Consider the following 72,089-nt stretch of genomic DNA (forward strand, 5'->3'; position numbering starts at 1 on the left):
TGTTCTGTCACTTGTCTGTTAGTTAGCTTGACTATTGCTATTATCTATATCTCCCTTGTAGGGATCAGGTAGAAGTTCGTTTGTTCTACTCTCATTGACCATGTGTTCACTGAAATGATAAGGATTTATTGAAGGAACCAAAGTTGGATTAATATATGTATTTTGGTTTGCAATATCCTGAGTGGTCTCCCTTTCATCGCTAAACTCATTTGTAAAAGTATATCTATTTCGGCCATGTTATCCTGAGTGATCTCCCTTGCATTGTTAAATTCATTTGTAAAAGTCACTAACCGTATTTTTTTCTTTTTTACAGATTTCTTATCATTGAAATATACAAAATAGGCTGGACTATATTTGTCGTATCCTACAAAAATTCCTTTTTCTGCCGAGGATCTAATTTTGTTTTATTTTGCACATAGGTGTAACATATTTTTAGCATTTGGTTTTCTACCCTTTAGTGCCTCATAAGGTGTCAGTTTTATTCGATGATTATAGCACCTATTTTGAATATAAGTAGCAGTAGTAGCACACAGAAAAGCATGGCCACAGCTCATGAGTTACATGAGACTCTAGTAGCATGCATCTCGACATTTCAAATAACGTTCTCCATCCTCGTTCTGCAATTCCATTTTGGGCGGTGAGTAGAGGGCTGAGGTCTCATGTCGGATTTTATGTTGAACAAGAAGTGATTTGAATTCTCTTGATGTGAATTCAGGACCGTTATCACTTCTTAATCTCTTAACCTTTCCATAAGGAGCACTATCGGCCAAGAATCGTTTTATAGCCTCGACTGTGTTGCTTTTGTTCTTGAGGAAATATGCCATCACATAGCCTGAATAGTCGTCAGTAAATGTTATAGCATACTTGTAACCATTCACACTAATAGGTTCTATTTTCCCAGCCAAGTCACAATGCACTAGTTCTAATGGAAACTTGCCCCTTTCGGCTGGTTTTCTTGATTGCAAATTTTGCATTTTTCCAAGAGTACAAGTTTTACATGGCGGTATATTGTTTTTCTCAATAATGGTCATTCCCTCAACAATAGTTAGCATTTTCAAAATATCGGAAATATTACAATGGCTGAAAATTTTGTCCCATGTGTTCAAGTCGTGCTTCGTGTTTTTAATGCTATTTGTTATGCATTTATTTAAATAATAAAGTTTTCCCCTTTTCTTTATTTTAAATTTAACGCTGTCTTTGGTGGTTAGCATAGCATGATTTTGTGCAAATTCCACACTGCAGCCTTTCCCTACGGTGGCTTGTACCGACAATATGTTTTGTGTAAATGTTGGTACGAATAAAACATTTTTAAAATATTATGTCTCTTTTTATAAATATCGCGTAACGTTATTTTTGCCGTTCCTTTCTTTAACGCTATATTATTGATTTTTTTTTTTATCCATTGGCAAGCTCAATATAATGTTCGTCTGGGTTAAAGTCACGTTCAAACGTAACAATTTTTTTTTCATCATTAATAATATGGGCAGTAGCCCCACAATCGACTAATAGTTCAAAGTTATCCGAAATAAAATGAGGGTTTATTCCTACCTTGTAGTATGAATGGCTGTTTCCTTCCGTTTGTCTTTTTCTGTAGAATTTTGTCACCTGTTTTTGTTACAGTTTTTTTGCAAAGTGGCCATATTTGTTGCACCAAAAACACGTCGGAGGTTCTTTTTTATTTGATGTCTCCATGATGGCGTCTTCCATTTTGGGTTTCATGTTTTCCTCATATGATCGTAGTGATGCCTTGAATTCCATTAAAGTTTGTGGTGTATCTCTTTGGGTAACTATGGCTTTTAATGTGTTGAAGGTAGACGGCAACCCCTTGAGTAACATAGCTGTCGCCAATGCGTCTGAAATTGTCTCTCCACCACTTGGATAAGTTCCGCGAATATATCCTCGTTTCATCATCTTCCTTTTTTAACTCAGCTTTTAATTTTAGCCTGTGAAGGTGTCCCATGAATTTAATTTCGAACATCTCATAATTATTTTCATCGCCATCAAACATTAGTTGGCTGGGGCCATAACCTGTTAAATTAGACATGTTAAATGTATGTGGCGGTCAGTAAAAGAAGGAAGGTCCACATGCGGAGATAGGTTATCAACGTCTTTATTTTAAGGAGGTTAACACCGGAAAGGAAGAAACATGACTCCTTAAGGGGAAAGTTCTCAAACCAAAGGAGCATAACTCAGTATGCTAAGTTTACTCTCTTAACAACTTATCTGTTAACGTTAGTCAACTGAAAATGGCTGAAAACCGAACACAGAAATTAAAATTTAATTTCAAAAAACGCTTCAAATGTTTGCTGAGGTTGACGCCAGTAAACATAGAAATATCCCAATGATTGTAGACAAAGTATTGTAAAATATCGATGAGGTCCACTAGAAACTTCAATATATGTGTAGTATTTGTGGGGAGAACATCCAGCTCAACATTACAATGCTTTAACAATGTATCAAATAGTGATAAGATTATTTCCTTTCCAAAATGTGTGCAATATATGTGTTTAGTGTTTTATTATTTAAAGATCACATATTTTAATGGTTGTAGGAAAAATGGTTGATAAAGTGTGTTGTATATGTTTACAAAAATTCTCTAACTCCCAAATCAAACAATCAGTCATAAACTCCCAAATCAACACTATCAGTCATAAACAAATTTTAATTAAGTTGCAGACATCAATATTAAAAGAGGTTACTTCATTAGCTTGACTTTTATATAATTTTATGTTCACTTTTTCAAAGTTGATCCAGAATCCATCAAAAATAAAGAAGCCAAAAGATACAAAATATTATAAATCACTGAACATTTATGCCTAACAAATTTGTCTGTACAGATCAAACAATAACTAAAAAGAAAAAAACATCACGGATTTCATGAGATTTTCTATCCAAAATGTTATCATATGGGTAACTAATATTTACTAATTGTAAAGCAAAGAAACACTACATATAATATTGTATATCTACAAAATGTTTTGCTACACTTTCGTTTTGCAGAAATTCTGTCTAATTTTTAATATTTTTAAAATTCGTTTGTGAGTAAGCCCTGATCTTGACAATGGGTCTATTTGAGTGGAACATCTTTGTCTATATATTCCTGGTTAAGCTTTTCCAGTACTTTCCAACTCCCTTATATTGTTTCTATCATTGTTTTTTTGTGTAGTTGGGCTATGTATTTCTCTCATTTCCTTCTTGGAATCTCTGTTGCTGGTTCATCATATACCTCTGCAGTATTTTCCAGTATGACGCCCCCCCCTATTTTTAGCAAGCTTTCTGATTGATATTTGTATGGGTAGACTTTCATAGTTATCCTGCGCCATTTCCATATTTGTTGTGCTTATTACTGCCTCATACTTACTACTTACTATAGTAACTCGTTGTGCATGATATGTTTCAGTGAGGCATAGACTTTCTCATTTCTGTGGTAGACACACGCTTAAAAATAATATGGTTTTGTGAATAGTTAGTTATTTTCAAAACACTTCATTTACGAGAACCAAATACATTAAAATTGGGCAAGAATATAGTTTTCAGCCTTTTTATTTTACATCAGTTACATGAAATTAAGTATTTCCCTTACTGAAGCATATATTTGACTTCATTACGAATAAAATATATACTAGTTGTTTTTTGTTATAGACATTGCTTTTATGAATTGTGTGACCAGACGTGTGTCACCCCTGACAGATCGCCGACTCCCAACATTGTGTATCATGGATTTTTCATTCGACTATTCCTCTTATGACCGGAGTATCATTTTCTCGCTGGCAACTGTCGATGGAAACACACATGGTTTCACAAAAATAGAATATAATAAATCGTGGAACAAAGAAAGGAAAAACACAAACGCCAATGTTCACATATAAATTGACTGTTGGACTTGTGAGTGTGTGTCTTCTCCCCATTCTATCGATGTTACATTCATCTCTATTTCTGTTTCAGTCAACTGTAACACTGTCCAACTCCCATCCGCTGCGACGGGCATCTAGTTGTCAACTGACTGTCTCCTCTATGTTGGTATCTGAGGTCCCCCCACCCCGGCTATCGGAAGCTGGCCTTCCGTTTTATCTGTAGGCTTCTATTGTCCTGTTAACTCTAAAAAACTCGATCTAAAAATACCTAAAGATTCATTGTTTGTTACTTCCTATCTATTGTTCCTTTGTCTATTGCTCCCCCCTCTCTGCAGTTAGTGACTCAATCCACATCAGGTCCACTTTATAGTATCACACACCTCCCATGCCCAATTTGTCATTTATTACATAAATTACAAAAACACACAATCATATCAACATAAATTACATAAAATTCATACACATAACATGAATAATGAAACACTAGAGATATGTCCTTCACTTAAAAACAGAAACAACAAAGCAGAAATTTGGCGTATCATTTCCAACCAGGACCACAAGTGTGCACCCAACTCTCTCGGTATTCCAGGGGTATTTGAATACCCTTAAAAAAACTCTGCAAAGCAATTCCTTTTTTTTTTACTGGCTCCAGTCAACTAGTACAGCTTCTCATACCAGAGAGGGAAAATCAACTTTGCCCCATCCATCGAGGTAGAAAAAATGAACAGGAGGAATTTTAATCACCTCCAAAATATTTCGCCTCACTCTCCCAAAAATAGACAGGAGGAATTTTAACCACTGCCACAATATTTCGACCCCCCCCCTCCAAACAAAATCATGAAGAATTTTAATCACCTCAACTATAACAGGCATACTGCTACTCCCCCCCCCAAAAAAAAAATCAGGAGGATTTTTGTCACCCCCCACCGGGAAAACCTTGTGCACACACTCCTGAACCTGCCTGGTCTCTCGCCATCTTTTTTTTTTTCAATAAGAAGGACAATCTTATACATTTTACTTAAATAGCACTTGCAACATTACTAAAAACAAGCAATATTTTAACAAAACAAAATTGCTTCTCTACTGTTTCTGTTTTTGACAAACACTAAAACAACAATATAATTCAACAACCTGAAAAGAATATAGCATTTAACAATTATAAGTCTGTTCTCTTTCTACCTCTCCTCCTTTCTTGTAATAATGGATTAAAATGTCCCTGTGCAATTTTACATGCAAGAAACATGTAATCTTCATCGTTAGAAATACATAAAAATTCATGTAAGCAGTTCTTTTTTTTAACACATGACGAAAATGTTTTTCTTTAAAATCAAGATCAGTCTCTTTTCTTTCTCCTTTTCTTTTTAACAATTAAAATATAAAGTTCGTATGCATGTGTACAGAAAAATTTGTTTAAACAGTCTCCGTTTTTTTTCTATAAACGATAATTTTAATAAAAAGAAATTTTCACTGTGACTGTCTATTTTTTTAAATTTTCTTTTCTTTTTGTTTTTAAAGTGAAGGGCCTTCTATCTTCCCCTCTGCACAGATCATCAGCTTGCGTCTCCTACCCCCCCCCCCGGTAAATCATGAACAGTGATAAAAAAATAACATTAAAATTCTAAAATTCTTGACTGACCTCACTCCAATCACTCATCGCGTCAACCTTGATCCTCACCAGTAATTCATTCTCCAAACATTAAGCTTTCATTTATCCACATTCTCGACGTATGTTAAATACATCCACTCTCTAAATACAATTTCTCAATGATTCCTCATCTGCAATCGGATCATAGAACCGACATATCCCATGTGCCAGTATGTCATATCCCTAACTATCCGAATTCCTGGATGCTTTTTTTTTCTGCATCCCACAAAAACTCATGTTCCGTTTTCCCCCAACAACCTGGCCAAGTCAAATCACCATGACTTAAATTTTTTTCAAATTATCGCCCCAACCCCCATTACCTAGCACGCGACGTAAGACAAATCCCCGTCTCCACAACAGATGAAGTTCTCAGGAAATTCCTTAAATCGATAAACGTTTCTCATAAAATGTGTTATGCTGCTAGAAGTCCTTCTAAACCGTGAGTGAAAAGACAGGAGAATGCCACATTGCCACAAATAAGGAAGATCTCTATATGGACAAAAATTGAAATTATTAGCAATTCCTGTCTTAAGCTTACATTTTCACAAAGTAACAAAATGATGCACCGCCATGCTCTCTGATCCCACTTTAACATTGAGTGAACACAATCCATGGATCAGGAGTTGATGCATGTGGCCATATCTCATGTTCCTAGTCAACACGTGGAGAGAAAACAACTTCATAATATGTGAATTGCTCCCCTCACTTTTATACTCTTTCAAAACAATCACCTCCGAGGCTCTCCTCCTTCATGGGAGATCTCCGCACCAGCGTGTTGCACACCTTCCCTGCTCTCACCCCACTTGGAGCAACCTTCCAACAGAGAGAAAGAAATCTAAAGAAAAAAAATCAATCCTCACAAAAAAAAAGATGATCAACGAAATCTTAATATATAAAGAAAACAAATTTCTATTCAAACACTCACTCTCCACTTTTCTTTTTACGATTACCCCCTCCCATCGAACTAAGGTTTTCCACCTATTTTGCCACTTTTCATTGTAGTCGCCAACTTCCTGACACCCCTCTCTTTTTTCCTCTATCTCAGCAGACCGCTCCAACCCCGTCACTTCCTTTTTTTTTAATTGTCCCGTCGCTTCTACCCGATTTCCTGTCTTCTTTAAACGCACCGCCACTACGATGCCTCCCCTCTCTCTCTCTCTCTCCCAATGAATTACACATGGAAAATCCTGTATTTGCATGTTTCTATGAGGCAAGAAAATATATGTCTACACATCCTAATAAAACTAAATAAAAAAAGCTAGAAAAATATTTCATCAAAATGAAAAAATAAATTGGCCTAAAATTGCTGATTTTTTTCTGTGCAGAGCCACAAAACAAGAGAAAACCACTCACCGTGTATCTTTTTTTTTCATCTCGCCTTTCCTCCTTTTTTCTCCTTCTTCCTCCTCTGTTGCTTTGCATGCTATTGTTTTTCTTCACTTTTTGTGTCCCGTTTTTTGTTGTTCTTTTTTAAATTCACCCTTTTAAATTTTTCTGCGTCTCTCTCTCTCTCTGAAGTTTGTAACGAGAGCGCTCCCATGTTTTTTTTCACTTTCTTTTTTGTGAACGTAATTTTTTTCTGTTGTTTGTTTAGTTATTTTTTGGATTCGGCCATTTCAATTTTTTTTCTGCATGTCCCTTTTCGTCGTGAAATCGCCCGAAGGGTGAATCTCAGATCTAATGGCACCATTTGTGACCAGACGTGTGTCACCCCTGACAGATCGCTGACTCCCAACGTTGTGTATCATGGATTTTTTTGCTCGACTATTCCTCTTATGGTCGGAGCGTCATTTTCTCACTGGCAACTGTTGATGGAAACACACATGGTTTCACAAAAGTAGAATATAATAAATCGTGGAACAAAGAAAGGAAAAACACAAACGCCAATGTTCACATATAATTGACTGTTGGACTTGTGACTGTGTGTGCGTCTTCTCCCCATTCTATCGATGTTATGTTCATCTCTATTTCTGTTTCACAGTCAATTCTAAAACTGTCCAACTCCCATCTGTTATGGCGGGCATCTAGTTGTCAACTGACTGTCTCCTCTACATTGATATCTGAGGTCGCACTCCACCCCGGCTACCGGAAGCTGCCCTTCCCTGTTTTATCAGTAGGTTTCTATTGTCCTGTTAACTCTAAAAAGCTCGATTTAAAACTATCTAGAGATTCATTGTTTGTTACTTCCTATCTACTGTTTCATATTCCTTTGTCTATTGCCCCCCTCTCAGCACTTAGTGACTCAATCCACCTCAGGTCCACTTTATAGTATCACAATTGTATCTGTTTTTTGCAACTGTTTATTCTTCCAGGAATTGTGTCCATGTATTTCTTTAGATTAGTTCAATTTGTCTTAAAACAAGCCATACAATATTCATATCTTTCATAGACTATATCGTTTTTAAACAATTCTCTTCTTCCTTATATTATATTCTTCCCTTTCACTGTATAATAACTATTTAAAATATTTTCATCAATCACGAGTCCTTTGTAGTGTGGTCACTGTGACACTGTCTAGTTTGAAATTCTCATATAAATACATGCGAATTCTAAGAAAAAAACTATAAACATACTTTGCAAGTATATATCTTTTACTAATTTTTTTAACTAATTGTGTGTTCTTTTCATATGGAGCACTAAACTTGGTTTAAAAGAATAAGAATATTCACAATCAAAAGAATATGAATTTTCCCTGTTTTATTATTTTACTTACATTATTTTTAAGGGATTAAGAGGTTCTGCCCTAGAGCTAACACATGATTTCATTATGATTTGAATTTATATCCAAGGGCTCTTTTAAGAATAGATTTTGTTCCGTTTATGGTTGCTATCTGTATTTTGTGCCAGCTTGGTCTGACAGGAATTGTTTCCAAGTATTTCTGAAGATATTTTTTCATTAGGCCAGTTGCTTTTATGACAACCGGTATTATGTTGACTTTTTTTAAGAGGCCATGTCGTTTTTAGATCATTTTTAGGTCCTGATATTTTCTTATCTTTTCGCATTCATCTGTCTGAAGGCCAAAGTCATTTGAGATGGTGACATTGATAATGTGCGCACTTCCTTCAGGCTCGTTTCATATTACAATGTCTGACTTGATAGTCTTGTTTTTTATATATGTATGTCTTTATTATAAAACACTGTCATTTATCTGTTTGATGTTATCGGTGGTGGTTCATGTTCCTAAATGTTTGACAAGCTGTCAAACCACATCTCTCCACAGATCTTCTAATGGGGATATTTAATACTTTGTTGTGGCAGACAGTGTAAAGGCCATCTGCCAATAAGGTTTGGTATCCAGATATTAGGTATTTTAGGGCTCTCAATCGCTGACTGGAAAAACCTGCACTGGCCATTTGTTCATAGGTCAGCCATTTTTTAAATCCATTTGTGATTAAGCCCTAATCTTGACCTGCTATGATGAGTCTTTCCACATTAACTAGTAGTCTTCCACTCTTGAGCCATTGAATCGATGTATCCTTGTTGATATACTCCTGATTAAGTTTGTCTAAATACTTCCCTGCTCTCTTATGCTGGTTCCACCATTGTTTTCCCATGTGAGTTCTCATATGTCTCATTAAATTTGATTTTTCTGAAAAAGAAGATCCACACAGGTCACAAGAATGTGGTTTTTCCCCAGTGTGAGTTCTGATATGTTTTACTAAGTCTGATTTTTGATTACAAGAATATCCACACACTTGACAAGTATATGGCTTTTCCCCAGTGTGAGTTCTCATATGTATCATTAGCTTTGATTTGTTAGAAGAAGAATATCCACACACTTCACAAGAATATGGCTTTTCCTCAGTATGAGTTCTTATATGTTTCGCTAAGGATGATTTAAGAGAACAAGAATATTCACACAGTTCACAAGTATGTGGCTTTTTCCTGGTGTGAGTTCTCATATGTTTCACTAATGTTGATTTTGCAGAACAAGAATATCCACACACTTCACAAGTATGTGGCTTTTCCCTAGTGTGAGTTCTCATATGACTTACTAAGCCTGATATTCGAGAACAAGAATATCCACATAGTTCACAAGAATGTGGCTTTTCCCCAGTATGAGTTCTAATATGTTTTACTAAGTCTGATTTTTGAAAACAAGAATATCCACACACTTGACAAGTATGTGACTTCTCATAGTAAGTTGTCATAGGTTTCACTAACTTTGATTTTTCTGAATAAGAATATTCAGATACTTCACAAGAATGTTGCTTGACTACAGTGTGGTATCTCATATGTCTCACTAAATTTGATTTTTCTGAACAAGAATACCCGCATACTTCACAAGTATGTGGCTTTTCCCCAGTGTGAGTTCTCATATGTCTCACTAAATTTGATTTTTCAGAACAAGAATATCCACACACTACACAAGAATGTGGCCTTTCCCCACTGTGAGTTCTCATGTGTCTCACTAAAGATGATGTTTCAGAAAAGGAATATCCACACACTTTACAAGAATGTGGCTTCTCCCCAGTGTGAGTTCTCATATGTCTCGCAAACTTTGATTTTTTAGAAAAAGCATATCCACACACTTCACAAGATTGCTTTTCAGCTGTGTGAGTTCTCATTTTTCTCAGTAATGTTTATCTATTTAAACAAGAATAACCTTAGATTTCACAAAATTTGACTTTTTCCAAGTGGCAATCATATGTTTAACTAAATCTGATGCCTGGGGAAAAGAATATCAACAAATTTTACAAGAATGTTGCTTTTTTCATGTGTGAGTATTTGTTTTACTCATTCGTATTTCGCAAAACAATTATATCAACACACTTCACATGAATGTGACTTATGTATCAATTACTGTGATTTATCAGATCTCAGACCAAGAATGTTCTACACACATTACAGGAATATTGGTTTTATCTTTTTTATTTCAATTTTCCTATGAACGTGTTCAAGTTGAAGATGGAGCAACCTACTAGATGTCAACCATTACCCACAGTCTTATAAATCCCCACTGAAAGATTGTTGCAAATAGTTACTTCAAAGAAGTTAGCTCTTATAAGGTGTGACTTTTCTACAAAATTTTCCTTGGCGTTATAGTTTCTGGTATTGGTAGGAAATATTGTCTTTTTAAAGTCACATACTTTTTTGTAATTTTTAATTCAATCTTTTATTATCTTTTGATTTAACATTAAACATCTATTTCACAACAATTTATATTACCTTTAAGATGTGTTATGTTTTCATCACTATTTCACAAAATTCATCAAATAATGGTATCCAGTACAATAAATCTTCCCACAGATGTCATTATTCTTTTCCAAATAATGTAATAACTGTTTAAATTAAATGACACTCCATTAAAATTGAATAATAGGGTCCAATCAGGAACATCTGTAAAAAAATGAAATTCAATATTTTATTAGTATTGTTTGTTTATTGTTGTCAATATTATCAGATTAAGCTAACAATCTTTACGTTAATTTATTATAAAAAGTAATAGAAGACATGTTAGAAAAATAACTAAATATTTTCTAACTTGACACAAAGCCAGTCAATACAGATTTTGCTTAAGATATAGTCTAGTTGAAATTATATCTAGCATATTTTATAATTTAAATGTTTGAGAAATGAAACATACTTATACAATATTACAAAAGTCTGGCTTGAGATAATTGTCTAGCTGCACTGATGAGCAGTGATACAACAAAACAGTATTGTATGTGGATGACTATAATGCTCCCTATTTTGATTTGAGCATATTGGGAAGTGATATACAAAATGCCATTAACGTATTAAGCAATGCTCTTTGGATAAACAAATTGAGCTTAGATGTTTGGACGATGTCAAAACATTGTTAATTCACTGCCCAGCAGAGCAGCAGCTGAACAACATAATGGTTAGAAGCTCTGACTGTCGTTTGGCCAGTCGAGTTTCGATCCTTGTTTGAGGTGATTCTTTGTCTAGCCGCATTGATGAGCTGTGATACAGCGAAACAGTACTGTATGTGAATGACTAATATATATATATATATATATATATATATATATATATATATATATATATATATATATGTATGTATGACTGTTAATGTAATTTATGTATCCAGTACTACAATATATGTATCTTATTGTAACAATGATAGTAAATTACAATAAGTTCACCAAAAAAGTATTTATTGCATACAAGATTTTGCATTCTTTAAGCATGTACGTATAATTGATACATAAATATGCAAAATTATCCAAAATATCGTCAAGATTTTCTAAATATGTGCTTGTTTAGTGCTCAAAAGGACAATAACTTGATTGAAAAAAACTACAATGAACGCAATTTGGTTAGCAAAACCAACAGTGAATACTATACATTTTAATTTTTATTTATTTATACTGTTTTCATTTTTGTTTTATATATTTGTTAATTTCTCAATTCTATTATTCCATCTAAGGTTTGGTTAAGGAAATATATCTGTTCATCTCTAATTCATTTGAATATAAAAATAATTTGTAAATACAAACTTTTAACTTCTATTGGTGTTAATGCTTCTCTGTAAATATCGGTATGAACAAATTAATATACACAAGTAAATAATTTAATAACAAAGAGTTCTTTAAAAAGGTGTTTTTTCTCAACGACTAAAAAATTACTTTTAACCAAAAGTATCATAAACGTCTACAAATCTCATTTAGCAGATGCACGGAGTATTTTGCCATACATAAGCGGATACAACTACCATAACTATCTTCATCTTAGAGAAGGTTAAAAAAAGAGTCTCACGTTTAATAGATCCTGTTACTACATTCAAGTTCCACTCTGTCTTATCACTGCAATGTTGCCCCACTATGCAAGTAAGTTAATAGAATGTGCTCTGATGAACTCATAGTAATTATACTCCCTCAACGTACATACTTCCTGACAAGCAGCAAATGCACACCCCTTCCTTATTGATGCCTCTATATGCCGGAAAGCCTTATACTCTAATAGTTGTCGCTTTTGGATTGCAAGACTTTGGAATTCCTTCCCTGTTTTCTGTTTCTCTGACTGTACTGAAATGGAGTAGTTTAAATGTAATATAAAGAGACATCTCGCTACTAGCCTGTTATTCATAGTCCAAAATAGTAGTCCCTTACATCCAGGTGGTAATATGCCTTGTTTTGTATGAAAACGGGTAAAAAACGTCTTGAATGTTTAATCTTTAAATATTTGTTCACACCTTGTTTATATGAATGTAAAAATATTTTGAATCTCAGGCATTTAACTTATTAGCATGTTGAATGTTTGATCTTTAAATATTAGTAAGACTTAATATTTAAATTACTATAAACAGATAATAAATATAAGACTCAACGGTATCATTATATAATACTTGTCTTGCTCACAAATAGTAGTGCCTTACGTTTACGGCATTGTGACTTATTTTGAGAGAAATAAACATAAAAATATTCGTTCACCCTCAATTTATCTGAACATAAATATTTTTTGCAACTACTAGCATTTTACTTCTCAGCATTTTGATTTAACCTAACTGTATTATTTAGATTTAAGCTAATCATTTTATGACAATACAATTAATATGCATTAATGCATATAAATTGATGCTGGCATTTTCTTTGCTGGGGCATTTTCTATTTCTTATATTCCAAACAAATTTTGTTAATAGAAATATCGATTTACCTCCAATTCAGTTTAACATTAAATTATTTGAAACCCCATGCATTTACATTATTAGTTTTAATGTTTTATCTTTAATGATTTCGTTTCTATTATGATAGAAACTGTTTTGACAACTCGGTCTTTTGTGTCTCATCAGTTTAGGCACTGTATCAAGACTATTTTCCCTTCATGTAATAATAATACACTATGTACTGTGCATTGGATTAGACAGGGTTACCTAACAATTCTGAGCTGGCACTATTTTGTGTGTGATTTATAAGACTTTGAAGTTATGAAATTATTCAATTCGAAGTGGAGCACAAGTTGTTCAGGGTAGATACCAATGCTTTTTATAGAGGTGGTGCCAGAGGTGTCATAGCGATATTGCAAGATGATTTCAGCGACATTCTCTATATTCAACACACACTGAGGACCCATATTGTCATTATCCTCTTTGCTGTTTAACAATACACTTTAGTTAGCCATTAAATGTAGGTTATGCCACTGTGAATTGTATGTGTTTTAAATATCATAAGGAAATGGTGAAATATGTTTGAATTAAATTTGTGACACCCGTTTTAAGGATATTATAATAGTTATTTTTAAAGAATGGTCAAAACATTTTAGCAAGTTTAAGACAATTGTAAAATTTATATATTTTCATGAGAGTAATAATTTCCTGTTTGGAATTTTACACATCTGTTAGACCTATGTTATTTTCTTTCATATATTCCTGCATATCTACTTCTGTCAACAATTTGTTTTATTGTCACATCAATTAACTGTTAATCTATGAAGCCCAAATTACAAACGTGTATTAATTTAAAATTTGAAAATAGGTTCTTCCTATTCTATAAAAAATACTCTAAATCCCCCCCAAAGATTTTGCGATTGTATTTAATCTTTTTATTACTGCATAAAAACAATTTTTAATATTTTCCAGATAATATTGGAAGCAACCTTCTATTAATTAAAATGTTCGCTTACAATTGATAAGAAAACGAGTTAATTTTGAAACGCTTGCATTTCTTATTTGAACACAAAAATAATGTTTTAAGTCTTATTTGTGTTATATGTAATTCTTTGATATTTTGCGAGAGAGAGAGAGAGAGAGAGAGAGAGAGAGAGAGAGAGAGAGAGAGAGAGAGGGGGGGGAAAGAATTGTTGTAAAACATAAATGAGTTTATTGCAAACTAAAGCTAATTAAAACGATTAAAATGGAATAACTCAATTTCTACACAAAGTAATCACGTGCTGTTATATTTTATTTGATATATACTTCTTAGATTAAAATGAAATTATTGACATTTTAAGAGACATGTTACTTGATAAATCAATTGCAAACTAAAACTTAAAACAATTAAAATTCATTTTGTCAAATGTAACATGATTATCATGTTATATTTTGTTAAATATATATTTCCTTAGATTAAAATAGAAACCTTAGTGTAGACTAAAATAGAAACCTTAGTGTAGATTAAAATAGGTAATTATTAATAAGGTACTTCTAATAAATTGGCACCCACAGAATTCAGTATTTACATATTAAATCCTGTATATCACCGGTAAATTCAGTTTGTCACTGAAATGGTCAAAACATTGTAGAAAGATTTGAAAGTCACCTTCTTTTCTTTTATTTTTTTGGAAAATCATCAACAATTTTTCATATGCTAAACATTTTCTAGATTCCTATGGAGACGTTCTTCAATAAAAAAGCATGTATGGTTGTTTTGGGGGCTTTTAATTTTTCGCTATTTACTTCATACAAGATTTACATTAATCCAAAATAAGGAGCATTAAGACGTAAGGAGATACTATGTGCAAGAGAGGCATACTAATAAGTGAGTAATTAAATTCAATGTAAAAATTACTTTATATGATCACCAATGTAAGCATGTTTTTTTTATGTGAAATAATTAACGTGTATGTGGCTAAATAAATATTTTTGCTAATTTTATGCTTATATTTTAGATTTCATATTTTAAAAATATAATCACTGTTTTTATTTTTTTTAATAATGTAATATAAATTGATCATATATTTCTGCACCATCACTATTCTAAACAGAATTGCCTTAATTATTCCAGTTTTCTTACATGATTTTGATATTATTTTGTATTTGTTATTCTTTTTATTTTTAGTATGTTTTCACACTTTTCTGTAATCAATTTAGGTTTGTTCATAAAAGCTATGCAAGTAAGCATTTATCTCCCAGTTTTAAGCATCTTTATCAAAGCGATTCAGTGATTCAGAGGTATTTTGCAAACAGAAAGAAATACATACGATGCAAAAGTATTATGTAGTACCAAACAGAAAAAGAGCAAAAAATATTATGTTGTGAAATCACAACATGAATTATCGGGCTATGAAAAGTAATAATAAGTAAAACTGTATAATGAATATGTTCAGCATCATTGGTGAATCGTAAAACTCAGTGCTCGCTATATTATGTTCAAGTCAAGGCTGTGTAAACTAATCTTATTTTGGAACAACAAAATTATTTTTTATTAAATCATATCGCTATATTTAAAATAAATTTCTAAAGAAAAAGTTATTTAGAAAAGGATTCGAATCATGTGGAGGGAGCTTTGTTAAAAATATTTTTGTGGATTTGGAAAATGAAAAACATTTCAATAATAAATATATTTGCAATGGAAATAAAATTTGAATTTCCAGTGAAAGAAATCACATTCAACAAAAAAGATGATAACCTAGATTTTTGGATGTGGTAAATACATAGGGAACTGATTTTCACAATTCAATGTTGAACAAGTTTTTAGTCTGAAGCTGAAATTCTTAGTCCTTATGCAACTGTACCAAAACTAATTATATACGTGCTGTTCTACAATAATTTCAGATTTTAGAAATAAAAAGTGGGGGGTACGTCCCTCTAAAAAAAATTACATAGTTATAAAAATATACCAAATAAAAATTCTTAACTAAAATTGCGCCCCTCATGAACACAAAATATGTTACTGTAATACAAAAATCGAAATAAAAACAAAATTATTTTGTTAAATTTTTATTAAAAACCAGGCATAGTTTTCCTAAGAAAAATCAAAATCTACTTTTTCTTGGCTATTACATTACAACAGCCCTTAAAAAATATCATCACTGAAATAATTAAAAAATAACAAATATCTAAGATTTTAGAATAGGGGATCACTTTCCTATATAAATTTAACATTAAATGAGGGGGCCACTTTCCTATGTAAATTTAACATCAAATGAGCACCACTTCATGGTCACTTAGTGGTCAGTTTCCAATTTTTCAGCGATTGCTGGGGGGGGGGGGAACTCATATATTTTGGTATTTTTCGAGCCCAAGTGTTGTTAAATGTACTGTAATTTTACCTAACAATTTAATAAAAAAAAGATACAAAAAATATAACGTTTGCTTTCTTAAATTTTAATATTCGAATTTACATTTGATATTTTAAAAAAAATGTCATCCTATTATTTTTTGTTTTATATAAAAAATAGGGTGGGTCATTATTTTTAAATTTCAGTTTTAAATTTGGAAAGGGGACATTTTTTACTCATACATTCTATTTTTGTTCTGTTTTAAATATAAAACACCTCCTCTCATTAATAATACTGTTATTTAGAAAGCTATTCTTAACATGAGTAGTGAGGTATTTGCAAACTAATTTGTTCTTTCACGTAATTTCTTAAATACAAGGGACATTTTTTGTGTTATAACTTATTTACTTAGAGAAAATTAGTATCCAGTCTTACATTAAAAGAAGACAAAATGGCTGATAGAAAATCCTGATAATCGCTTAAAAATTGAAAATTAAACAAAATACTGGTAAAAGTCACCCAATAAGTGTCGGGGTGACACCTTTTGCAAAGTTTAGTTATGTCCAATGAGTTTTTATGGTATCTTTTGTTTATTAAATTGTTGCGTGAAAGTTTGACCCCCATCCAAAACAACATAAAAAGTAAAAACTGATATAAGCCCTCCTCTTCCCTCTGCCACAAAAATGAGAAATTTTGAACGACTGCTAACTGATCAGGAAGTGGATGCTCATTCTACGTTAAATTTATATAGGAAAGTGATCCTCTCTTTAAATTTAAGCAGATATTTTTAAGGTTATTCATACGCAATAAAGTCAATTCTTATTTAGTGGGTAAAATATGCTGGGTTAAGTTACCATTAATTGGTGATGGCCAATAAATATTTGTTCATTTTATGTAAGCTTTATGAAAGAAATTGATCCCTATTGTAAAATCTTAAATATTTCATAAAACATAAAAAAATCAAACAGAATTCTCCAGTGATATATTATGTAAGTGTAAACAGAAAAATATATTTTTTAAATCTTAAAACAATTAAATACCGAAAAAGTAGCCTTTGTGATAATTTATTAACAATTCAATAAACTTTAAATTAAATTATTGTATTTATGGTAAAAGTTATTTTTTTCAGAAATCACACAAATTTTACAAAATTACAAAACTCTAAATTTCAAACTTGAATGATAAGTGTCAGTGAGTGAAAAACTTTCCAACATAATAGAGATGCCTTTTTGGCAAAGAGGAAATCAGTTTAATGAATATCTGAACACATGGAAACTCCCGATCGGTATCTTTAAAATTATTTCAGTGCTAAATTGTTATAATTTCTTTGTTTGAAGTGTCTCTTGGGAAGAAGAAAAAATGAACACTCTTAAATGGAAATTACAGTAACCTATATAGATTCCATTTTTTTTATTCATAATTATGGGCGGGGAATTTCTCTTCAAATATCTTAAATTTCGAATTAAAGTGACGGACTTATACTAAGAAAATATTAATAAGTCCTTACACCCCTGTGTTTTTTTTAAATAGAGAGTAGACAACACATTGTGGATGCGTTATCGTCAGTTCTCGTTACTCTCGCTTTCTCTTATTTGTCCCTCGGTCCTCATTTCCAATGAGTGATGTTTCTGTGTTTCTGACAAAGGGTGAAGAAAAAGCTGCTCTCCAAGACGACAGTACTTTGTGAAAAGTAGCCTGGGATGTCGGAAATTTTCTGTTCCTATGTCTATCCTTGTGGCCATGTCACTAGTAAGGGTGCTGGAGGTAAACGTTTCACCTGGGCTGACGTTATCCGCCTGATAGTCAGGGACCCGAACCTTGGATTAACCACTAAGGAGGCCGTCCTATCAGCAGGTGCAAAATACTGGGGCTTCTGTATTGCCATTTGGTGAATGGACTCTGGACCATGCAGTAGTTTCGAGTGGGGCCTCTCGATGCCATACTAGTGGGTAATTGTTACAGCTTTACCTTATCATGGCTACAAAAAAAAATATCTTTCTCTCTTACCTTCCTTCTCTGTTCTACTCTAACCAAATCTGTCGACCTGTTCCACAAATCCCAATCCTCAACATAAAATACCTCCAGAAAAATAACACGTGTAAACCTAGAATCCCATCCTCCAATGTAGACCCCTACTACCATATCATCTTCTTCAACATCAGGGGTCTCCGTTCCAACCTTCCAGAGTTTGTAACCCAATTACAGGAGACGAAACAAGACATATTCTTCCTAAGTGGAACTGGCATTAGGCCGACCGCTTCCCTTGACGAATTCATAATTAAAGGATACTCTAACTTAACATCTAAATCTGACCCCCAAGATCGCCTGGGACATGGAATATATGCCTACATTAAAGATGGCTTTCCATGTGGTAGGGATATCTCCAGTGAAGACCCTAATTTACCTTATATGTGCTTCCGGGTAGCACTTGCTTACACCATTGCATTTATATTCGCTCTCTATCGCCCCCACAACAGCGAAGTTACTATCCTTAATATTGACCACATCCTGTCTGCTCACTCTTCAGCTAACATCCACATTTGTGGTGACTTCAATGTCCACAATGCGGAATGGCTGACCCACTCTAACAAGACAGATGATGGGAGATTCTGTCATGATTTTGCCATTGCCTATGACCTCACCCAGATTGTCGACAAACCCACCCAAGTGCCCGATACTTCCGGTCAGTATGCTAGCCTTCTAGACCTTTTTTTCTCAACTTCCCCTGAGCTATGTTCAAGTTCCGTTCTGTCTCCTCTGGGATCTTCCGACCACGCGGTTGTATCAGTTAAGATAAAAATGAAATGCAATAAGTCTAGAGATGTACCTCTCCACCGTCCTGCATATCGATACTCTACCGCTGACTGGGATAGCTTCCATACACTTATATCCGATCTAACACTGCATTCCATGTTTAAAAAAGGTGTCCTTCATAGTATCAAACCTGACCGAATGGCTAATTGTAGGCATAGACCGATTCGTACCATCCAAAAAATTCCAACAAAAACCTAACAGCCAGCCATGGTTCTCCCCAGAATGTGCTGCTGCCATCGCGCACAGAAATCACTTTTTCCATAGCTACCAATGTTATAGATGCACTGAGACTAAAGCTGCCTTCAGGACTGCCAGCAACCACTGCAAAAGAGTAATAAAAAATGCAAAAGAGCTATATGCTCAGTCTGTTAAATCCAAAGTAGCTGAGCAGCGGCTTGGTTCCCACCAGTTTTGACAAATAGCAAACAGGATCTTGAACAGAAGTGTGTATTCTATCCCAACCATCATCAATGGACCTGAGGTCATCTCGTCAGCATCAGACAAGGCCAAACTATTTGCCAAGAACTTTGCAGCTAATTCTACCCTATGTGACGAAAGCCATCAACTCCCCGTATTTCCTCCTATAACGGACAACACGCTCTGCAACATACAAATATCTGTGCGTGATGTTGCCAAGCTAATCAAGAACCTTGATTCCAGTAAAGCAACTGGCCCTGACGGCATTCCAATCATTGTGCTGAAAAAGCTTCAACTAGAACTTTCCCCCATACTTACAAAACTCTTTAAGCATTGCCTTAAAGAGAAGTGCTTCCCAACACCCTGAAAAACCTCATCAGTATGCCCTGTATTTAAGAACTCAGGCGATAAGTCCTCTACCTTTCAGTACAGATCAATAAGTATCCTGTGTGTCATGAGTAAGCTGCTGGAATCCATATTAAATAGAGAAGTAGTCAACCACCTCAGCAGAAATAACTTTCTTAGTGACATGCAATATGGTTTCCGTTCTGCCAGATCTACAGCAGATGTGCTGTTATATCTCATAGGATTAGCGAATCTCTTGTCAAAGGCTTTCTCTCTAGGGCAATTGCTCTTGACATATCAAAGGCCTTCGATAAGGTATGGCATAAGGGCCTACTTCACAAGATTTCCAACTACGGTATAACTGGAAATGTTTTCTCGATCATAAAATCATTTCTCTCCAATAGGCTCATAAGAGTAGTAGTTGATGTGCAGAAATCAGAGGCCATCAATATTAATGCTGGAGTCTCTCAGGGGTTCATTCTGGGCCCAACTCTCTTCCTGATATACATCAATGATCTCCCAAAACACATACTTAAATCATTTGTTGACATCTATGCTGATGACACGACCATCTATGGCAACACATCAAAGACTGTAAATGACAAAGTTCTCTCAAATTCTCTCTTCTCTGATCTTGAGCGTGTGGTGCAGTGGGGGAGGAGGTGGCTGGTTACCTTTAATGCATCTAAAACCAAGCTCCTATCTTTACATCATCAATGCTCTGATCCCCATCTGGCATCAATTGATACGAGTGGCTCTCGTCTAGGGGAAGCTCCATGTTTTGATAAGCTTCTGGGCTTGACCTTTACCCCTGACCTGAAATGGAATACGTACATCAAGTCAGTTGCCAAAATCGTTGGAAAAATGGTAGGATCCTTCTACCGCTCCAGAAGATATCTCACTATTGATGCAATTCTCTATCTATATAAAAGCCAAGTACGTCCAAGGATGGAGTACTGCTGCCACATCTGGGCAGGAGCTGCTAAAAACCGCCTATCCTGCCTTGACAGAGTACAAAATAGGCTTTGTGGCCTAGTGGGTGATGCCCTTTTCTCTTCCCTGCAACCTCTCTCCCACAGGAGAGACGTTGCGAGCCTGTCTTTGTTTTATCGTTACTACCATGGCAGGTGCTCGTCTGAACTCCAATCTCTGGTCCCCCTCACCATTCTTTCACGATAAACACCCACCTAGCTTAAACCACTGTCAAAAATTTTCCCCACTCCTTATCTGTGCCAAAATCAAAATGTAGATTCCATGAACAAAGCTTCTTTCTTAGAACTACACGCCTGTGGAACTCTGTTCAAGTTGCCTGCTTCCCACCTGACTACAACCTGGATATCTTCAAGTACAATGTGAACAAATTTCTGATGAACTGCCTTCTTAAGTAAGACACTTTATCAAATCTCCAACACTAACGTACTGTACACACAATAACCCTTATCCCCGAGTGGCTTCCGGGCCTTGATAAGTGGTGACTACCTTGTAAAAAAAAAAAAAAAATTGAATAATATATTTTTAGGAGATTTTTTAAAATCAGAGATTCATACTTTTTAGCAAGACTGAAGTTTAGGTGACAAAATACTCTCAAACCCTCTATCACATAAAAGGAACCAAATCCTCTAATTACCATTACTATGCCAACAATATGTAAACAATGATATCAGTAGTTCAGAACTTCAGTTTTAAATAAGAACTTCTTTTTCAAAAATAAATAATATAAACACAAAAAATGATAAACACTTTTTTTTATTTTAAACAATATGTACAGAACTTTTGCAATTTTTAAACAATATAGATAGAACTTTTTCATAATTTTAAACACTATAAAAAAACGTTTTATAATTTTAAACCATATAAACCGTTTTGTTTGTAATTTTAAACAATATAAATAGAATTATTCACCTAATCATTGATTAAAATTTAATTATGTGATTATTGAGAACTGAATTGCGTGATGCTGGGTGGGATTGATGAAAAAAACGAACAAACTGAAAGTAGAAATAGGTAAGTCCTACTTAGTCAAGCAAAAGTATAACAGAGGAGGAGTCAAGAATGGGGTTTGGATTTCCAGAGCCATTGAACCTGTGTAATATTGCCAGAGTTGACAGCAAGGATAGGGACACATTATTCCTGATAATTAATTCAGGGACATAACATTTTCAAATGGATTGGCAGCCAATAAAGATCTAGACCATTCCGATCATAGAAAGTATCAGCATGATGAAGTTCATAAAGAAAATTTTGTTGACCCGATTGACCCCTCCATAGACAGACAAATCATAGAAGATTTATGGTTCCATTGTAAAAAAAAAATTAGAAAAGTTGGAAACAGAGAAACTTCTGGAATGCAATGGTGGAATTCATGTCGAAGAAGGGAAAAGAGGGAAATCTTCCCGCGTATAATCAAAAGCGTTTGGGAATAATATTTGTTTAAACATAAACGTTTATATTGTTTAAAATTTAAAAAAGTTTATGTCAATTTTTATTTTTAAGCGCACACATATTTTTGGTGCACAACTAAAAAGATTATATTTCCTTATATCCGAAAAACTACTTATTCGCAGAAAATTTAAATGTGATATTTGTTTTCAGCATATCCGGAACCTATAAAAGTCATCATTTTAAAGGAAAATGTCAAGGTGGAAACCAAGTAAAAATTTACTGTTTAAAATTATAAAAAGTTCTATTTATATTGTTTTAAATTACAAATAAAAAATACAAAATGTTATGTTTATATTGTTTAAAATAACAAGGAAAAATATTTATATTGTTTAAAATTATAAAAAGGTCTACTTATATTGTTTAAAACTTAAAAAATGTTCTGAATACTTGTGCAGAATTTGAACGTAACTAACTGGCCGCTTGGCTTTGCTCGAAATATGACGCAACCACCAGCTTTTGCCAAGCGTCGCTAATTATCAAATTGTAACAATGCCACTCAAGGAAAATACTGAAGAAAACATTTAAATACAATAAAATGATCAGATAAAAACATATAATGAAAATAAAAAGAAACAAAGACCTACCGTAACAATTTCTGTTTAATTCTTGTAACAAGTTTTTTAAGTGAAAAAAGTATACAAACTTGTTTTTTTTTTGCAACCACGTTTTTATCAGCCAAGAGCCATAAAATAATTTCTTTCATGTTTTTTATATTTTTAAAAAGTTTTTAAAAAAGCATTTTTCATGTGTTTTTCATGTTTTTTTTTTTGCATTTTTTTAAATTTTTGTAACTAATGTAAAGTAAACTTTTGTTTTCTTTTTCTTTTCATGAACAATTTTTTTTTCTGTAGCGTGAGGCTAGGTAAACGTTTTTTGTTGTTGTTTGTTTGTTATTTTTTCATTAAATTAAGACATCTGGGATACTTCTTAAGGATGAGATAAACTTTTGTACGGTCGCATTTTTTCAGTGATAAATCATTTTGTTTGGCAATGTGAAACATCTGCCATCTGCAACTCCAAGGTGGAGATATTCATCTTGTATAAGATTGTTAGAAACAGCGGGCTGTTTTAAAATTTGTCATTTTGCAGAGGGAGACAACTCTCGTTTACTAAGAGATTTGTTCATTATTTCATCTCATAATTTAAGACGCTCAATCAGCAATATTTTTTATAAAATCAAAACATTAAAAAAAGAAAGCTGCAACGATTATTTTTAATGTAACAAAGTTAATAGCATTAATAATAAAAAATGTAGTCTTTACGCGATTATTAAGATATGAAAACATTATGATATTTATGAAGATTATTAAGATATGAATAATATGAATAATTATGAAAATTATTAAGATATGAAGTCTTTATGCGATTATTTATGATATGAAAACAGAAACGATGTTTCGGTTTTCATATAAATTACGATGCTAATAAAACCAATGAACTAAGTTCGTTGGTTTTAGCATCGTAAATTATGATATGAAAGCAGAAACGATTTTGTATTATTAATGTTATCAACTTTGTAAATTATAATATGAAAACAGAAATGATTCTCTTAATAGTTACGTAAAGACTACATTATTAATGTTATCAACTTTGTTTACAATTTCTCTACAACTATCGTCGCATTTTCATTTTTTGTAATATTAAAAACTAGATGTTGGTGTTATTAATATTATAAGCTTTGTTGCAATAAAAAAAAGGTTGCCGCAGATTTAAAAGTTTCATCCTTTGTATTTTTAAGGTTAAAGACTAAGGTTTTAAAAACATTTACTTTTTAATTTAAAAAAATAAGAAGTTGCCACAGCTTCTTTTTTAAATGTTTTCATCTAATGAAAATATTGTTCGTTTGTTGGTTTTAGCGTCGTAAATTATGATATGAAAACAGAAATGATTCTCTTAATAGTTACGTAAAGACTGCATTATTAATGTTATCAACTTTCTTACATTAAAAAAGATTCATCGCAGCTTTCTTTTTTAAATGTTTTGATTTGATAAAAAATATTGTTACATCAAGCGTTAGGCAGAGGCACTGCCAAATGAATGTGAAAAAAGAATCCATGATTCCGTGACGTCAGACTTGTGTTAACTATATGAACTATGGAAAAGCAGAAGCGACTTAATGATTGTTTAAAACCTTTGTTTATCTTCTTCAAACTGTAATTAATAATTAATCTTTGTTATAATTTTGTTAGGTTTTTAAGACTTACACGGTTTAATGATTAATAATATTATAAATATTTGTATATTAAATATCAAATATGGTTTTACTAAATATGTATGAGTGTTCATTTGGTTAACTATCGGCTTCCATAGTTTTGTTTGGTAAAAAGAGACTAACAAATATGAGAGTCGTCAATAAAATGTTTAATATTTGTGCAATAATATTTTTAAATCAGTTAATTTGGCAATAAAATAGCTGGCAAGAGTCATGTTTATATTATCTAAGCTGTAATAGAACATTTTGAAATAATGAAGTTTTAATCATTTTAATCTTTTAAAAATTAATTATTAGGAAGTTTCTTTTTCTTGGAAATTCAACTGATTATAGTATATGTTAGAAAAAACGCTATTCAAAAACATAATAATATTAAATTTATATCATTTTTTAATTGCAACTTACAGGGAAAGTTTTTGTTTAATATGTGTATTTAAATTTTAAAGAAATATTGTTCACTTATCTGAACCCTTATGTTTCATAATAAATAGAAATTTCAATAGATTTAAATATATTTTCTTTAAATTTCGAAAAAATAAATGGGGGGCGGCACGCTAAAAAAAATATATTTTACGGAAACTGCATTTTATATGTAATTTTATTCTAAAATGGATAAGTATCGAAAATTTAATGAAAATCTTGATTTTTGCTAGATTTATTAAACACAGGTATGTTTTCACGTTCGGAATGCTTACGACATCGGAACATTATTTTAAAGCACCAATTATGTAAACACGATTTACGTCTTGCAATTTCATTATTCTCGTACAATGAAAAAATCATTACTAGTTTAGTGTGCCCTTCTTTTAAATGGTACAAAAGTTATATTGATAATATTAATTCACAATAAAGTTACATCGTTTTACATATGGGGAGTTAATTCTATGATGAATTTTGGAGTTGTTGAGCGTCCTAAATTATGAGATGAAAAAGTGAACGAATCTCTTAGTAAACGAGAGTTGTCTCCCTCTGTACAATGACAAATTGTAAAACAGCGTCGAAACGCCCGTTTGAGGGTGTGTTGATTTGGAGGACAAAAAAATGGTAAAAAAAAAACAAAAAAAAACCAATACATTTGTTTTTGTTTGTTTGTTTGCTTGTTTTTTTTACAGTAAAAAAATATATATATATAAAATAAAACAGAAATTGTTAGGATAGGTTGTTATTTCTTTTTTTTTTTTTTTTTTGTTAATTTTATTATATTTAAATGTTTGCTTCATTGTTTTCTGAGTAGAATTTGTTACGCTTTCATAATTGGCGAACACCGACAGTTGATGTCATGTTCCGAGCAAAATCGATCGAACGTTGAGTTACGTCTGGTTCAAATGTGCACAAGTACCAAGTTCTGTTTAAAACAGATAAAAGGTGTTTACTCTTTTAAAATAGTTTAAAATTGAAAAAGTTATGTATATATTGTTTAGAATAAAAAGTGTTTATTCTTTTTTAAAAAAGTTGTTTCCATATTGTTTCTTTTTTAAAAAGAAGTTCTGCTTATTTAAAACTGTTAACTTCTGAAATACTGACATTATTGTTTACATATTTTTTGGCATAGTGACATAATAGTGATTAGGGAGTTTGGTTCCTTTTATGTGATAGAGGGTTCGAGAGTATTTTGCCACCTAAACTCCAGTCTTGCCTCTTTTTTTATTCGTCTACTAGCGGGGGTACCCGGCGTTGCCCGAGTGTTTGTTTCCGGGATGGGGGGGGGGAGTTAAAAAAAATGTTATGGTAGGTAAGTAGGAAGGATCAAGCCCGGAGTCATGAGTAAAAGTAGGAAAATAAAGTGTGAAAAAAACAAAAAAAAAAAACATCTGCAACATTAACAGTTCGGCCACCAAGAAAAGTCCATTCCAGTTGTTTAGGGGAAAAAAAACAAAAAAAAAACGACTACGGTAGGTCGGCGCGAACGTAAAAATATAATGTGAATTGTCCAGCACGCTAACCACTACGCCACAGAGCACTGCAGCTTAGTTTAGTGATTTTAAATAACTTCACATGAAAGAACTACGAAGCCAAACCGGTGTTCTCTTCTCAACTGTTCCTTGTGAACGATCCCCAAACGGTGTTAAGTGGTGGCAGGGGGAGGAGGAATTTATTAGAGAGAAAATATTTTACCACTTCCATTGATCTTAACCGATTTTGGCTGTGACTTCTCAGCAGAAAAAGTATAGAAATCTAAGATTATCGAGGAATTTGAGAAATAATAAGCCTATAACACACCTCAGATATTGTTCTGCCGTTTGTGCATATTATATTTGCATGAAATATCTTGATTTTTAATCCTATTAATGTCAAAATCAGACGGGAAAAAATGAGTTCATTTTATTTATATAGAGATTATAAAGCATGACGGAGCCAATAAATTTTTTATTGGATTGCAATAAAATTAAATTTATTTAAATGTTTAAGATTGTTTTAAAAGTTATTGAATAATTTTTTTAGTGTAAAAAAAGAAAAAGAAAAGGTACTTGAACAATTTAATCAGGAAATTAAAATATGAAAATATCGAAAAAAAAAAAAATTATATTGTACGAATCCGTTTTGGATTGAAGATCTCCGGAAAAAAAAAATTTTCATTTAATTTGATCGAGTAGTATTTAAAAAATTTTTTTTTTTCTTTACAGTGGAAAAACACATTTTCATGACAGCGCATTGAAGGTAGCCATCTTTGAATTTTTGAACACGTTACGGGGAGATAACTCAGTTTAAAGCGCCGATACCCCTTCCCCATCTTTAATATTAGCTTTTCTTCCTAAAAATGGAACCTTTTGTTCGGTATCATAACAAATTGTTTTTCGCTGTAAAAAAAAAAAAAAAAAAAAAAAAATTGATGAAATTACGTGAAAGTACTAAAGAAAAAGATACAAACTTACCTTTCTTTCCAGGAATTCAATGAAAAATAAAAAATAAAAAATAAAACAGGATGAATTCCTATTTCTTTTGTGTTCAAAACAGAAAATTCGTTTTGTTTGTTAGGATTTCTTTAGTAAATTGATTGATACAACTTTTGTGAACAATTCATTAAGAAATAAAATATATGAAAATATAAAAGAATCAAAATTAAAAGATGAAAAACACGATTTAAACATGAAATTATTTAAACAAGAAAATCAACTACTAAAGAACAATGAATTTAGGGCATCGTAACGCGGTGTAATCATTATTTCGTTCCTTGTGTAAAAGTGTCCATTCATTAGTTAAGCGTGTCGAATTGTTTTCCTATCAGGTTTACATTTTATTTGTCAATGCTTCAGGCTTGTTTTTTCTAATTTTTATTTTTATTTTTTAGTAAATGTTGTTTTGTATGTATAATTTATTAAAATAAATAAGGTGCATGAAGACATAACAATCAGGTTTATTTTGATACATTTTTTTATACAATACATGTTTCGATTTTCATACATTTGGAGTTATTTATTTCGTTATTATATATTTCTGCATTATAGTAAACACTTGTTTATGTTTGAGGTTCATACAATGGTCGCTAGACTGCAATTCTCGTTCTAATAATAGGGGTCGATAACTCGTCTCTGATGTAACTGTCATACAGAAGTGCCTTGAAGACTGAATTATTATTTGGATTAGTCGAGAACTGAATTTGAAGACTGAATTATTTATTTGGATTAGTCGAACTACTGTTAACATCCAAGTAGTCCAAATAATCCTCATATAAAATATTGCGAAGCTTAATATTTTACATAAACAACTCAAATAAAAAGAAACTGCACAAACGGCGAAATCAGTCAAATGACAAAAAAAGATTTGGATCAAGAAAATAAACTGTAAACATATGATTACATTATGAAACTTGAAATCTATTGTTATCGAAACCGATTCGGTTAGGCGGATAATCTTTCTATTTATATTTCAAACTTAACCTGTATAATATTGTGAGTACAAAGACAGGATCGATTATAATGCGGACTCATTTGTTTTCATGAATTGACCACTATTGATACAAAGGAGTGATCAAAGGGAATTAACTCGTTACAGTAAAGAGTTCATTTTACTAGGACATACCTTCTGTTGAGATGAAAGTTGTTTATTGTGTCTTTTAAAAATGTTTATGCTTTTTTGTCATTTTTAATTATTTTGTTTATTTCTTTATTATCTACTTAAATAATATAAAGTCCTTGTATTGGGGAGGGGGGTCGCCGCATAGTTGGTTCGACTCAACTTGTTAGCCTGGGTTGCCTGATGAGATGTATACATTATTGTTATTGGACGGTGTGCTGACTTCCAGTAAGTCAGTGTGCTGTTTGGGACATCACCCCAACTAGTCTCTTGAATGGGTGCGTTGAAGATGGTTCGTATCTGAGGGTTATATAACTCTTGTAAGTGTCATCTGTTGCCCCTCCATAAGCTTCCATCACTGTGCATTTTGATCTGCGTGTCTTGGTGCTTTTATCAACCACCGTCGCCGGTTGGCAGATATCATTTTTCTGTAGGACAGACACTTTACTACCAACAAATAATTCCGGAAGATACTTTGCATTTTTTTTTTTTTTTTTTTTTTTGTATTATTGTTGCTGTTTTTTGCTTTTGGCGCACGTTAGTTCTCTGGTCCCATAATCTTTGTTTTTATTTTCCTATTGTACAGGATTTCTGCCGGGGATGGCAAATGGCTGTCAAGTGGGGTTGGTTTTTGTAAATATTTTCGAACCAAGTAAAGGATAGATACCCTGTAGCAGAAGACAATGATTGACACACATTTTAAGTGACACTGGTGATTCGACCTTGACATTGACACAATCACAATTTTTAAAATCTCGATTGTTTATACTTGTTGCTTATACTTGTGATTTTATTATACACTAGCGAGGGGTACCCGGAGTTGCCCGGGTGTTAGGGGGGGGGGTTAAAAAAAAGTAAGTATGAGGATCGAACCCGAACCGTTGAGGTAAAGTTGTGAAAAAAAAAAAAAAAAACGTGCGACGTTAATCATTGCCCCACCGCGACATGCTTACAGAAACACGTTTGAATTTATTTAATTAGTTGGATTTAGCAGGTGCTCGTTTTAATGAGGTCAGTTTGACTGTAGGATTTCATTTACTGCTGAACGCTTTTTTTCTCGCCCCCAAGATGTTATAGGAAAAAGACTAACCAACATGCGGCGAGCGACAAATCTTGAATATTTATCTTCCCGAAATCGAGCAAATTAAATAGACAGGCGAGCTTCGTTGTTAACTGTGAGATATTACAATTTGTATGTGATATAAAAAGTTTTAAAAAGTTGTTAAGCGAGCGACCGCTTCTCTGAAAGAAGCCTTTTGTAGACACACAGAAAAGGCGAACACACATACATGCATACATTTTCACTTTTATATTTATAGATAACAATTGCCTCGGTCTAGATATGTATATATGCTGATGACACCACACTATAACAGGCACGACGGGAAAACAAATGAACACATATCTAAGGAAATGGCAGAGACACTAGATGAAGACCCCCACTCTGTAGTAGAATGGGGACATAAATGCATGGTCACATTCAATGCTGCCAAGACTAAGCTTGTTTCCTTCAATAATTACAACAAACTTCTCTACCACACATAGCAATTGCCAAAGAAGCATTACCTGAACGTACTTCTTTTAAATCCTCGGCCTAACGTTCATAGGGAACATGAGTTGGAACAGTTACATTAAAAGCATTGCAAAGACCGCTGTGAAGAACTTGGGCTCTCTCTACCTTGCTAAAAAAACTACTAATGCCTGAAAGTATCCTGTATCACCATTCGCCCATGTATATTGTTGTCACATTTGGACTAGTGCATCTCACTCCTAGACAGGGTTTAAAAGAGAGTCGCCAGCCTAACAGAGCCTGAACTGTTATCTAAGCTTCAGCCTCTGTCCCATCAACGAAATGTTGCATCCCTCTACCTGTTCTACAAGCATTTTAATGATCAATGCTCTGACAAACTGCAAGCACTTATACCCCCTCAATATAAATACCCCCGACAAACAGCTAAATCCCACTCCTACACACTAGAGATCCCTAGATGTAAGAAAGCCTTCTACTCCAGTTGTTTCTTCCCCAAACTACTAAACTTTGGAACTCCCTTCTGTGATTCTGCTTTCCCAACTGTACTGACATGCAGAAGTTCAAGTGTAATGTGAACAATCATTTTGCTGCTCATTTCTCTACATAATATCCCTGTAACTTATGTCCCCGATAGTAGCCTCCTACATCAAAGTAACCCTGTGCCTTGTTTGGGGTGAAAATTGAATTAAAAAAATAAATAAAGAGGGAAGCCCATAGACTGGAAAAGGGGTGTATTATTCCCAGCTGCAACATATGGTTGAATTTTGCCTTCGTTGCCTTAAGTTTATCAGCAGAGAGGTGGTGAGGGCATGAGAACACAGGTGCACCTGTGGTCGTGATGTGGTGTTTTGTGATGTGTGTGAGTTTGTTTACCACAAAATATAAGTTTGTTAACATCAGGTAGAAGTGTAGTAAAGCCTGAAATGGGTTATCGGAAGTGGCAATGAAGAATACCGAACTGATAGAGGGGGTGGTGGTGGTGTTTGTTTTCACACAAGAGACAGAAAGTTCCGTATTAGCATCTATCAACTGACGTCTTCACATATCCACCATCAGATTGAAGTGGCGCAGAAAGTCTGCACCAAATATTGGGTAAGGTAAATCTGCTATGGTAAAGACCCACATAAAATCTCTCCCTAATTCCAAATTCAGAGACGAGAAATTTGACCATATGTTGGAATGGAGGAGTAATTTAATTTACCGCCTGCAGTGTAATGGAGGTTTTTTGCTGAGGAGTTTCAGTGGCCAGCAGAGCTCCTGTATCAACCAATCTGCAGCTTGGGATCTGGAGTCTAGGCATGGTTGTTGTGAATATCCAGTAGAGAGCCTGCCGTGCTCAGCTCCCCAGGCCTATGTTTACCTGATTTGTGAACAAACAGGGCATTTTACACCTTTGTGCCTCTTCACCAAAGCGACTGTGATAAGAGCATAGTTTCGACTTGTTTGAGTAGCAATTGTAGTAGCGTGAAGGTAAGGAGTTAATCTGGAGTCGTTGCCTGTACGACTGCAGCTCCAGCTTGCCAAGTTTTTATTTTTATCTCATGCGTGAGGCTGAGGCTCTCAATGGTTTTTAAAATAGCCATATTCACGAGTGGATAGGTTGCCTCCATAAGCAGAGGCAAGATGTCGTTAGGCTGTGACATCGTTGCAAAGGCTCGCAGCAACCTGTTATATATATATATATATATATATATATATATATATATATATATATATATATATATATATATATATATATATATATATATATATATATAGTTTTAAAGAGACCAAAAAAATCATCTATCCGAAATGCAAAAAGGGCATTGTCGAAGAACCACGTTAGGAAAAAGAAAAATATCTAGTAAGAGACAAAAATAAGAGAAAATACGCAATAAGAAGCAAAAAAATAAATAAAATAAATAAATAAAATAGTAAAATATACTTTTAAAAGAACAGTAGTAAAAGAGTGAATGATATTTATGTGTATGTGTGTGTGTGTGTGCGTGCATGTTTTTTGTTCTTTTTTTTTAAAAGTGAAGTGAGTACTTACATGTTTCTTTTTGTTTTGTTTTTTTGCTAGCCAAAGAAGAAACAATATTCATAAAAAAGTTGTTGTTTTTTTTTAAATAGGAAACCCTCTTTTCTGTTTCGTTCTTTTGTGACGACTTGCAGGTAATTGTCTCTTGAATTGTAGCGACGAGAGAGGAGAAAATGTCTGACGACTCTGGTTTTAAAAAGGACTTTAAAAAATATTAAACTTTATTAAAATAAATACGTATTATATACGTTTGAAACTAAAAACAACGCATTATTACAAAATAAACAGACATTTATTTTGTTTGAAAATTATGTTGAAATTCACAAATATATTTCGAGGTAAAGCCTCCAGTATGTCTTTCTTTTTTTCCTCTTATTTTTTTGCCATGTTGTTGCTGGGGCAGATAATCAGAAAGTAGAAGTCCGTTTGTTGTTTTTACGGTAGTTTTTTTAAAATCTCGGAATGGTGCATTAGGTCACGCGGGATTTACGTTAAGATTTCTTGTTCCTTAGAAGCGTCGGTTGAGTTTGAATAAAATAAATATGTATTATATGCGTTTGAAACCAAAAACAACGCATTATTACAAAATAAACAGACATTTATTTTGTTTGGAAATTATGTTGAAATTCATAAATATATTTCGAGGCAAAGCCTCATCATCAGTATATCTTTCTTTCGTTTTTTGCCATGTTGTTGCTGGGGCAGTGTTAAGAATGGCTTTTTAAATAATGTTATTATGTCAGCACGGACCGGACCACTCTCTGCAGTGCACACTGCACTGCATGACTGCATGAGTACCAAGTTTTTTTTTTTTTTTTTTTTTTTTTTAAAGGGGTTTATTTATTTGTCTTATGTAGTTTTAATGCTTTTTAATTGATCTAAAAGTTTTCATGAGTGGTTTACAAAATTATAACCACCAAACATGTTTTTCGTTTGGCGGGGGAGGAGCTGTTCATTAACAGGTGCTTCTGCAATTTAATTAATCGTTTTTCCGTAAGTAACGCGCCGACATTTACCATTTAACAAAAATTCTGGGGGTGGTGCTGGGGTGTGCCAAATGTCGGTGCTCGTTAAAACTATTTTTGGATCAATTAAAAAAGCATTAAAAACTACGTAAGACGAAAAAATAATGAACCACATTTTTTTTTTTTACTTTCTTATTTGAAAGATTCCTACGTGATGTTATCGGATGCGAACATATTATGTAATAAAAACACTACTGAAGGCGGTGAAATGGCACAAGGTCTAGGGGTTCATACCATGCAAACGGTAAATTTGCGGCAGGTTTGATTATCAGATTCGTTGTCAGCGACCTCGAATACCCTATAAAGCTAAATTAGAATGATCAGTGTTCTGTTGTAGCGTAAGGGAACATTTACCTTTTTTTTTTTCTTTCTTTTTGTTACTTTGTTTGATTCGTTCAGTCGGTGATGGCGTTTTTTCTTTTGTACGAGCCTTTTTCAAGTCTCACACAAAAACACACATTCACATTTCAAGTTATGTCATATACATGATGATTGCAACGTCTTGTCAGACGAGTACCACTCCCTCAGACATTTAAAATCCATGAGCCCAAATGCCTGAGGGAGTATCTATACAAATATGATGTTACAGAGTCTTAGCTTTGTACGACAGCTAAGTCTCTCACTCGGTTCAAAATGTTGAGATCCAGCAACAAGCAAGAGCAAGATAGCCAGCAGCAAATTAAACTGCATATACATACGCACACACAAACATACGCGCTCACGTCACACATGTACACATATTCACGTTTGCGTACATACACTCACATTCACGTGTATAGACACACACGCTAACGCACACATATGTACTCACACACACGCACACGAATGCACACATGGACGACGTCACTTCCGCTTTCTAAGGAATTATACACATGCGCAAATGACCACCGGAAACGAGTATAAAAGAGAGAGTAACAACCGGCTTCTTTCTTTTTTCGAGACTAGCCTCCGTTTCAGCACGTGCACACACGTACCTCACGCCCACTTACTACTATGTATGGGGCACGAGCTAACAGACCGCATGTACACATTCACACTCTTTCTCTATCTACTATTGGTGCCTGAGAACACCTTCGCATAGCTGACTACTAACTGATGACAACTCTAATATCCTCTTCTTTGTCTACACGCTGGACTATCATTCTCAATTTTCACTACAACACTTATTTCTCTTCCCACGCGTGAACAAACGATAGTGACCCGAACTTGAGATGAAAACACATTTCCTATTCTTGCTACAACACCAGTCGTGCAACGAACATTGGTTACATACGCGCGGACATGAACACATGTTATAACTAAAGCGTTAATTCTTTCAACAGCAAATAAACAACGTTTATCTTATCCATCATTTGAGTCTTTGTTTCCTTCAATTCCATTCGTTTCATTATTCTTTTGTAACGGGATTGGGGTATTTATATATCCTAGTCCCCTAAACTTTCCTTTCTTTCTTGAAGGGCCTTATTGTACTTTACCGGTCTGTTAAAATTAGTTGTTTGTTTTTTGTTTTTTTTTCATGTGTTCAAAGAAGGTTTGTTCGCGCATTCTTTTGTTCAAAAACGTAATGGAATTTTGGAGTCGTCAAAATCTGTTTTCCAAAGTAATGAATTGAAAGAGAAAAAAAAGGAAAAAAGAAACATATAAAGCAAATTCTCCGAAAATGGGAAACTAAAGAAATAAGCAAATGAAGTACAGACCCGAAACGAGATTTAAAATGATCCTAATTTTATTAAAATAAAATTAGATGTTATGGTTGCTTTTATTTTCCAAAGCTAAGGTTTAAAAAAACCTTGAAGAAACATTTGAAGCAAACACAAAACAACTACAAGAAAACAGCAATTCTTACTTGAAAGGCTGGAAAAAAGAACATGCAAACAAATAGAAAATAGTTCTTGAAAATACTATCTTTAAAAAAAAAAAGGGAACGCACGGTCCTTAAACTGCAGTGCGCCTCCCGAGGGGGGAGGGGTCACCTCAAACACACAAAAGGGAATAAATCCGAGAAAGTAGAATCTCCACTCCCATTGCACCTACTCTCCTGCCAGATCTGGAATCCCTCCAGCACCGAAAAATGAAGCTCGTTTTGTAGTTTCCAGCTTTACGCGCACATGAGATTTTGCGAGAACACACGTAATAAAATGCTGGTCGCCATCTTTGTTTTTTCTTTTCTCGGCATGAACTCACTTGCTGCACACCCATGGTAAGACTTCTGTTTTTCTTAGCTTCTGATCACACGCCTCCCTGATCTCAAGATCATATTTTGTAGTCTCTCATCCACTGTGGCGGTCGCCTCTCTCTACTTGGCCTCTGAGGTGTCTCGTCCTCCTCCTGTTGCTGCACATTCCCCTCCATTGCTTCGCCTTCCACTGGTCTGATGTCAAGAATATGCCTTGGTACTCCGTCCACCACAATGTTGTTTCTGGTGTTCCTCCCAGTCACGTGACCTATACTCCATTGTGTGGTGCAGCGCGCCCCCAGTGGCTTCATCCATACCTCATCCCCGAGTTTAATGGTCCCTGTGGCCTCTGCCTCTCTGCTTGCCGGCTCAACCCTGGGATGTCTCCAGGAATATGTTGCGGAATTGTCTCTGGCACTTGTCCCAATCTAGGCGACATATTATACCAGAAGACAGCTTGCTCAGGTAAGGTGCCTCCTCTTTCCGCAACTACCTTTATGGTGCAATGGTTTCTCTCCACGATTCCGTTGCCACTGGGTCTATAGGCAGCTCTGAAAAATTGTTGGATATTCCATTTCTTCATTACTTCCGTCACTGCTACTGACTTGAATGCGGTCCAATTGTCAGTTAACAGCTCTTCCATGGGACCTTGCTCCAAAAACACCTCATCGAGAATTGCCGCTATTTCATTGCCTGTTCCTCCATGTAGCTTCTTCCATAGGGCAAATCGCCCCGGCCCGCAGTCAATCATAGTCAGGTAAAGTCCACCCCTATAATGGGTGACATCGCATGTCAGTCTCTCCCAGGTCCCACTCACCCCCAATTGACCAGTTTCATGCGTGCTTGAAGCAGGATCAATCGACTGACATCTGTCGCATGTCCTAACCACTTGCCTCACTTGCTCCTTGGTGACACTCGGGTCAACTTTCTTCACCAAGTACCACGTCCTCTCTATCCCCATATGGTGCAGATTGTGCAGCTCTCGCACACCAACATCATCTAGATCCGATGCAGCAACAACATCTTCGTTTGGCACAAGCTAGCTCTTCTTCACTTTCGTGATAGCATCAGCTCGGTTCTTCTCAGAAGCCACCATGTCTACGCGAAGCTTCAAACAAAACTCCTGCATCAGCTCAGCTAGCATCCCAAGCCTGCACTTCATTAACATCTCTGCTGCCCCTTTCGTTCTTATCCTTTTTTCGCTTGAAATGAGGGACTTTAGCCAAGCAAACACAGTGGCAGAGTCTGTTTTGATGCAGATGTCACACAGTCCCCATTTCAAGGCCAGATTGACCCCTTTGCTTTTCCAGAGCTTCTTGGCGATGCGGAGTTGCAAATAGACAGATTTTAGATCTACCAACATAGATGCCCCATTCGTCTGCCTCCATTCTCTAATAGTCTCACTACACACAAGGTCCACTTTTTTTAAGCCACGCCATCACATCACCGTCGCCATTAATAGGCTTAATCATTTTGCTTAAGCAAGCCTTGGCCATTGCCGAAATAGCTTGAAAATACTATCTTTAAAAAAAAAAAAGGGAACGCACGGTCCTTAACCTGCAGTGCGCCTCCCGAGGGGGGAGGGGTCACCTCAAACACACAAAAGGGAATAAATCCGAGAAAGTAGAATCTCCACTCCCGTTGCACCTACTCTCCTGCCAGATCTGGAATCCCTCCAGCACTGAAAAATTAAGCTCGTTTTGTAGTTTCCAGCTTCATGCGCACACAAGATTTTGCGAGAATGCATGTAATAAAATGCTGGTCGCCATCTTTGTTTTTCCTTTTCTCGGCCTGAACTCACTTGCTGCACACTCACGGTAAGACTTCTGTTTTTCTTAGCTTCTGACTACAGTTCTTTTAAGTCTTGAGTTCAATCTTTCTTTTAACAAAAGTGTTTCTTCCTCGAATGGGAACCATAAACAGATAAAGTCCTTTTGACTTTAAATGGGAGAAAAGGAGGTAAAATATTTTCCTTTGTGAAGGCTCAGACACCGTTAAATTCAAAGGAGAGAAAAGAAAACCATAAAGCCACCTTGGTAAGCTTTATGGGTATAAATAAAATATTTTTTACGTCTGTATTTCAAGACTGTCCAGAATGTTGTGTCTTTCTTTCATGGGATAAATGCTGGTATTAATGTTTTTTTTTTTCCTTTTAAAATAAAGATGTTGTTTATTTTAAAATAAAGATGTTTGTTGTAGGAAAATTTGGCTGAATTGTCTTCCAAGATGGTCTCTTTTAAGTTCCTTCAACAAAGAGGGAATTTTCTCTCCTGGCGATCACATGTTGATAATCTGCTCGTCTACTTCTTGTCAGTCAGGCCGGCGAAATTAATTTCTGTCTTTTACCGAAAAAAAAAATCCCCAAAACATAACCGGTTTCTTCCCTTGGAATTTTTTAGACTAATAACTTTTCAGTTGGTAAGGCCTAACTAAGACTGAAATTATGTTGAAAGTGTAGTAACTATTAATGGAGTTCTAAACAAACGTCTTTCTCTAAAGGAGAAAAATGCGGAACATTATATTTAACCTCAAAACCTTTTTTGATGGAGAACGAAGTTAGCTTCCTCCTCTAAGGTTGGCTATACTCAAACTGACGAAAACAAGCAAAGGTCCTTCCTTCCTCACCCCCTCGCTCCACAAGGGTAGAGAAGGAGACTGTTGGAAAGGAATTATGACGATGATGATGATAGGAGGGGAAAACAGGTGACGACAGAGGGCTAATGATCTGAAAAAGGCCCGTCAAAGAGTGTGTCCCTTTCACTAAATGTTAAGATGTTGAATATGTGTATATAAAAAATAAAAATCATTTCTTCATTAAATTTTCAACAAACGTTCTTCAAAATGTAGTATTCAAAGTTGGTGTCAACATTTTTGTAAGATACTGGTTTGTACCCACTAATAAAATATATTTAGTTAAGAGCACAGCACAAAATGAACAACAAATTCTATTCAACAATAACAACGTCAAAGGGTATTTATTTGCAGCAAGAAGTTGAAGGTCGAACTTGTTATATATATGAAGGACAGTTACTGCGGACTTCTTTTTTTGGGGGAGGGGGGGGTCCATCTACTCCGGGGTCAGTCCTTCCAGTAATGGCATTCTTGGAATAAAACTTATGTAAACATTCTCCGACGTCTATATTCTTCCTTTTACCTGTTGTAAAGGCATCCTGACCTCTTCTTTCTTTCAAGAACAAGTAATCTCATCTTCCAACGGTAAGACTATTTATTTCATTACCACATTACTCAAAGTGATAAACCTTGTTTATCACAACGTCATCACATTACCACATGTTGGATGACATATATTGCATGGTGTCAGAAATGGTTTAAGAAATCTATGAACATCAGGAAATTCGGCATGAAACTAAATCAGTCCAAATGCCAGTTTAATATAACTGAATTGACATTTCTAGGCCACACACTATCCAGTCGTGGAGTTGAGCCAGATGAAAACTGTTAAAATATTTTTGACTTAAATGAGGGTATAACTCCAATGATTTCAACGATTGTTTTTATAACCACATTTATAATAATCAACCAATCAGAAGCTTCAAAAGTTATTATAAAAAATGTCTAATTCGGATTCAATCAGTTTGCTGTCGGCCTTTGTCTCAAAATGTTTCAAGATCGGGACTGCATTCGCCACCATCTTTGTTACTAGAAATTACTTAACACTCAAAATCGTGACTGCATTGATTCCTCAAAGATTTGATTTACTGCCACCATCTTTGTTCAATATAATGCCTCAACACTTAACAAAAACAAATGCAGAGCTGTCAGAAACATGCCGGATCTAACAAATAAAACAGAACTTCAGCATTTTCTAGAAATTATAAATTTAGGAAAATTCATTCCTAACTTATCGAATGAAACCGCACCTCTTCGCCTCTTATTGGAAAAAGACAACATGTGGTCTTTTGATAAACCACAAAAGGAAGCTGTCCAATGACTAAAAATTTTGGGCAGCAGAGTCCAACATTAAAATACTTTGACTTTCAATCAGAGTGTCTTCAGACGCATTAATATTAGGACTTGGGGCTATGTTGGAACAAAACCATAATAATATATGGGCTCCAGTGGCGTTTGCTAGCTGCTCTCATATCTGCTAAAAAAAATTATTGCTCCCTTGAACTGGAAATGTTGCCTGTGAACATTTTCATTAATTCTTATATGGACAACACTTTTTAATTAACAACGATCATAAACCTGTCAAAACTATTGTGACAAAACAAATTGCCAAAACTCTACCCAGAGTACAACACTTCCTATTACGCTTACAGAAGTATGACTTTGAAATCAGATATACTATGGGAAAACTAAGGCATGTTGTTGACACAGCCGTGCGGCACAAAAATGTAATACTCCAGAAATCCCGGACAAAAAAATGAACCTTTTTGTCCACTCCATAATGTCCTCAATACCCATCAGTAACCAATGTCGACAATAGCTGACAACTGAGACAACCAATGATGAAATATTGCAACAATTACAACAGGAAATCATGGAACGGTGGCCAGATGGTGGATATAACCTTAACATCTGCCTCCACCCATATTTTAATTAAATGATCTTGCACGACAGGAAGAGCTTCTATTCAAGGGCCAAAGAACCGATGTCTCAACTAATATGCGAGCAGAAATGCACAAGATTTTGCATCAGGCACACCTGGGAATTGAAAAAACTAAATCCAATGACAGACAGGCTCTTTTTTTGGCCAAACATGAACAAGAAAATAGAAAACATGATAAAAAAAACTGTGATTCATGTCAGCAGTATAGCAACTGACAAAGTTCCGAGCCCAAGATGCCACATGATATTCTTGATCAACTCTAGCAAAAGGTTGGCACAGACCTCTTCAAACTGCGGGGGGGGGGGGCAAGATTATGCCATGGTAGTAGATTACTATGCCAAACTTTTGGAATTCAGCCATCTCATTGATACAAGTGCCTCAGTAGTGATAAATCGAATAAAACACATCTTATTGAAACATGGAATACCCAAACTGGTAATCTCCGATAATGGCCCTCAATTTAAATCTCATGAATATAAGAAATTTGCCACTAATTGGGACTACTCCCATGTCACAAGCAGCACAAAATACTCATAATCTAATTGTCTAGTGGAGAAATCCATTCAAACAGTGAAGAAAACATTGCTCAAATGTTTTCAGACTGGAGATGATCTATATGTGGCTCTACTAATTTTATGCACAACACCTGGCAAAAACAACTCTTCTTCACCAGCCGCTAAACTGATAAATCGCCAACTAAGAACACTCCCACCTGTCATGAGAAATTATGGCCATGATCTTTGCACATCATCCTCAAATGACAGACAGGAGGCAAAACAGGAAAACAGCAATCAGTGTGAACTCACCCCACTAAACATAGGGGATCATGTCCAAGTACATGATGATCAAACTTGGTAAAGTGATAAAACATTGCTTGCAACCAAGGTCATACTTGGTACTAATGGGAAATGGCGGAAGTATATGCCGAAACCGCTGATATTTACTGTTAATACATCGGTTAAAGAAACCAGCAGCACAACCCTACCCTGACACAATATTTAGCTCACCCAAGCAGGTGCATAGACCAGGGTCAAGAACACCAAACCCAGCAACTCCAGAAACAGGTTCTCAATCAAGATCAAGATGACTAATATGTCAACTAAGATGGATAAAAGACTACACAAGTTAGGAGAGCTTGTCTTTCATCATCAAAGGACTTGAGAGGAGGGATGTTATATACATATATGAAGGACAGTTACTGTGGACTTTCTTTTTTTTGGGACTTCCAGTGAGTCCTGGGTCGAGTCTTCCGGTAATGGTATTCTTGGAATAAAACTTATGTAAACATTCTCCGATGTCTACATTCTTCCTTTTTCCTGTTGTAAAGACATCATGATCTCTTCTATCTTTCAAGAACAAGTAATCTCATCTTCCAATGGTAACACTATTTATTTCATCTCCACATTACTCATACAGAGATAAACCTTGCTTATCACAACATCATCAAATTACCACATGTTGAACGATGTATATTACAGGAATGATGGTGATGAATACTTGTATAAGCTTTGTCAGTCTTATTCTAATTCAACAGTATTGACATAGGTTGCAAGAATATGGCTTTTTCACTTTTTGTGTTATATCAATTTGAAGAAATGAAGTGGTTCCCTCTTGGAGGTAACATTTGATTTCATTAACATTTAAATATATAACAGAGAGCTCTTTTAAGTATATTTTATAATTTTAGAAATTTTATTTTTCGCCACAGCTTGATCTTCCAGGAATTGTATCTCTGTATTTTTAAGACTTTTATCATGCCATTTGGTCCTTTAACAAACGGTATAATGTTTATATCTTTAACTATTTCGTTTTTAATCAATTCTTTAGTTACTTATATTGTGTTATATTCTCCTCTTTTGCTCTGTTATTGTTAAAGTTCTCATATCAATAAATCCGAAATCTTAGCACGAGACCATGCACATAATTTACAAGAATTTAACTTTTAAAAACTGTGTTTCTTTCATATGCCCATAACATTGATTTTTGAGCCGAGAATGTAGCTTTTCTCTAGTGTTAGATCTCACATGTCAAAATTGACTTTCCAAACGAGATTATCCACATACTCCACAAGAATTTCCTGCCTTGTTTTTTTTACACACAAGAATATCCACAGACTTCACAAGAATGTATCTTTTCTTTTTTGCTAGTTTTCTTACTTTTTTTTAATTTATTTTTTATTTTTCTTCCTGTGAAGATTGTAATGCTGGGTATGGGGCAGCCAAACCAGCTGCCAACATTGCCCCGCTTTTTTATTGAAACCAACCGAGAGCTTACCAGTTTGTTCAAGCTGGAGATAGAGCATCTTACCGAATGGCAAACAGTAACCAACTTACTCAGATATTCCAACTGAGAGATATTTTTAAGATCGTGATTGTACCTTTAAGTGCAATTGTCTGACTCTCTCTGACACTTGGTTCACTTTTGCCACATAGTTTTTGAAATACATTTTGATGAGTCCAGTTGCAATTATAATAACTGGAATGATAAATATTTTAAGATTCTAGCTTCTTTTAATGCCATACATAAGACCTTGGTATTTTGTTATCATTTCCTTACTTCTACCAAGGTTGCTTCTATTAAAAATATCAATATCTAATAGTCTAGAAAGAGTTATCTGTTCTTGTTCTAAGAAAATTCGGTACGGATTATCTCCCTTTGTACTTTTTCTTTTATTCCAATGTAAATAAAAGAGAACGCCTCGTGCATTTTTCACTCTACGCTAACAATCCATGTTCCTGGTTATTTTTTACTATGGAGTATAAAGATTGAAGCAAGCGAGGTATGTACACTTGTCTAACCGTTTGATTATTCCTCTTTATTGGTTATGGGCCCAGTTAACGTCTTCAAGATAATAGAACATGTGTGACGGGTTTTTTTTCTTGTTCGGCCATCCTGAATTTTGTTGTAGTGAAAGTTTTGTATTGCTTTTAAATGTACAATGGCGATGGAAACAAAACTTAGTAACTTGGTGCCACTGAATGGTACAAATTATAATACTTGGAAGGGGTAATGTAAAATGGCTTTAATTAAGGATGGCTTATGGAATATTGTTAATGAAACAGAAATCGTTCCTGATAAACGAACAGATTCTGCATTGCACATAAAATATTTATCAAGAAGGGATTGTACATTAGCGACGATTGTGCTATTGGTGGAAACTTAACTCTTATTTTTTATTTATTTATTTATTTTTTTACACGGTGGTCACCACTTATCAAGGCCCGAAGCCACTCAGGGATAAGGGTTATTGCAAGTACAGTACGTTAGTGTGGAGATTTGATGAAGTGTTTAGTTAAGGGGGCGGTTCATTAGAAATTTGTTAACATTGGACTTGAAGACATCCAAGTTGTAGTCAGGTGGGAAGCAGGCAGATGGAACAGAGTTCCACAGGCGTGCAGTTCTAAGAAAGAAGCTTTGTTCATGGAATCCACGTTTTGATTTAGGCACAGATAAAGAGTGGGGGAAATTTTTCACAGTGGATTCAGCTAGATGGATGTTTTTCGTGAAAGATTGGCGAGGGGGGACCAAAGATTGGAGTTCAGACGAGCACCTGCCATGGAAATAACGATAAAACAAGGATAGGCTCGCAACGTCTCTTCTGTGGGAGAGAGGTTGCAGGGTAGAGAAAAGGGCATCCCCCACTAAGCCACGAAGTCTATTTTGTACTCTGTCAAGGCAAGATAGGCTGTCCTTAGCAGCTCCTGCCCAGATATGGCAGCAGTATTCAATCCTTGGATGTACTTGGCTTTTATATAGATAGAGAATTGCATCAGTAGTGAGATATCTTCTAGAGTGGTAGAAGGATCCCACCATCTTTCCAGCGACCTTGGCAACAGACTTGATGTACGTGTTCCATTTGAGATCAGGAGTAAAGGACAAACCCAGAAGCTTGTCAAAACACGGGGCTTCTCCTAGACGAGAGCCATCCATTTCAATTGATGCCAGATGGGGATCAGAGCGGTGATGATGTAAAGATAGGAGTTTGGTTTTAAATGCATTAAAGGTAACCAGCCACGACTTCCCCCACTGAACCATGCGCTCGAGATCAGAGGAGAGAGAATCAGAGAGAACTTTGTCATTTACAGCCTTTGATGTGTTGCCGTAGATGGTCGTGTCATCAGAATAGATGTCAACGAATGATTTAAGTATGTGTTTAGGGAGGTCATTGATGTAGATCAGGAAGAGAGTTGGTCCCAGGATTGACCTTTGAGGGACTCCAGCATTAATACTGCAGGCCTCTGATTTTTGTCCATCGACCACTACTCTTATGAGTCTATCGGAGAGAAATGATTTTATGATTGAGAAAACATTTCCAGTTATACCATCGCTGGAAATCTTGTGAAGTAGGCCCTTATCTTATACTTACTTGGTGACTCTGACAATCCTGCAGTATTGTGGAAGAAACTGGCTAATCAGTTTCAAAAGAAGACGTGGGCAAACAAGTTAACATTGAGGAGAAAATTATATTCTCTTAGATTAAAAGACGGCGATTCCATACATGAACACATCAAAACTATGATGGAAATACTTGATGAATTAGCAGTCATTGGCGATTAAATTGATGAGGAGGATAGTTGTTCATCTTCTGGCTACTCTCCCAGACTCTTATAACACTATAAGCACTCGAAGCAAGCCAGGATGTTTCTAAATGGGTGTTAGTCACTGAACAATTGCTGCATGAGGAAACCAGATTAAAGAGAGGGAACTAAATGATACCGAATTGAAAGCTATGGCGTCTAAACACCACATTAACAAAAGGGGGCCAAAGTGTTATTACTATGGGAAGAACATCCACATTAAAGGTGACTGTCGCTTACTTAATACAAACGTGAATTTCAAGTTGAACCCTCAGAAAAAGAAAGTTTTTTTCACTCAGAAAACACAGGGTGACTCTAGTGATTGTGTTGTTGGACTCCTCACACATCATGCGCTATTATCCAAGCACAAAAGGAGCAACTGGATCGTGGACTCCAGAGCAACAGGTCACATGTGTCATGATGTTAAGAAATTCATTAATTTCAGAAAATTGGATGTAACAGAGGAAATTACCCTTGGTGACGGATTCTCTGTTGAGACATTAGCAACAGGAACAATAGAACTGAATGTGAGCGTACCAGATGGGAAATACCAAAAATGCAGGTTATATGATACTTTATACGTTTCCAAATTGTTTTACAATTTATTAAGTGTTTCTAGAGCCACTAAATCTGGAAAAAAATGTATTTTTGATAACTTGGGGTGTCAAATACTGGGTATCAGACAAAAAATAGTGGCTACAGGTTCAAACATTGTGGGCATCTTTTATTTAAACTGCAGTGACATAAATGAAGCAACCCATGCAGCAAACTCCTCCTTAGGTAGTATCACAAAAGAGGAGATTTTGCATAGACGTTTTGACCACCTTGGAGAAAATAGTTTACAAAAACTAGTAAAGAGCCAGCTCGTAACTTTTGTGAACCTTGCATGGATGGAAAACACCATCGTTCATTTCAAAAATCTGGTGGAAGGCGAGTCACTCAACTCCTAGGAATCGTGCATAGCGATGTTTGTGGAAGGATAGAGGCAAAATCGCTTGGTGGTGCAGAATATTTCATAACATTTATTGACGAGAAATCAAGATTTGTTTGGATATACATGCTCAAGCACAAGAGAGATACCTTTAAAATGTTCCTGGAATGGAAAGCCATGGTGGAGAAATTAACTGGGCATAATATAAAAACCCTATGCACTGACAATGGTGGAGAATACACTTCCAGAGAATTTGAAGATTATTTGAAAAGGGAGGGTATACGACATGATTATACCGTTCCCAAAACTCCAGAGTAAAAATGGAGTAGCCGAAAGAATGAATCAAACTTTAGTGGAAACAGTGTGAGCAATGTTATCAGATTCGAAGCTGCCTAAGAAATTTTGGATAGAGGCTTTATCCACAGTTTCATATATTCAAAACCGGAGCCCAACAGCTGCTGTACAGGGTATGACGCCATATGAAGTATTGAAGGGTCACAAACCTAATGTGAAACATTTATGCATTTTTGGATGTAATGCTTTTGTCCACGTACCAAAGGATGAAAGATTTAAAATGGATTCCAAAGCAAAGAAAAGCATATTTCTTGGCTATGGTATTGGCGTAAAGGGGTACAGACTCTATAATACCAGAAAATCCAGAGTATTCCATAGCAGAGATGTCATATTCAATGAAACAGGTTCAATAGCTGAACAGGAGGAAAAGGAAGTAGCAACCCCATCTCCAGTAGAAATTGAATATCAAGACAGCTAGGATGATGATGATGACAACTTGCAGGAGGTGGAAGGACCTAGTGAAAATACACAGGAAACAGTACCTCAAAGATCATCAAGAATAAAGAAAACTCCAGATGGATATGATGAATGGGTTTACATAGCTCATAGTTTAAATGACCCATTGACGATGAAAAAAGCACTTTCCAGTCCTGAGAAAAATGAATGGATGAAAACAATGGAAACTGAAATTTCCTCCTTACATACTAATAAAGTATGGGATCTTATGGAATTGCCCAGTGGACAAAAAGCTATTGGTAGCAAGTGGGTATTTAAACGGAAGTATGATGCTGACGGAAACATGGAGCATTATAAAGCTCCACTGGTAGCTCAAGGTTTTCTTCAGAAGCAAGGAATTGATTATGACGAGACTTTTTGCCCAGTCATCAGATTCAAATCTATGCGAACTGTTATTGAGTTAGTAGCACAGCATGACCTGAAGCTATATCAATTGGACATAACCACTGCATTCCTAAATAGTCAACTTAAGAAAGAAATATACATGAAGCAACCTGAGGGGTTTAAAGTTAAAGGAAAAGAACATCTTGTCCGTAAACTAAGCGAAGCATCTATGGCTTGAAGCAATCTCCAAAATGTTGGAATGAAACATTGGATTTTCAGCTGAAAAAGATGAACTTCAAGCAGTTGGTGGATGATCCCTGTATTTGCATACAATTTTCAGAAGGAGAAATATTTATCGTTTCTGTTTATGTTGATGATATAATTGTGGCAAGCAAATCCCTAACTCGTATTCAAGATTTTGTGAAAACTATATCGAAAATTTTCAAAATCAAGGACATGGGAAAACTACATCATTTTTTGAGTGTTAAGGTTGTTTATCCTCAATCAGGGAAAATATGGATTGGACAACCAGTGTATATAGCAGAAGTCATGAAAAAATTCCAGATGGAAAATTCAAAACCTGTATCAACTCCAATTGATGCTGGGGCAAAATTAATGAAGGCAATTGAAATAAGTAAGCTGGTCAACAAAGAATTATATAAATCAGCAGTTGGAAGCCTGCTGTATCTGTCAACAAGGACACGACCTGATATTGCTTATGCTGTCGGAAATGTCGCAAGATTCTGCTCTCAGCCTACAATGGAACACTGGAAGTCTGTAAAGCATATATTCTGTTACTTAAATGGTACACGAGGGTACGGTTTATTGTATGACAAGGAGAAAGCTACCAATCTCCAGGGGTTCTCAGATGCAGACTGGGTTGGTGATTTAGATTATCACAGATCAACATCTGGTTATTTGTTTAAATTAAGTGGAGCGTCTGTCAGCTGGAGAAGTAAAAGGCAAACTTGTGTTGCATTGTCAACAGCTGAAGCTGAATACATGGCATAAGAGGCTGTTTGGATGCAGCGCCTTCAAGGTGCTTTATTAAGAACATCAGTTACACCAACACTTATCTACGACGATAATCAGTCAACAATATGTATGGCAAAGAATCCACAGCATCATGGAAGGGCCAAACATGTTGACATTAAATTCCACTATATTCGAGAGCAGGTGGAAAAGAACACAGTTAAACTGGAGTACTGTCAGAGTAAAGACATGGTAGCAGATATACTAACAAAAGGACTTGTGAGCACACAGTATTTTGAAGCTCAGGGAACTGTTAGGTCTTAAAGAACTGGAAATTTAGACTGTCAGCAATTGAAGAGTGTAAAAATATCAATATCTAACAGTCTAGAAAGAGTTATCTGCTCTTGTTCTTAGAAAATTCTGTAGGGATTATCTCCCTTTGTACGTTTTGTTTTATTCCAATGTAAATAAAAGAGAACGCCTTGTGCATTTTTCACTCTACACTAATAATCCATATTTCTGGGTATTTTTTATTATGGAGTATAAAGATTGAAGCAAGCGAGGTATGTACACTTGTCTAACCATTTGATTATTCCTCTTCAGCTTCCATCTCCTTCTTTCCCATATTACTATGCCAGGTTTTATGGCTGTTTTCTAGGTACGTAGCTTCAGAGGTTGGATACTCATGGTGGATGGTGTATTACTTATTTCTGACTATTCTTTCTCATATTCTTTCAATTTGCTGCTACATTTGATATTCACTTTTTTACAGATCGTCCAGTGGAAATATTTACACACTCCATTGTCATATAGTAGCCATCCCCAACAGAAACTTACACTTGGATATCAGGTGGCTCACACTCACTACTTTTGTGTGGAAGAACTATGCACTTGCTATCATTGCGAAGACCACTCATTTTCTTAAAAGCATTGGTCATCAAGCCTTGATCTTGGTCAACCATTATAATTCTCTCCTGATCATAGTGGAGCGATCCTCTTTTCAGCCAATCTATGGAGCCTTCTTTATCTATATAGTCCTGGGTTAATTCATTCAGGAAATACTTGCCACGCTGTTGGTTGGCCTATTCTTCCAGATTTTTTTCAATGGAAGTCTATTGTGTATTTTTGGTGACTCTTTTGGGCTATTTTTGTAGTAGACTTATTTTCTGATTGTCTCATTTATAAGACAGTCTTATTCAAAATGTTTAGTCAGTTTTGTGATGGACATAGTTCTGCTGGCTCTTGCTTCATGGTGTTTGTGCACCAAGATATTATCTGGTGCTCATAAGATATCTGGTGTCACAATAGTTGCACAATGCTGATGGTCAATCTCTGAGAGACCCATATCGCCTACTCCTCTGGCCAGATACAGCCTGGGCAGACACTGGTTTCGGTATGTCATCTGTACAATGTCAGCATTTTCTGAGTTTTAGTGTCCAATCTGCTTATACCCTTTTGTGGCCAGTCAACAATGCCAGACATATGTTATTACAGTAATTGCTAGTTGGTTACTGGCAATGATCTTGTTTTTGTTTGTAAGTTGTTTTACAGATTATCCTTAGATGACATATAAATTCTCTACAAATTTTTCCTCTCTTATTAGTATGCTGAATTGAATCTTTATTTTCTATGCCAAGGTATTTGTATTTTTCTTGCTCTTCTAGGTATTTGATATCAGTATCTTCATCAAGCTGTACATTTTTAATTTGGACCTTCTTCCAAGTTTGATAGAACACTTGGCACATTTGTCCCAACCAAACTTCATTCCAATATCTCTGGAGAAGTTATGCATGATCTGTAAGAATCAACCTTAATCAGCATCTGAGTTAGCATATAACTTAAGGTCATCCACAAAGGGCAGATGGTTGACTATTTTGTTTGGGTCTTGTTGGCGGCCTCAACTCAGATTGCAGGCTCAGGGTTTTGTTGAGTAACTTGTTCAACTAATCTATCACCAGAAAGAAGAGTAAAGGTGATATATTCTTATTATTTTGATGTTAGGGATATTTACAGTTTCATTAATCTGGCTTAATGTCATGGTAGTTTACCATATTTTTATATGTACAGCCATAGCCTTTGCTGGATGGATTTTACACATATCTAGGCATTGCAGTAGCCATTATGTGGTAAACACTAAACCCTGCTTGTTATTTTTTCAAGAATGCATGAAAAAAGAGGTGTTAATAGATGTTGTCTGCAACCAGACTAGTAAAGAGCATGTAGGTAGTAGTGAGGCAGCATATGGGATAGTACTTACTAGGACATTATATTTCATTCGTTTTCGGTATGAGGGATGTATCATTTTTAAAAGGCATTCACCCCTGAACTGTCTCTTTTACAACTGATATAATGGCCATGCAATAATGTTAATCGTTTAGCCAGAAATTGAGTAGGTTGTCTATGCCAGGCTTTCTGTAGTTCTGGAATCAGATTTAGTTTTTGTTTAATCATGCCAGCTGTTATCTTTAGCTCTGGCATTCTTGGTTTATTTTAACAACTTGTATGCATTGGGGCTCTTCATTGTATGTTACAACATTTTTGAACGGCAACCTGCAATAATCCTTCAGCTCTTGCATTTTAAGCAGCTTATCAACCATTATTGTGTCCCTTTTAAAGCTACAGTAGAACAGGCAAGGATTTTTCACCAGTATGAGTTCTTATATGTCGCTCTCAATTTTATTTTAAATACATGAATATGCACACTTCACTAGAATGTGGATTTTCCATGGAATAAGTTTTCATATTGTAAAATTTAACTTTTTAGAATATCCACATGCAGTAAAATTGACTTTTTAGAAGAATATCTACATGCTTCACTATGAATTTTCATATGTGATACTATAATTGATTTTCAAGAACAAGCATATCCACGCTTTTCGCACAAGTATAATGAATGTTTTTATATTTTTTAGAACAAGCATATTTTTTGGAATGTGGCTTTCTCTTTTTTATTTTTCTTCAGTTAGTTTTAACAGATCAAGAGGCTCCCTCCTGGAGCTAACACTTGATTTCGGTACAATTTAAATTTATATCCAAAGGCTCTTTAAAGAATAGACACTGTTCCCTTTATGGCTGCTATTTGTATTTCATTACAGCTTGGTCTTGCAGAGATTTCATCTAAGTGTTTCCGAAGATTTTTTTTTTATTAAGTCAGTTGCTCTAATCACAACTGGTATTACGTTTATTTCTTTCAGAGACCATGTTGTTTTTAGATAATTTTTTAGGTCCTGATATTTTGTTATCTTTTCTCGTTCAGCTCTATTAAGGCCAAAATCATTTGGGACTTTGACATCGATAATGAGTGCAGTTCTTTCAAGCTTGTTCCATATTACAATGTCTTGCTTAATAGCCTTCTCTTTTATGAATCTGCCCGCCTGTATGATCTTGTCAAAGAACACAGTCACTTTTCTGTTTGATGTTATTGGTAGTGGTTAATGTTCGTCGATCTGTCAAGTTGCATCTCTCCACAGATCTTCCAATGGAGATATTTACATACTTTGTTGTGGCAGACAGTGTAAAGGCCATCAGCCAATAAGATTGGGCATCTAGACATTTGGTGGTTTGGGCTCTCAATCGCTTAGTGGTAAACCCGCATTGGCCATGTGCATGTAGACCAACCATTTTTATAAATCCTTTTGTGAGTAAGCCCTGATCTTTACTGGCTATAATGAGTCTTTCTTCATCAATTGAAAGTCTCCTGCTTCTGAGCCATTGGAGTGAAGCATCCCTGTCTACATACTCCTTGTTAAGCTCCCCCAGGAACTTTCCTGCTGATTTCCATGAATTTTGTTCTTTTTTTCTTGCAATCTGTGTTGCTGGTTCATCGTATACTTCAGCAGTATTTTCCAGTATGACACCCCAAAGCTTTTAGCAAGCTTTGTGATTGAGGTTTGTTGGGGTAGACATTCATGGTAGTTCCTCACTATTTCTACTGTCATATCTGTTGAGCTTTTGTATACTGCCCCATACTTATTATAGTGGCTTGATATGCATGGTTTATTTTAGTGAGACTGAGGCCATTCCCTTTTCGTGATAAGTATACCCTGTTCATACATTGGTTTCAGTATATTATTTTATAAAAGGTTAGGAGTTTCCAGGCCTTTGTATCTAGCCTACTGATATTGCATTGAGGCCAGTCAATAATACAAAACCCATATGAGATGACACGGATTGCAAGCTGGTTTATTGCAGTTACTTTGTTTTGAGGGTTTAATTGGAAATTGAGGATTTTTTTAAGGCACGCTGGCTATTCTTGTTCTATCTTATGTCTCATTTTTTCATGCTCCACAGTTAGGTTTTCCTCTATACCGAGGTACTTATATGTGGAATCCTCTCCTAGATCTTCAATACAGTGGCCATTGAACCAAAGATGTTCAGATAGTCTTTTTTCTTTTTGTTATTGCGTATTTGGCACATTTGTTGAATCCAAGCTCCATGCCGAATCCTCTGTGAAAAGGTTTACAGTTTTCATCAGGGAGATGAGCAGTTTTTCTGTCTCTGCCTAGAAAAATAAAAATTAAATGGTTCAGCCTTTTACATCTTTCTTTTTACCTGACTCTACTAAGACTGTACCCAGCATCAAATTCTTAAGGAGCTTGCTGAGTGGGTCAATGGTAAGGCAGAAGAGCAATGGTGACAAGATGTCACCTTGAAATATTTCTCACTGGATACTGAGATTTGAGGTCTGTATTGTCCCTGCCATGTGGTGTAGAGCAATTGATGTTTGCCACATGATCATTTGTTTTGTAAGGAATGTCCATATGCTCTCATGGACATTATACATTTCCAAATATCACAGTATCTAGGAGTGAGGCACATTATCAAATGTCTTTATATAGTCAATCCAAGCCATTGACAGTGTGAGTTTTCATATGTATTACTAAATGTGATTTTTGAGAAGAAGAATACCCACACACTTTACAAGAATGTGGCTTTTCTCCAGTGTGAACTTTTATATGTCTCACTAAATCTGATTTTGTAGAAAAAGAATTTCCACAAACTCCACAAGAATATGGTTTTTCCCCAGTATGAGTTCTCAAATGTATCACTAAATTTGATTTTCGAGAACAAGAATATCCACACACTTCACATGAATGTGGCTTTTCCCCAGTGTGAATTCTCATATGTCTAACTAAACCTGATTTTTGACAAAAAGAATATCCGCACACTTCACAAGAATGTGGCTTTTCTCCAGTGTGAATTCTCATATGTTTTACTAAATGTGATTTTTCATAAGAAGAATATCCACATATTTCACAAGAATGTGGATTTTCCCCAGTGTGAGTTTTCATATGTCTCAGTAGCTTCGATTTATATGAAAAAGAATGTCCACACAGTTCACAGGAATGTGGCTTTTCCCCAGTATGAGTTCTCTTATGTTTTACTAAATCTGAATATTTACAACAAGAATATCCACACACTTCACAAGAATGTGGCTTTTCTCCACTGTGTCCCTGCATTCTTCATTAAAATATATCCTAAAATAATTATCAATGTAGATATTAATGATATAGCCTTTTATCCTTGTGTTAGTCAAAATTCCAATATATTGAAGCAAATTTAATTTTAAGATAAAGTAAATGCAACGTATTCACAATATAGCAATTGTCTAGTGTTACTTATGTCAGAGATATTTATTAGTGTCGTGATTTCCCATGCTGCATGAAATATTGTCGTTTTTAAAACGCCACAAATAGTTTCTCAATTAGTGATTTTGTCTCTTCATAACTATTTTAACATTAAACACTTAATATTTATATTTTATGAAATATTTATCTCCAAGGCATATACTTTTTTCATCTATTTCAGAGAATTTGTTAAATAGTAGTATCCTGAAAAATAACATATCGCTGTTGACTTCCACATAAGGCAATAATTGTTTATAGAATACTGTTTAAAGAAAATGAGCATCCATTAAAATTCAGTAAAGGCGTTCAAGCAGGAACATCTGTAAATGAAAAAATAAATAAACTTTAATATTTTCAGTAACGTCATTTACATATAAGTATTATGTGAATTTATTGTTTTCAATATTATCAGATTGAACTCACAAATTCTTGATTATTTTAATCTGAAAAGTCATATGAGACAGATTAGAAAAATAAGAATATGATCTCAAAACAGTTGTACCTAGAACTTTTATATGATTTTGTCATGGTAAGAAAACAAGAAACATTGCATGTATATATATATTAGTGGCTTGGCAAGGCCACAGAGGAGACAACCGATACAGCAAAACTAAAGCTTGTCTGCACGATACTATATATACAAATGTAGGCAAATTTGAGCATATTTTATTGGTCTAAAAATGTAGATTCTTTCTATCAATTGTCATAAAATTTTAACCATAGAATAGTATTATAATCTTCAAAAAGCCTACAAATTTTCATCTAGTTTTGTCAAAAAACCCCAAAGATATGAGTATTTCAATATTCAATTTTGCTACCCGTATAGATATATCCATCGATATGCAACCTGTTTTTGCAAGTTTATAAGTTCTAAATCTCAGCAACTATTGATCCAGATTTAACAAATAAAGGCTTGTTGAAAAGCTAATGATCTGAAGTGTGTAGTGGGCTATGTGACATTTTTCCATAAGATCGCACATTAAGGGGATCATTCATGATCCAGAGCCTATTTTTTACACTTTTTTTACAACCATAAAATATTTCAATCATAATCATTTGTTTTCCTAGTTTTGCATATGAATTACAAAATATATAATATTTCCTTAAAACCTCTGGCCTTGATGGCCAGGAGATTAAAACTCTCTGCCATGGTTTCCAATTATCTGATATAACAACAAAGGGAGACTTGATTCCAAATATTTCTCATATATCTTCCCTCCTTGGTTTTCATACATAAAATTTTACATTATATTAGGATTATTTGATACTGAAAATATTCATAATCATATCCTATTTAAAAAAGGGGAGATAAAACATATGAGAAATATTTGGAACCAAGTCTTACCTTGCTGTTATTTCAGATCATTAGAAACCATTTGGAGGTGGGGGGGGATATATATCAAATAACTCTCCAGTTCTAATCAACACATGAAGTTCTGATAATAGTATTCTACAGTTTCATTAATGATTGAATCGTTGATGGCATTCCACACCCACCAGTGATTTACACTGTAATCCACCACAACTACAGGTATAGAAAATGTAAGTAGAAAGTTGATCTTGGGTGAACTTTCAGCAGCCTTGTATCTCTTGCTTTTCTTATTTTGTTCTTTACTCTTCATATTCCAAGAGTGAAATTTCTGAAACAGATTTTTTTTTTTGGTTTAGAATCTTTTCTTTCAAACGCTTATTGTCAGCAAGTTTTTGACCACGATATAGTAGTGTTAGTTCCTTGCATCGTGGCTTCATACTGTCTGGAGCGATTTATATTAAATAACAAAATAAAGAAAATGGTACTGGAAACGTTTAATAAGAAGTTGCATGCTATCACATTTCAAGTTTCTCTTACATTGAGCAAATGAGCAATTGTTGTCAGGTGATTTTTAGCTGCAGTTTGATACATGAGATAAAATGAAACCTATAACATGAACATGTCAAACAATTTCCAGATGTATGTGTACAGACACAAAGTTACTTTTCAATTTATCTTTGTATATCAATAGGCTTCTCAAAACTCCTTACTCTGACATCAAGGTAGCAGACATCAGCATTTTTGAAATTCCATCTTTTATTCATTCTCAATATATGGCCTGCCTAGTAGAGCTGCGACTGCATAAGAAATAATTTGGAAAATAAATCAATGTTTGTGACTTTACCACAGAGAGGAACACCATAGAAAGATCTTGTAGAAAAAATTGTTAGTTAATGAGCCATAGGTATCGGGTCCAGCTGTATATTAAAGTGATTGTACACATTGATTGCAATTTAGGTCTTATTTCAAGCTCATCTCAAAGTTGATGCTTAAGCTCCTTTTGCTGGTTTTACAAGTACTTTAATCAAATGTACTCTGATGAACACAGCACACTTGTATTCCCTCAACTAACCCTAAACTCCCGACCAACCTGACATACAGCACAATTCCACTATTTCACTGTTGATGCTGTATAGCCTTCTAAATTAATAGGTGCCTCCTTCAAACCGCAAGACATTCAAATTCCCTGTTTCTTTGCTTCCCTAACTGTACTGATATGTAGAAGTTTAAATGTCACGTTAACAAACATCGGACTCATTATATGAACAAAGAAAAAATCAGGAAAATATGCCTACTTCGGACTGTTACCTTCGACCATGGATTACTAAAAATACAGATTGGATCCCATTACCTCACTGCTACGAAAGACCTACACTTTGGATTTTACCATGCATTTTGGATGTGAAATTCTATATGCTTTTCACCAACTTCCCTTACTCTATGATATTTAAATGATTAAAAAACTTTTAATTGTGATTTTCTATGTCTTACTGACTTTAGCAAATAAGGTGTAAAACATTTTAATTATTTGCTGTTATTTTCTCCTCTGAAGAGATGGTAGACATCGAAATCCTACAAGATAAGGAGTTATAATATAACAAATGTATTCTTTGTCTTACATGAAACAATAAAAATCTTTTGATTTGAAATTTAACCATTTCACGTCAAAAATTTTGGATTTGTTGAATTACTAAAATTTAATTTATTTGTTCTATCTTGTATATTGAGCAATTTTTATTCAGATGGGATTGTCCTTATAGAATATTACTGTCAATAATATTTGTAAAACCTATAACCACAGGTTTTCATACCAGTTGATTTGTTGGATAACTTTATTCTAAAGTAATATATATATATATATATAATGTTAAACGTCCACGTATGCTTCTAGGATAGTGATTTAAAGGTTATAAGGGGTTTTTGAAGCATGAAAAACGATGTTACTTTTTGTATTTAATATTTTTTATTGTTATTTTTTATATTTCAAGCGGACCTCCGCTTTTAGTCACAAAAAGTATCGAAATGAAAAAGAAAAAGAAAGCCGTTGAAAGAACTGGAAATTTGTAGTGTGGACAGCGTTCATTCCTAGCAATCATGTTAAAAAAAGTTCACGTGAATTATTTTAGTCGTTTGTGGAAGAAGATTGTATTTTTTTTTTTTTTTTAATTTTATTTATTTTATTTTTTTTTAAATGTTGCAATATAAAAGCGTTTAATTCAAACGGCAAAAATGAGATGCAATTGATTTCAGTATGTACGATGGAATTGAAATGAAATTGTTACATGGTAAAAATAATGCAATTAATAGTTATGAATAATAATAATAATGATGAAACTCCCTAAGAGGGCAGAGTTAGAGACAAAGTTGGCATTTTAATGGGAAGTAAATTCCATGTCTCTCTCAATAAAGATGGCACACAGAATAGGGACGAAAAAAAATAATAATAGTAAAATCAATAAAATTAATAATTAAATGAGAATAAGAATAGTCTCGGTCTTGAAGAAAAATTATCTCAGTCCCGAAGGAATTCTCATACATAGACCGAGGATAATATCAAAGCAGGTACTTAAATGTATGTGCTTTTGGCTCGAAAATCATTCTGTGTGTATTGATAATAATGACAATATTTATAAAATATTGATGATAATAATAATAATAATAATAATAATAATAGTTATAGTAATAATAATAATAATAATAATAATAATGATAGTATAAATAATAATATTTATATTTAAACCATAGACTAATAGTAGCTTTTACATAAAAAAAATATGTGCATAAGGGTACAGATATATGCATGCACAATTAACACCCATATATATGCATATACTACAATACATAGTCACATGAAAAGACCATACATATAAAATATACGCACCCCCATACATACAATGCATATATAAGTCATATGCATAAACAGATATGCACGCATACATACCCATACATTGTATATGCATAGACATGTACAGATCCAGGCATGCATATATATACCCATACGCATAGTAGATATTGAATATAATTATATATATATATATATATATATATATATATATATATATATGTAATATATACATACACACGTATACATATACATACATATATATATATATACATATACACATGCGCATAAATATACACAAACACACAGATACGCACTTACACATCCATGTACATGACATATCCACATAACATACATATGCATATATAAACAATATACAACCATATGTATACAGATATATGCATACATATCCCCATATGCATACATACATAGGCGCATATGCACATACTTATATAATCAAACACAAATATCAATTACTATTTAAAGACATGTATAAAATAAAGTGAGTGAATAAGTAGAGATATGATGTAAACATATATAAACAGATATAGGAAAATGGTGCAAATAGAAGGTTAAGTATAACGAAAATAATAGTAGTAATAATGATGATGATAATAATAATAGTAATAACAATAATAATGATAATAGTAATAATAATAAAAATAATAATGAAGATAAAGCAATAATAAGAATAACAAGAGAATAATGCATGTGTTAGCTATAAAACAAAAAGATGTAATATAGATATTGAAATCAAAATAGAACAAGAACAGGTTAATACATACGTATAATATATATATATGTATGAGTAGGAGATTGTGTTACTTAATTATTTTTTTTAAGTATTTGTAGAATTTAAGATGGCCAAGGTCTGTGTTAAGACCTGTTTTATGAGTATTTAGTCAGATGATCCATTGTATTTCTTTTTGCTTTCATATTTTTGTTGATGGCAAATTTGAGTCTATTAGGAGGCATCTAATATTGTCTATAGTGTATCCAGGTGAATTGAAGTGGTTTGCTAGTGGGGTGGGGGATTTTTGTCTGATTGTCGCTTTATGATTGTTGAGGCGGATTATATATAATATATATCCTTGGTTTTTCATATAGTTCTTTTTTATATTATACGAATTTATGATTTGTAATGTATGCTTATATAAATTAATATTATTGCTAAATTATTACTACTTATTATTATGAACTTATATATGTTTTTGTTTTTATATTATATTACTTTATTATCCTTAATGTATACGTTTTATAGATTAGTAATCTTAATAATCAATTTCTTATCTTTTGTTTGACTTTCTTTATTCTCAATATTTATTTAATTAATATATTTCTATAATACATTTAAGTATATTATATGTATATTATATGTATGGAGCTAAATGAGACGATGTGCAATTTTGTGTTTTCTTTATTAAGTATAAGTTTCAAACATATGCAGTGTTGAAATCCTTTGTAATTAAAATTGTAACATAAGTTTTAAGTATTTTAAAATTTATTTTTTACAGTATAATAAAAAAAAAACATTTTTGCAAGTTAAAGATAAATTCATAATTGATATATTTTTTGAAGGAGTAAACATTTGTTGTTTGGAATTTTATATAGTTATGTTTAACTTATTATTTCCTGTAATCTATACCTGCATAATTGATTCTGTTTACAATTAATTTACTTTTGTGACGTACATTTTATGTTGATCTTTCAACCCTTAGTAAAAGCATGTATCTATATATTTAGAGATTTCTATAACTTGCAACCAGGGTTTTTCTTATCATCTATAACAATTACTCTAATTAAATCCTTTCTAAAAGAATGTTTGTTTTTAACCTTGCTTAATTATGCTTAAAAACTTTTTAAAAATTTCCAGAAAATTAGGAAAGGTTAATATAACCTCTGATGAGAAGAACCCATTTGGAAACGATTGAGCTTAGAGGGCTTGCATTTTTAGTTAAACATAAAAACATTTTCCTTTTTATGTTCTCTGCTGAATAAAAAAGGTGTGGTATCAATAATTATTTTATATAAAAAATGCTTTTAGAGAGAGGAAGAGAAAAACTGGCATTTGGTGAGATAATTGGAAACTAAAACTTATTAAAACAATACAAATAGCTTTTTGTCAAACATAACTCAATCTCTATACTGTTATATTGTTAGATATATATTTTTGTAGATCAATATATAACCCTTTGTGTGAGGACTGTTGATAAAATACGATAATTAAGAATTAAGTATTTCTAATAAATTGGCACCCAGATAACTCAGTACTTACATATAAGTTCCAAATATCACCTGTGAATTCTGATTCAGTCAAAGAAATGTCTGAAACACAGATTTGACAGTCCCTTTCTTTTCTTTGATTTTATTTATAAAGTAAAATTTTCATATATGTTTTGTCATGGACTTAATATTATTTATACCCTAATCTAATGCTTAAGACATGTTGTCTAACTTTTTAATTCTTTTCATGCCTTTCACATCATAAAATGCTTTGATCATTGCGGTTATTTTTAAATACTCTTTGAACATGTTTTAAATCATAAAATGCTTTGACAATTATTGCTTTTTAAAATATTCTTTGAACATGTTTTAAATCAGAAAATGCTTCGACCATTGTCGTTATTTTTTTAAATACTCTTTGAACATGTTTTAAAAATTAAATTTAAAATACTCTTTGGATCTGATCGACCATTTTTTATTTTTGTTTACACTTTCACTGTTGTTCGATTTCAAATGAAACCATACTCCATTTATGAATAATAATCTTATTCTTTATAAAGTCATTCTTAACATGAAGAAGGGGTCCTTGCTAACAAATTTATATTTTCACATAACAATCAATAAATAAAAGGCATTTCGTAGATTAGAAAAAAATACGGAAAAATGGTCATAAACAAATATATAACAAACAAATATTTCCAAAGGTTAAATAACTTTCTTTTTTACCAATATGGATATGTTATTCTTTGTTTGAACTTATTTTAAGTGTTTTTTTTAATGAAATTATGTGTACCCATATGCAGTTAGATGAGATCGTGATGGTGTGCATACTTAATACTAAGGCTCTCAATACCCACATATTGGGATGGGCTCTCTTGTGTGAAAATCTTTCTTTTGGTGGGACTTGTCACACCATATTATCAAGAACTGACTCGTTATGATGATGACCATTGTATATGGTGTGTGTGGTAGACAGAGCAGTAAGGATTGCTGGCTGTAAAAATGTTTGGGATTACAATCAGCTTCAGCACAGTGAGCAAAAATGACTAAAAAGGGAGATTCAACTTTTCCAGATTTAACTTTGCTCGTGAGTAATTTGGGTTTGGATGATTAAGCACATTATTTCTGAGGGTTATTACACCTAATGTTTATAAAGCATGTACATGAGTATTAATCCTGCATGTGGCTTATAAAGTGCAGGCTGGTGTTATAAGATTGGCATACAAGTATCTTGGATAATTTACCTAATGTGTAAAGAGTGTGTAACAACCCACTTGCCCAAGGAACTGCTCAGTGCTTTCGGTAGAGTTGTTCCCAGAAGTGCTGCTACCATATTGTAAGATGGCTTTGATGATACTGTCATAATTTATAAGCACTTATCTTCTTTGCTATTTTTATAGCAAACTTTACTTAACAATTAAACTGAAGTTATGTCATTGAGAAACAGTATCTGAACCAGATGATGTTGAAATTAGTATTATTACACTAGTTTTAAAGATTTTTAAGAGTTATTTTTACGGAATAATCAAGGGTTATTTACAAGTTGAGATAACCATAGATCATTTAACACTGAACTAAAAACACATGATTTTGAAAATTTACAAACAGGTTTGTCCTATTTTATAGACAATTTACTCTAATTAAATGCTTAAAAAAGATTGTTTTAAACCTTTATTAAGAACTGTTTATTTTTTCTAAATGAAAAATACACTCATTTTGAAATTCACGAGCTTATACGACTTGCTTAATATTTGTGCTAAAAACATGTATATGTAATTTTTTTATATATTAAGTAAATATGGTTAAAGCAAAGAAGGGAATGACAGACAACATTGTAAGAGATGTGTCAGTTGATGAGTTAATTGCAAACTAAAACTTATTAGAACAATTAAAATCGAATTTTGTCAAACTCAATCCTTACACTATTATATTTTGTTAGATTAAAATATAACTCTTATTAATAATTAATCATAAGAAAATACTAATTGCATAATTCAATATTTTCAAATATATTTTTCAATAGGATACATATCCTCGGAACTATGAGGGTGACTTTTTATTTGATAAAAATTGTGTGTGGTTGTTTGTGGGCGTTTTTTTTGTATTTACTTTTTATTTACACAGGATTTACTACTCATCAAGGCCTGGCGACCACTCGAGGATGAGAGTTAATGAGTGCACAGTAGTCAATGGGACAATATCGTAGTAATCATTAGTAGTGGAAATTTTGTAAATTAGACTACTTAAGGAGATGGCTCATCAAGAACTTGCTACTTTATAAAGAGTGCAAACAAAGCATTTTTGTGACGTAAGGGGATACTATGTATTAAAGTGTTATACAAACGGACATCCTTAGTGAGTTGTGCCGTCATATTTGTTCAAATAACATTAATTACTTTTTCCGTTGTTAAGTCACAATTAGAGGGGAGAGATTAATAATAAAAAAATAAACACACAAGCAAAAATTTAAATATGGAATAATTAAAACATGGAATCAATAAAAAAATAAACAGAGATTAATTAATGTAAAACATGTAATTACCAGAACAAAATAAAAGAAGAAAAAATATGCATGTAAAACAGAAAAAATTCAAAAATCGTTTTTATTTTTAAAGTTTGAAAATTCTTATTCATCATCCTTTAGGATGATCTAAATTATTTTTACAATCAATCAGTGCAAGCGTAATTAAATATTGTTAGAAATGTGTCACTTGTTTAATTGCAAACTAAAACTTTTTAGCACAATTAAAATTAACTTTTGTCAAATATAACTCAATCCTTATACTGTTATATTTTGTTAGATTAAAATACAAACCTTAGTATAAAAACCATTGATTAAATCAGATAATTAATAAGGAGCTACTAATAGATTGGCGCCAGCATAATTTACTTAAATATCCAGGGACTCCAATGATTTTTACCCGATAAAAATTGTGCATGGTTATTTGTGACTATTTTTTTTATATTTACTTTATAAAAAATGCTCATTTACCCCAAACAAGGCACATTGCGACGCAAGTGGATACTATGTATTAAAAGGTCCTACGAACGGACATAATTAGTGAGTTGTACCGCAATATGTTTGTTCAAATTACATTTAAATTTCCGGATGTTCATACAGATGGAGTAACAGTGAGAAGGGGAAAAAATCAGAAAGAACTATATTAATTACTTCTTCTTTGTTAAATCAGAATTAAAAGGGAGAGATGAAGAATAAAAACTCAATCCACAAGCAAAAATTTAAACATAGAAAAATTAAAACATGGAATAAATAAAAAATATACAGAAATTAATTTTAAACATGTACTTACTAGAACAAAATAAAAAAGAAGAATTATGCATGTAAAAGAGAAAAACATTTCAAAGATTTTTTTAAAATTCTAAACATTTGAAAATTCTTATTCCTCCTTTAGGATGTTCACTGACCATTTTTACAACCCGTGCATAAACAATCGGTCAATAGTAGGCTGCAAGCGTGACTTAACAGTGCGTTCATTCTAGGTTTCTTTTACAGAAGTATGGAATAACAAAGACGGAGGAATGTGATTTAAATACGGAGCAAAGATCCGTTTTTTAGCTTTATAAGAGTTAGAAAATTATTGTTCTTTGTATTATTTTTTAGCATGTTCTACGACCCGTTTTCATTTTTGTTTACAATTACCAATCACATAAGAGAATTATATTCCTTTAATCACATTTTTATGACATGTAATGTAAAATTATTAGCTACGTTTTTATCATCACCAATGTAACAATTTTGTTTGTGTAACACATAACACGAATGTCGCTAGGAAAAATCATGTTTTGTTTTCATTTTATGCCAATCTTTTACATTTCACAACAGAAGACAATTTCCTGAAATAAATTTAATACAAAATGATCACGAATTTCACATCATTATTTCTGGAAAGAATTTCGCAACTTATTTTGGTTTTCTTACATAATTTGAAACTTACTTAGTATTTGCTGTTATTTGTTTGTTTTTTTTGTTTTTTTAAAAGTCTTTTAGCATACCTGTTTTGGTTTTCTTACGTTTTCAGGGAATTAGAATCAATCTGTTGTTAACTATACTGTACTTTCACCTAATAATTTAATAAACAAAAGATACTGTAAAATATCAGTTATCTTTTTAAAATTTGAATCTACACATTCAAATTTAATAATTAAAAGAAACTTAATCCTATATATTTCTGTTTTTTAATTTTTATAAAAATGGGGGGGGGCATATTTTCATAATTGAATTTTAGATTCAAGGAGGGGGCATTTTTTACTTATCCTTGGTATTTTTTATTCTGTTTCAAATAAAAACCGTCTATCATTAATAATAACATTATTATTTAGAAAGCTTTTAACATGGTGTTAGATAATAGCAGAATTAAAAGTTAAATTAGCTATTATCGATGTATCTATTGGTTTATCTATTTATTTACTTATCTATCCAGTGATATTGATAAACTAATTTATATTGGGAGGTATTTATTATTTAGAAAATAAATTGGTCTGGAATGTAAAAATAAGTTCTAGTTAAAAGATGTTTACAGAAATTAGCTAAGTTAAATATAAATATGTAAATATAAACAAAATAATAACTAAATTGATGTTCATCAGTTGAATATGTGCTAGAAGTCACACATTAGTGAGACGTGCGCTTTTGGTGATGACATAACGGAACTGATAGGTCAAGAAGATTAGATGGGAGAGTTTGAGTTTGGTCACCAAAGTGAACAGACGTGCTTCAAGTCAGAGAAGTAGGACTAGAAAGAAAAAGCAATGTAGACATGTAAGCAGACTCCTGTGTGAAGACCACTGAAACACCGAAAAACATTTATATCTATCTTCTATATAACATGAACATTTTTAATACGCTTTGTAAAATGTAAACACTTGTGATACCCCACTGTACAACATATATCAATTTGATACGTGGCTATAAAACATCCATTTATTTGGTTGCCTGTAGACCAAGTCACATCGGCAATGCGATATCAAACGTGGGTGGAAATAAATCACAATGGAGAAAACAGGGTCCAAAGAGAAAGAGAGATTCGATGTTGAAAAAAAATATAAAAAGATGCAGGGAATAGGAAGGCGTCTGAGAACAGAGAAACTTTGTCATTAATATGCTGTGTACACACATGAAAACACAATCATTTAGAAAGAAATAACTAATATATATATATATATATATATATATATATATATATATATATATATATATATATTAGTTATTTCTTTCTAAATGATTGTGTTTTCATGTGTGTACACAGCATATTAATGACAAATATATATATATATATATATATATAATATTAGTAAATCATAACAAATAAGAACGAAAAAAGAGAAATAAGAACAATGGAATGGACACAAGGAAAGACAGAATAAAACATAAAAACAAGAAAAGAAAATGAAAAGAAAAAAGAAAAACATGAAAGTAACAGAAAAAAAGGAAAAAGTAATAAGAACAGCAAACACAAATACAATTGTAAAAAAACGATGTGTATGAAATGGTTACAAATACTGAAAATTCAGATTGTTTTAAATTGATATGTTGCATATCAAAACTTATGAAATGTTTGACATATTGTGTGTACAAAGATTTGTTCATAAAAATGGTGGTTGTATTTGTCAAGTAGAAAAAATGAATGTTCTTTTTTTGTATTAAGTTGGACATATTTTATCTATGAAAGTTATTGTTGAAGTTTTTAGCTTTTGATTTAGAAACAAAAAAGGACAACTGAACTTTTTGGCTTTGTATGTGATATCCTAATGTGACATGGAAATCTTTTGTTCTGTATTTTTTAACAGAAAATTGATATGTAATTGTATGTTTTTATATATGTTTAACAATGTAGAATAGAGAAAGACTTAGATTAAGAAAAAAATGTGTATTGATGTTTGTATTGTATAATGTATTATATAATTAGTTTGCTTTTTTCCAGGAGTCTGCAAGAGAAAAGAAAAGGTAGATACTGAGTAAACTAAGCTAGATTAAGAAATTAAAAGAAAAAAAAATGTAGGGTTGAATGGAATTTTTCATAATGTACAGTCAGCATATATAATAGAATTTTAGAGAAGAATAGATACTGTTAAATTATGTGGGTGATTATTATTTTTGAGGAGTGATTCAATTTTATTTTATATTTGTGATTTCTGTTGATTTGGATCAATGGGAAGCAAATATTGGTGCTTTATGAGTAGAAATTCAGGGATTTTTCATAAAGCTATTGGTTTAAAAGTACTGGTTGCGGTTACCCATTTCGGAAATAAGTTTTCCAACATAGCTGAAGAAAAGTAGAATATTTCTGTCCAGCATGAGCGAGGCTAGTTGGATTATTAACTTTAGGGAACACAATAGAATACTTCCCTAACATGGCATAAGGGGCAGAAGCATAGAATAGTAGAAGTGGCCATTATATTGTGAATCACTTGAGGAAGAGGAAAGTTGGTAAATGGAATAAAAAGACACTGAGACGTAACAACTTTAGAAGCAAAATGTTGCCCTATTGTGAATTAAATGTACCAAAATTAGTACCTAAGACTATGTATATGGAATGTTTCTAGTTTGGTATTCTGAAGCGGTCTGAGTGAGACATTTGAAGAAATCACACACCTCATCACCGGGATAGTTAAGGGTTTAGTGGAGCACTTTGTATGGTGTGGTGCAAATGAGGTTTAGTTCGTGTCAATCAAGGGTTTAGTTAAGGGAGGTGTTATGTTTTCACATGGTTTGATTTGGAAGACTGATGGATTCAGAGCTTAGAAGTTTGAGTGATTCCATAAATAGAATTATGACGTTAGCAGGTACCTTGGAAAATTTAATGCTGACCACAAAAACTTAAGTAGGTATAGTTTTTTTCTGTTTTGGTCCCCAGATGTAAAGTATGTATGATCATTAAAAAAAAAGCACAGACTGCTAGAGATTAATACCTGGAAAAATTGGTCAGAATTTTGTCGGATGAGATGTTGTCAAATCTATTTTTTTAGATGAGGTAGGAGATGCCTTGATTTAGGAAATGGCAAGGGGAGGACTGACATGGCAGCTGTTCACGAACATAAGGTTAGTTTACCTATATCCCTGAGTGATGTCATGGGCCAATGAGTAATCTGGCTGAATAAACCAAATTAAACAGGAGACATAGAAAACACATGACTGTGCCATACATTTCTTGAAAAAAGGTGTGCATAAAATGAAAAAATGCATATTAGAGATGTTATCTGATGTTTTCTTGGCTCACAGGTGTGAAAAATCAAGCAAGAATTAGCATTAAAAGCGTATGCTGTATTTTCATGGACCTCAGCAATATTACATATGCAATGTGCTTAAACAAGTCATATCTTTTTTTATTTGTGGATCAATTTTTAAAAGAATTACATTGAATGAAAGGGAATAAATAAGCATTTGAATAATGTTCATTTTTCTTTCATGTGTTCAATGTTTTCATGCTTTTTGTTGTTTTTTTTTACATAGCGGTCACCGCTTATCAAGGCCCAGAGGTCAGTCAGGGATAAGGGTTATCGCGTGTGCAGTCATCAATGAGATAGTATCATAGTAATCATTAGTATTGGATATTTGATAAAGTGTCTTAAGGGGGCGGTTCATCAGGAATTTGTTTATGTTGGACTTGAAGACATTCAGGTTGTAGTCAGGTGGGAAACAGGCAAACGGAACAGAGTTTCACAGGCATGCACTTCTAAGAGAGAAGCTCTGTTCATGGAATCTGTTTTGATTTAGGCACAGATAAAGAGTGGGGAAAATTATTGACAGTGGTTTCAGCTAGACAGGTGTTTATCATGAAAGATTGGCGAGGGGGGACCAGAGATTGGAGCTTAAACGAGCACTTGCCATGGAAATAACGATAAAACAAAGACAGGTTCGCAACGTCTCTTCTGTGGGAGAGAAGTTGTAGGGAAGAGAAAAGGACATCCCTCACTAAGCCATGGTCTATTTTGTACTCTGTCAAGGCAGGATAGGCGGTTTTTAACAGCTCCTGACCAGATATGGCAGCAGTACTCCATCCTTGGACATACCTGGCTTTTATATATATATGCTCCAAGTTAAAAATGAAAAAATGGTAAAAAATGATGACAACAAAAAGGGAAACTGTTTTTTCAATGTTTACATTTTATACATTACCTTTGGATACGTATGTGCAGGGTAAAATTTGATTGGATATGGCTGAAATTTTACAGGCTATATAAGCATAGAAGTCCATCTCTACTGGACTTGATTTATATTTTTATGACCACAAGAAACAAAGTTACGACCAAGCAAAGTTGACAAAGTATATTTCAAAATTGATAAGATATATCGGCGTATATCATCCATTTTCATCTAGATAATAGTTTCAGAATTATTATCATGTATAATATGTAAATATTTGATAATTATTAATTGTGCGGAAATTTTTTTAAAATGTTATCTTTTATAGAAATTAAAATCTGCTTACGAGTTTCATTTGTATTCTCTTAAAAATAAAAAAATGTTTTTTTTTTGCTTTCAAAAGGAAAACAGAAAAATTAGTTTTATTTTTTTTTCTGAGTTTATCAAGTTAAAAAAATTATTTTCAAGTTTTTCAAATTTGATTTCCAAATAATACTATTTTGTTGTTTTTAACGCTTTTAGTAGAATGTACTAAAAGCGTTAAAAAACAACAAAATGTACTAAATACATGCATTTCTGTTATCATGCTATTTATAAATTCTTAGTGTTACTTAAGGTAGAATTGTTTTTTAGTGGTCAGAAAAAACAAATATATAACAAATAAAAGGTACTTGTGTACTTATGCTAGCAAGCTGAAATAATAACATCATTATTTAGAAACCCATTCTTAACATGAGGAAGGAAGGGTGTTTTGTTAACTATTCTGTACTTTCACCTAACAATTAAATAAAAAAGATATCATGAAACTTGAATTTATTTTTAACTCATTGTCAAGACCATTTTTTCTAATCTGTAAAACAAACCTGTTTTTCTTTAACTGAGGATATCTGAATAATAATAATAATAATTAGGTGGTTTGATAAAGAATTTCATTGTGATGCATTTTGTAAATTTTTACCTTGTTTGCACCTTAACATTTTTCTTTAAAATGACTACCTTTTAAGATTTTCGGTTATGCTAAAACGAATATCACATTTAAATTTTCTGCAAATAAGTAGCTTTCCGGATATTAAGCAATGTTATTTCTTACGTTGTTATCGCTGGTGGCCATCTTGGTACGTGCCGGTGCAACCATAAGAAACTATGCGCAAACGCACATAGCAAGATGGTCACCAGCAACAATGTTATTTCTTACGTTATTACTGGTGGACATCTTGCTATGTGCATTTGCGCATAGTTTCTTATGGTTGCGGTTGCACGTACCAAGATGGCAAACAGCGATAACATAAAAATGACATTGCTTAATATCCGGAAAACTACTGATTTGCTGGAAATTTAAATGCAATATTCGTTTTTAGCATACCCTACAACCTATAAAAGTAATCATCTTAAATGTTACGGTGGAAACAAGGTAAAAAATTACTGTTTTATTTCTTTATTTACATAATTGAGTTTTCAGTAAAACAACAATAGAAATGACAAAAATTACCATCAGCTGGTGAATATATAGTTATTGCTAAGATTAAAAATGTAACCATAGGTATATACATTTTGAAAAATGGAATGGAGGAGCGTTAAATAAAAGCAGTGTTAAAAGTTAAATTAACTATTATCGATTTATCTATCTATATGTTTATCTATATATTTATCTATCTATCCAGTGATATTGTTAAAATAGTTTATATTGGGTATTATTTACTGTTTAGAGAGTAAATTATTCTGGAATATAAAAATAAGTTCTAGCTACAAAATGTTTACAGAAATTAGCTAAGTTAAATATAAACAAAATAAGAACTTGATCGACCTTCAGCTGTTCAGTATGTGACAGAGGTCACACATTAGTGAGACGTGTGCTTTTGATAATGACATAACGGAACTGACAGGTCAAGAGGGCAAGAAAATTAGATTGGAGAGTTTGAGTTTGGTCACCAAAGTGAACAGATGTGCTTCAAGTCAGAGAAGTAGGGCTAGAAAGAACAAGTAATGTAGACATGTAAGCAGACTCCTGTGTGAAGACCACCGAGACCCCCCCCCCAAATTTATACTTATAAAATATAAAGTCGTTGCCTTGTGGTTCATTACAGAAGAAAACACAGGTGTCTTAATCGTTTATAGTGTATATGTCATCACAGAGCCTTGAGCAGTGAAAACAGCAGAACTCCAGAGAAAGAAAAGGTATGAAGCATCTTCTTCTAATACATCCACCTTTTATATAACATGAACATTTGTGATACGCTAGAAGTGTCAGAATTCGGCATTAAAAAAGAGTGATTAAATAGACTCCCCATCTTTCAAAGCTTATAACAATATGAATAATGTAATTTAAACCCTAATTTTTTTCAATAAAAGGAGTAAAGACCAAACTTTAAAATAATAAAAGGTTTTATCGAGAAATATACAATTTTTTTTAATCGGTTTTCTTTAAGATTTCACAAAATTCAATGAATTTTTACTTAATCTAAAAATAATAAATATATATAAATTCCAAAAAATCACTTACCTATATAAAATACTAATCAATGGATGCTTCCATTCTTCATTTATGAGAAATCGTCAATATTTACATTTTATTTTTTTAAACAACTATTTGAAAAGACCATCATTATGTAAGCATTGTTACAGTGTTAGCGAAGCGTCGAAGCAGTGTTTCTTTCTGTTTTGAAATACGGATGGATAGAAGGACAGAAAAACAACACGCACGCATTAGCTGTCTAGCCTGTGCGTGAAGAAATATGTGTCACCATAGTGAAAATAATCACATTTTACTTATCAGTTTTTGCCTTAAAAAAAAAAAAAAACACTCGAGGAATTTTTGATTTTTTTTTTCTTTTCTCAAAGAAATAGATGAGTTTTTGATTTAATATATTTTATTTCTTTTTTATGGAGTGAACTTTTCTTTTAATATTAAAAAAACACATTAAATGAAATAGAAAAATTATCGTAATTCTATGAAATTTTCTGGACAATATAACAAGATTATAAGGTTTCACTAAAAAAACAAACAAAAAAACAACATAGGTTTAAAAAAAGGTTTAAAACTTTGGACTTTACAGGTAAATTTGCAAATAACTGTTCTTTTTTTTTTGTTTTGAATTAGCTCATTTTATTTATTGATCTTTTATTTTCATTTTGTGATATATAAATTTGAGGTGAGAAAATTAATTATTTTCATTTGAATAGACATTTAAAAACGGGGGGGGGTGAATTAAAAAAACGCTTGTCTAGAATATTATATTCGGCTCATTGGAAAGAGCATAAAATTTCACATTGAACCTGAAAATAGCGTAAAAATTAAACCATTAGAAATTTTGTTTATAGGTTTTTAAAGGTTAAAAATTGAAAAAAAATTTAACTTGTAAAATTCAATTGATTTCATTACGTAAAAAACATGGCTGCATGGACGCGGGCAGGCACTTTGTAAATACTGTTTTTTTTAAAATAAAAAAAATAATATTTCTATTATGTTTTAAACAACTTTAACAGTTTATTTTGGAAGTATATTCCATAAAGAAAATAAACAACCCACTTTAAAAAGAGAAATTACGATTTATTTTATATTTTATTCGCAGTTTTGTGTTAGGGGTGTCAAAAATTCCCAAAATATTATGACACATCTAGTGATACACTTTGTAAAATATGAACACTTTTGATATTCCGCTATACAGCATATGTCTATATGTTGGTTTTATACGTGGCTATACAACAACGGGAAGGGGGTCCTTGCTGACGCATTTGGACTTTCAGTTAACAATTTAATAAAAACGTTTTGTAGTTTAGATCAAAAAAAAGGAAAAGTGGTAAAAAAAAATTAATCAATAATAAATGCTACCTAAGGTAAAATAAGCTAGCTACTAGGATAAGTTTTTGTGTTTTTTTTTATTGATAAAAAACAAAAAACAAAACAAACTCATCATTCCAGGAAAGTCAATTAGAAAAATAAAAACAGGACAAAACCAACAAACAAAAAAATGGAATTCTTTCTTTGTTGCTTTAAAAATTTTGGATTGTAATTTTTAAAAAATATTCGGGTTTGTATTACTGTACACATAGATTCGAAAAAGTTGTCAAAAAACAAATATATAACAAATAAATGTTATCAAAGGCAAGATAAGTTACTTTTCTACCTAACTGGATATGTTTTCAGAGTTTTATTTTATGTAACATGTTTATTCAGCTCGAGAAACATACTGTGTTTACCGATGTATTGGAAAATTCAAAATGGCGCCAGACTCTCTCTTTAACACGGTAAGTTTGGGAAAAGGTGCTATAAATATAAAACTAGACAAAATACTGTTAGAAACACGCTCAATATATATTACCGTGACATAGGTTGACATATATTCGGTGGGTTTTTTTAATAGTATTTTGCCTAGTTTATTATTTATAACACCTTTTC

General features: G+C 33.4%; 1 protein-coding gene and 1 long non-coding RNA gene across 2 annotated transcripts; one reads left to right on the plus strand and one right to left on the minus strand.

The window, feature by feature from the left end:
- Nucleotides 1–8,483: 8,483 nt before the first annotated feature.
- On the minus strand, nt 8,484–27,751 carry LOC145255862 (uncharacterized). The gene is made up of 2 exons (XR_013863913.1): nt 27,506–27,751; nt 8,484–10,840 (listed from the first exon to the last, which is right to left on the minus strand). It is a non-coding gene; the product is annotated as an uncharacterized LOC145255862 (long non-coding RNA).
- A 16,949-nt stretch (nt 27,752–44,700) lies between these two features.
- LOC145255573 (uncharacterized) lies at nt 44,701–45,498 on the plus strand. Its single transcript, XM_080114028.1, has one exon. The coding sequence runs from the start codon at nt 44,701–44,703 to the stop codon at nt 45,496–45,498; it is 798 nt and encodes a 265-aa protein (XP_079970154.1).
- Nucleotides 45,499–72,089: the final 26,591 nt, after the last annotated feature.

Source organism: Euprymna scolopes, chromosome 31 (assembly GCF_053919585.1).
Source record: "Euprymna scolopes isolate OS-2025 chromosome 31, ASM5391958v1, whole genome shotgun sequence".
NCBI classification, from domain to species: Eukaryota; Metazoa; Mollusca; class Cephalopoda; order Sepiida; family Sepiolidae; genus Euprymna; species Euprymna scolopes.

Coding starts and splice junctions, on each gene's coding strand:
- LOC145255573 (XM_080114028.1), top strand. CDS start 44,701: ATGGCGTCTAAACACCACATTAACAAAAGGGGGCCAAAGTGTTATTAC.